This window comes from Phoenix dactylifera, chromosome 18 (genome assembly GCF_009389715.1).
Source record: "Phoenix dactylifera cultivar Barhee BC4 chromosome 18, palm_55x_up_171113_PBpolish2nd_filt_p, whole genome shotgun sequence".
In the NCBI taxonomy this organism is placed as follows: domain Eukaryota; kingdom Viridiplantae; phylum Streptophyta; class Magnoliopsida; order Arecales; family Arecaceae; genus Phoenix; species Phoenix dactylifera.
In genome coordinates, this window is record NC_052409.1 from 9,175,286 (window position 1) to 9,247,374 (window position 72,089).

The window sequence follows — 72,089 nt, forward strand, 5'->3', positions numbered from 1 at the left end:
TAATGCAGACTGCAACCTTGATCTTGGGCCTCTATTGCTATTTCTACTCATCATTCTCCAATCTTACTTTGAACCGATTTTCATCATGCACAGTCTCATTGGGCAACTGTCTTCCTTGAGCTAAGGGGCCTTTCTTAGGTGGCTGCATGTGTATAGCCTTGATAGGGTCCCATGATTGTAAGGTTGTGACCAAGGTCCGCCATACCGATGTACTGGTGGGCATCGATACCGATTCGGTATCTGTTAACTGGCCAATAGAGCAGCGAAGTCCGTGTATGCGAAAAACAAACGTGTGGAAGCATTAAATGCCACTCTGTGGCATTAAATGGCCCATGCGGGGCAACCCGTGTGGGCGCGTTGCCCCGCTGGAAACCGCGTGCGGGCGTGATTTCCTGCGGGGGAATCGGCCGCAGTTGCGGTTTTCTGTGCGGGGAATCACGTGCAGACGCGAGCTGGGCGCGCGATTCTCTGCTCGCGCCCGCGCGGACACAGTTTCGAGCGCGGGGAACCGGGCGCGGTTCCTAGCTTGGGAAACTACGTGCGAGCGTGGTTTCTAGCTCACGCCTGTGCGGGCGCGGCGGCCCGGTCTGCACCGATACAAAGGTGGAACCATTTTTTAAGGCTGTACCGGACCGGTCAGAGGCTAAACCGGCCAATACGGGCCAGTTCAGCAGACCATCGTTGTGACATGGCTCTTATATTAGTGACCAGTCTTGGCTATGATTTCTAACCTTCTGCTGAACTTTATAATTTCATCCAACACATTAATAGAGAAGTTAGCAACTTAAATGATATCTTCGTAAAGGATGGGCAAGGATGCCATTGTTAATGATTGTTGTTATGACACCCTTGTCCCCTTATCTTAATTTTAGTCGGGCTTCTTTTTTTAATTACAACTTATAAATCTGCATGAATTAAGTCCTCGACTGTTTGATCTAGTTTTCTGAATTTCTAATTTTATAATTTGGTGTTCTTTTCATCGTCTAGAGCCACCTTTTACAAAATGTCTAAAATAACTTTTAATGCCATGTCTGCTATCCATCACATGTGAAAATGCTTTTTCATTATATACTTTTTTTTAGTGAATAGTCGTTAGTCCGGATGGTTGGTGGAACTGTCCTGAACCGGGCTGTTCAGGGAGGACCAAGTCGTATCGGCGATGGACCGGTACGGTTCCGGCAACTGAAACGAAAAGCAGTTGATGGAGAGGGAGAAGGAGAAGAAAAGAAAGGAAAATAGAGAGAGAGAGAGAGAGAGAGAGAGAGAACGGGGGAGGGAGGGAGGGAGAGAGAAAAGAAGAGAGATTGTCGTGGAGGTTGGCGAGCTCGTTGGCCCTCCGCCGGCCTTCCTTCTCTCTTCCTCCCTTTCTCCCCTTTCTCTCTCTCTCTTTTTCTTTCTCCCGTTCTCTCTCTCCCTCGCCTCCTCTACTATGTTTGTACTGATCCGGCATAGAACGATATGGGGGCATACCGACCCGTGCTGCCGGACAACCGGTCCGAGCCCTGATTCCGGCACAACAGACCTTGGTGCAGATTATGGTTGGTGTTGATTTTTAGTTTTGCGTTTGTTGCTTTGTATATGATCATAGATGCTACATTAAGAATTCTTTCTCTTCTAATATATTGGAAATATATTTTGATCATGATTTTAGGGAAAACATATCCTAGATATGAATATATGCTAGTGATAGATCAATGTCAGTGAAGATAACATTTTCTTTATATATATATATATATATATATATATCCCTATATATATATACCTATATATACCTATATATATATACCTATATATATGTATACCTATATATATATACCTATATATATGTATACCTATATATATTTATACCTATATATATGTATACCTATATATATTTATACCTATATATATATATATACCTATATACCTATATACCTATATACCTATATATATGTATACCTATATATATGTATACCTATATATATGTATACCTATATATATTTATACCTATATATATATATATACCTATATATATAGGTATCCACATGGGTCAATAGTGCATATAATTTACTTGAATATTCACAGCTGTATTATTGTCTTCACATTTACACTCTTTCTGTTTTCCAACTCTCTTCCAGGTTGTAAGAGATCCACGGTTTGAATCATTATGTGGAACTCTTGATACAGAAGGGTAAGCTTTTCCCCTTAGTTCCTTCAGTTTTTGTTGTAAATGTGGCTTTTACATCAGATGCTAAATGACATATGCTATTGCTTTTGATGCATAGCTCAAAAAGTTCTTTAGGCTCATCCAAGGTTCATTCATTATTTAATCAACATGTGCAGCCACCAGGCTGAGAACTTTTATCTGTATCTTCATGCATTTATCTCTCAGACCGTTCAGGCTCCATTCTAATGAAACGACAATGAGTAAAGGGGTTAAAAAAAAGAAGTTGTCCATTTTGTTTGTTTAAAAAGAATAGATGAGTGGGGTATCTGATGCTTAAGGTTTTGCACCCACCTTTTTGGATAGTGCAGAAAATGTGACCAGATGGCTGCTGTAGAGCTACTTTAAGAACTTGTATAAGTAGCTGAAGCAGTGGATGTTAAACAAAACCCATTAGTAAGATACATGTACTGATTTTAAACCTATCCTCTTTTCCCTTTGAGCTCATCATAATTTTGTCCATTCGGACCTACCTTAGCGTCTTCTGTTGTTCAAGGAGCACTTAGTTTTAACACTTTCGCAGTGGCCCGACTATGGGTTGCTCACTAACTTTCTCAACCAGTAATCCTATCTCATTGGCAAGAAGCCAACCATCGCCGATCTTCAGGACACAGCTCAACGCCCTGAAGAGGACTTTCAAGCCTTTTTGTTTCCACAACTGGCTGTTTGCCTGATGTTAGGGATTATTGTGCCTCTTTTTTTTTTTATATAATTCAGCTGTTGATTTTATGCCTTCTCTTGAATCGTATAGTAGAAAATCAATAGTTGGTGATTATGAGAAGTGATCATCTTCTATAATCTAACTTTATGCCACATGTTAGATGCTATCTCTGTTTGCACCTATCTAAACTGTATCTGAATGTCCACGGGACTTTCTTATGCCTTTTTCTTGTTCAAGTAGTACATATTATTCTATTTTCCACATTTTCATGTCCATTTCTTCCTATTTCTTTGTTTGTCATATTTGAACTTTGAACTCAATTAAGCTGCTCAAGCATAAAGTCTTTCCTTGTTTCTAATGTCAAAGATTTGGATGGAGCATCATTCATAAAGCTCACTCCATTTACTGTTATAGGGCTCTGCAGTTTGGATATATTTTTGCTCTAAACTTTGCGATCGTCAATATATTGAATCAAGTAACTGACAGGACACAATCTGAGAAATGAAAAGCCATTAAACCTAATATTTTCTGCACTCAATGAAATGTTCTCTTTTCTTTTTTCCTTATGATAGATTGTGTTTCCATTTCATCTTACATTTTCTGCCCATTGGTAAGTATAAAAGTATCTGCATGATTTTTCTTTTTTCAAAGAATGTCATCCCATGTCACAAAAGAGGGGATGATATAGTTGGTTCAAGCCCTATAATACAGTTGGGCCCCCTTTTTGGTGCTCTTTTTGGGGTACCTGTATAATTTAATCTTAAACAGATCAAGTTTTCAGTTATGCTGTTGTATTTTCTTCTTCTTGTGATTTAATATGCATTTATTTCCTCCTAGAACATGTGCTAATGTTTTTATGCTTCACTTTTTTGGTTGGAAGCCAGGTTTAGAAAGAGATACAATTTTCTGTTTGAGGTTGAACTTCCTGCTGAAAAAGAGGTGATTCTTCTTTTAGTATACATGTTATGATGTTAGATGCCTTGACTAAAGGAAGTTCTGAATTATTATAATTTTTAGCTGCAATTGACAATGTTGGATGTCTACAGAAGCTTCAGAAGTTGATTAAGAAGTCAAAAGACCCAAATGTTATTGAGGAGTTGAAGAACCATATCTCTTGGATAGTAAGTCTTACATTTAGAAATCTTACCTACAGAAAATCCGTTTTATTGGTTTCCTTATTATTGCCCTTATATTTCCTCGATGCTTGTACTATTGGTGAGAACTAAATGAATGCATAAAATGCATGTTATGATATATGGATTGGTAAACTTATAGTGCTTTTTTATTAAATAAACATTGGCATTTTATGGTATATTTTCCCTTTGTTATATTAGTAACAAGGGTCGCAAAACCAGTGTTGGAGGATGTACTGGCCGGGACCGGTTTGGTACGGTATGGGTGTATATCGTACCGTTCCGGGGTGCATCGGAATAGGGAGAGAGAGGGGGAGGGGGAGAAGTGAAGAGAGGGAGAGGGAGGGGGAGAGGGAGAGAGAGAGGTAGGGGGGAGGAAGGGGGGAGAGGGCGAGGGAGGAGGAGATGCTTACTGATGACAGGTGAAGAAGAAACCTTAGGTAAGGGGGTGCGAGGCCTCCAAGAACTCCATTGGCTAGCATCGAAGCTGGGAGAGAGGCGCCGATGATGTCGAAGAGAGGAGGCAAGAGAGGCATTGAACTCTCTCAAACAAGAGAGAGGGAGCGAGTGAGAAAACGCTGGTTCAACACTTAGACGGAACGAATAGGGCTTTTATAAACGGGGTGGGAGGGTTCTTTAAACGAAACAACCCGAGCAGCTGAACCATCCTAGGCAGTGTTAGTACGGTTCAGTGTAGGCTGAATAACCTGGTTTGGATTGGTTCGACATTCCTTGATTAGCAATCTTACTAGCTATTAGAGCATTATTTATAATTGCATATATGGTCAAATGTCGAAGTGGAAATTATTCTATTTAGAATGCTGAAAGTAAACATATTGTTAGATTCTTCTCTTCAATATATGTCCAATGGTTTCTGAGGTCTTTGGATATATGCCCTTTTCTGTTTGGCACCTACAATGTCTGCAAGTTGATGATTTTTGTTTCTTAGCTGTACAAAACCTTAGGAGCAGGAGTTGTGAAAACGCATGAGACATGCTCAAATATATAGAACCACAGAGTACCCTTACCAATGAGTAAACATTAAGATACAAGGCTTATATTTTGGTTTCAAAATGCATTATGACCAAAGATCCCAATACTGTACAAATGAATAGCCAGTCAAGTGATTTGAAAGAATGATCCTTTACGAAAGGATGATAGAAAGCTGCAATGAGGTGTATTGAATATTTGGTGGTCCTATAGGAGGAAGATGGGAAGCCCCTAAAATGAATAAAATTAAAGTTAGTACTAACTCAAATCACATCTATTACGCTTAGTGAAAGAAATTTACTTGGAAAGTGGTTGGAGGATATGCAAGACAATCAAAATTCTCCAAAATCTAGAGAGAATGAAACTAGCACTTATTCAGATACTGTTGTATGAAGAATGTAATGAGAATCTGAAAGCAACATGAAGGTGAACCAATGATCGTTACATCAGAATGGATATTTCGGGCTACAATTACCAAATTAGGCATTTATGAGTTTGGCAGGGGACCAAATCCTAGTGATCTCACAAATGACTGAAGTAGATATTAGGAGGCAACCATAATTACCTAAAGGTGATCAGATTTGAATATCTTATGGGCAAGTCTGGCCAAGGCATGACAACTAAAATGGCAGCTTGAAGACCTCCAATGGTGGAGATCTCCATGGAATTTGCTAAATCTCATAGTTTACCTTTGAATGATGTCATTGGATGGCTATATTGAGCTTAAGCTATAATTGTTGCGCTCTGCTGTTCTGTATTGGGCATAAAGTGTCACTTTTTTTAAACAATACAGGGCACTATGGTGCATGTACAGAACTATGCACATTTATATATGTATGTACTAACTAGAATTCAGTACGCATGATCCACATGGACTCCTAAAGGAAGAATATTTGATGAATGGATTTGATTAGAGGGGGAACATTTAATGGATGACCATTATCAGAGGTGGAAGAGAATGGATGATAGGAGAAAGAGAAGGACAAACATGGCTCTCCAGACCTGCATTGTATGGGGGCATGAGACCCAGAAGTCAAGAAGAAAAGTGGTTATGACGCCATGTGTACATGGCTGCACTCTGAGACTCTTTTCTTTCTTTCTTTTTAGAGAAAACGGCGCACCATTACCACCATGTCATGTATGGAGAGATCGATATATAAACTTGTCTAGTGTGAGTCTCACCATGGTGAGATTGGTGCATGGTTGACCAAATAGGCCCGATTTTTCTTTCTTCAACCACCATGCAAAGGCCTGGTTAATACATTGGTGTTTCATATCCCTTGTTTTAGTTGGAAGTTGAAACACTTACAAAGGAATTGGTTGATTATTAGATTTTGGTCCTCAATCATTTGCCTTCTAGTTTTCTGTCCATAGAAGTGAAGCTCATCCCATTGATTTGAGGCATCTTTTTTAATCACTGGCACTATAATGGTGTGGTGTAGTGGCTACATTATAATATTATAATACATTACTATAATCTCCCCTCTCTCACCCATAAACAATTTGTATATCGCAAATCAATTAGAAGATGATTCTTCTTCATACCAGTAATACTCCTTTGAACTATGGTGCTTTCAATGCAAGCATCTTGTAGTATATTTTGTAAGTGCAACAGCTTCATCTGGACATTCTCATTGTTTTTTGACTGGACAAGTCTAAATTTGTAATCATATCTACATATTTATGTATGTGAACAAGGAAACATATATACCATGCGTATGCATCTGCGTATGCACATATATTCAGATACATATATGGTATTTTTGTTTGCATGGATGTATGTCAGATCCTTCCTCATAGCTCTACTGCTTAAACTTTGGATGATATCTCCAAATTAACTTATCAGCATGGAATAATCATGTTTGATCCAATGTGGGGTTACGAAGATCTATTTAGGCAATCGTCTTTGTGATAACCATATGTCTTTTACTGGACCAAGCTTGTTTGACAGGAAGAAACCTGCGTGTTTGTCTTATTCGTTCTGTGAATGAAGTTAGATATCTGGATCAGATGGCTCTGGACATGCTGCTGGTCTTGGATTAAAATATTTGTTCGATCTGGATTCAGTTGTATTTGTGGTGACTGGATTCCGTAGATGTTTTATTTTTGAGATATCAAGGTCAAGCTATAGTCATGCTGCATCTGTTCTGTTCTCATTCCATTGTCAGTTAACTAGTGCAGATCTTGCTAAACCCAGTGTACAATTGATTTAAACGAGGTGTTTTAAATGATGTCAGATTTGCAATTGTTCATGGGCATGAATTAGTTTGTCCATCAAAGTAAAGCAAAATTCTAGAAGCTGGGTACATCGACTAAAGCTGATAAGCTATTTAAAAGTTCTAACCAATATAAATGGGAAGTAAAATAAGGTCTTAAGGAATAGTGATGCAACAATCATTGATGCAGGCTTTGGTCCTGCATCAAAATTGGCTTAAGTATTTGTAAATGGAACATTTGAAGATTAATGACTGTCACCGTCTCAATTGGATGTAGAAAAAAAACATTGCACGAGTAGTTAACCTTCGGGGCACATGCGATGCAAGAATGTTCTTTGATCTATTAGTATTTTTGAATTTGATGTTGCATTCAATTCTGCAACTATGTGAAGGGACGCTTTAGAAATCCTAAGTTGAGTAGGATTATTGTCTTATACTTATTTGATGGGTACTTCACTTCAACTTGAAACTGATGAAGTCTGTTAAACTGCTTGTCTTGTGGACATCATACCTTGTGATTAGATGTACTACAATATGCTGATCATCTATCAACACAATTTTACTTCTCCAGGATAAGCAGCTAAAGTCAGGCCCTCGTAAGAGTGCTGAATCTGGAATTCTATCCGAGCATATAAAGAAAGAAAGAGAAGCAGCAAAGCGAGGCAAACAGCCATATTATCTCAAAAAATGTCTGTCTACATACTCCCTTCTTTACATCTTGACACACAAAAAAGCCCAATCACTTGCACAGAAAAACACATGCATGCACACAAGCAAACTCAGTTCTGCATTGTCATACACATCTTGTGCATGTTCAAAATTTAACTTAATTTTTGTTGGGCAGCGGAAATTCGGAAGAGGAAGCTGATAAACAAGTATGATGAACTAAAGGTTTGTATCAGCCCATGAAACATGGTATAATTGATCTGTAACTAGTCTTTTTATTTTTTATTTTTCTTCATTCCTCTATTTGCTCCACAGGCAGAAGGAAAGCTTGACTCCTTCATTGAGAAGAGGAGGAAGAAGAATGCATCTAAAGATCATCGCTATATGCCTTACCGGAGATCAAATGATGGCTCACAACAATGAACTAGAGTACCTTTAGAGTTGAGGACAGTAATTTCCTTGTTCTATCTAAGCCGGATCTCAGATCGTCTCTCCTTAGTCTTTGTTGTTCCAATGGGTGGCTAATGTGAGGGCCTTGTTCACTGGGCTGTGGATTGAGGAGTCTGAAGGAGAGAGAAAGAAGACAATTATTTGCAGAAATACAAGCGAGCAACCTGTTTCTTATTGCATCTCTGTCTTTATACTGGGAAAATCGTATGCAAGCTAATTAGTCCTAGTGCTTGATATTTTGATCTGTACAAGTTAATTAGTTCAAATGCCTGATAAAAATGCAACATATATATTGATCTCTTTTTCTGCATGAAGATCGAAATCTCGGCTGCAAACATGTCATGCAAGCTAAATTTAGATTTGTTGTGCAAAGCATCAGATATTAAAACTTCTAGTTTTAGACGAAGGGAAAATCATCAGACAGTGATGGCCATGAGAAAAAATTATGGGCCAACAACATGTGGTTACCCTGGGAGCTAGGTTGGAGAGATCATCAAGAGGGATGAGGTAGTCTGTAGAGGGTCATTCATACTACAGCTCACATCTCTTATGATATGGTGATTGCATGAAGGGTTCAATGGTAGGGACAAGCCAACTACATTTAACTTGGTGGAGCATTAATTCTGGAGAAAGTCCTTTTCCTATCCGTACGATGACAGTGCTCATAATTTGTGGTCCTTGGAGGACTATCTCTACGAAATTTGTTGTGCAAATGCATAGCTAACTTTTGGTTTAAGAATACAGAATTCGGATCAACTGGGTTAAGTGCAGTAAAATGGAGGGAAGAAGGGAGGGTTAAACTATTCTATCGTTCCATGGGAGTAAGTTATTCTTGGATTTGTTGGGGAATATGGATTAGGAAAAGAAGGTGAAGCATTAATTATGCACCAACTTTTCTATATATCTACTTTACTTTTCTGAAAAAAAAGTGATTTAGCTTGGAGCTTAAATTAGTGTTTGGCTGAAAATGAATAGAATGAGTGGGTTAAATGGCATTTGTTCCTTCTTATTCCCCAACACATGCTTTTGTCATCGCTTTTAGAAATTTGTTTGCAGGACATTGTTCTAGGCCAAGTTTATTATGGATCTTTCAAATGGATGCAATCAATCTTAGGCAAAGGTTCAAGTCTGGAAGACATTTTATTTCTAAATACATAGTATAAATTACCTTATGAGTAGCATAAATTACGTTAAGTTGTACTTCTATATTTGAGCGCTTTGTAGGCGATTGATTAAACTTTTGATAATTTTATGAGAATTTCTTCAGATTTATTTGCTCTTGCATGAGATACAATAGATAAGCTTTTATCCTCGGACTTCTCCCAAGTTTAAATCCCACAGCAACTAGGTGGGAAAAGGAGACTAGCATGGAGTGCTTCCTCCTCTCTTAGCAATATTGCATGCTACTTCATGGAATTTCTGCATGTTTGTAGCCCAACTCATCTAATCATGCCATGCAGGTGAGTGAGCTTGTAGAAGTGAGCACAAGGCAATCATTTCATTTATTTGTGGTTTACACCACATCCAAATTGGTTGTATTCTAAGGGATGATGCAACAAGAATGATGCAGACCGAAACACCAAACGTGCAGGCCAAATGAATGTGATGTAGGCCTAAGAGAGTAAAAGTTATCAATCTATGACGAGATCTTAGTGGAGCAGAATTCAAAAGGATAGTTATACTCATGTTTTCACTATTCTTAATATAGGAGTGGGATAGTTATACTTATCTTTCTTACTATCCATGATATGATAAAAGGAGCATTACTACTTATCGTGTATGGTAGTAGTGGCAAATAATAGTAAGGACAAGTATCCAAGAGTAGTAGAACCTATCTTATAAGTTACAAGTAGTCATTTATAAATATCAAATTATGTATTGAGAATGGGCCTTCAACACACTAATCAGTTCAATTTTGACTTAATTATTTTTGATTTTATCTTCACTTTATCTTGCACTTAGATTACTGGTAGGACTCTCCTGTAGAATAGTTGTAATATAGTTTCCTTTTATTGTAGCTCTGACTAAATCCAATACAATATTATCCATCTTCTGAACGATAGTGTGACAATTAGTAAAAATTCTTGAAGGTCAAGACATCATAACTTATCCTATTTTTATCATCATTCCATCTTCTAGCTACTCAAAACCATTGACGTGTCACTTCGGTCTTTTAAGCTGACATTTGCTCTCAAGTTATCTTTTTTATCAACCATTTGAATCTAATTTTTGGAATTTCGCTTTTTGTTGACCTAGTTGGCTACCTAGCTAGCTAGAGACTAGCTGATCTTTTCATTTTCTTTTGATCATAAAAATGAAGGCCAAAATGAGAAAGACTTGATTTCCAATTTGCCACCGTCATTAATAACAATTAAATCTAAGTAATACTTCCATTTTGTAGTAGGCAGTTGTTTTATTTTGTAAAACCTTTTGGGAAAGAGATATGACAGAGGGCACTTTCTAAACATAGGCTTAAAAAATATATCATACTTAAAACACTTGGAAAGATAAAAGCGTTACTGAATTTTTTAGTTATTGCCTGATGATGCCCTATGAAAGCATCATATGCCTTTTTTTAATGACCTGCTTTAAATCTGGAACAAATTAATACTTGCATTACGTAGCCGAAGATTCCAACGGGTCCCCCCCAAAAAAATAATAATAAAAGGAAAGGCTTTATAAGCAGCTGTTTAGTTTTTAAATATTAAAATTGTCTATGATGTGAAGGGACAAAAAATAGTTATTTAAAGGTCTATTATCACTCTTTTTTAACACAATCCATTGTTTATTGAACAAAATAAATTAATATATCCCCCAACTGTCCCTCCGAAGCATATCCGGAGGACAGTACATATAATAAAATAAAACAGCTGATATCTAAACCCCTAATATTTAAAAAAGTTTTTTTTCGCATTAATATTTTTTTTAAAAAATTAAATTTACATCTTATAAAATATTATTTCTATACAAATGTCCCCTTCCAACACAGTTAATGAAAACTATATTTATTTTAATTTAAATAAAAAATTTTAAAATTATTTTTTTGTTTTTAATCGTGATCACCATATCGATATTTTTTTTTGCACATCTAAGGATAAAAAAATAGAATAGTAAAACAAATATTTTACAAAGATATATATATATATATTCAATTTTTTTTAAAAAATATTTATCTAAAATTTGATATTTAGGAGGGTGTTTATGTAAAAAAAATATTTAAAAATAAAACTACGACTCCACGGGAGGATATATACGTGACTAAAAAGTGGTAAACTCGGGGTGTCGGATTTGGACCCTACGACTTCTCCGCCGGGCCCATCTAATGTGGTCCCCGCACTTCAGCTACTGTTTCACTACATCATACTGTGCTCAGGTGTTACGGAGCCGATGCTTTTCCGCCTATGATCCAGTCATTAAAGTCCAGGTGTCCAATCCATGGTGTGCGCTTGTCGCTTGAACGTCACCGATCTCGATATCGCGGGCTGACGGCATGAATTCCGGACACGTGTGCATGGGGCGATCCGTAACAGCCGGTGGCGGTGGGCGGGGGGCCGTTGCTGCCCGGTCAGGCGGTCAGCCCGTCCCCCCTCCTCGCTTCATCGCCCCCCACGCTTTATAAAGGGCGTCCGAGCTCGTCGGTGGTGCGGCGAGAAAAGGGGGCCAAGGAGAGCGGAAGAAGGGATCGCGAGGTTCTCTAATTCTTCTCTTTTCGGTCTTCTTTTGTGGCTAATTCCGGCTCGAATTCGAAGGGTAAGCATAGGAATTTGTTTTTTAATTTTGTAGATGTATTCTTTGAGATTTCTTTTTTTTTATATCTGTTTTGATCATCTCGAGCGGTAAAAACTGCGATCGCTTGGATTGTTTGAGTTATACATTGGATGTTTTTGTGAGTTTTTGAAATTGAAGATAATTTAATTGCTGCTCTTTCTTCTTATTATTGTGATTTGAGGGATTTTGTTCGACGAACTTTGTTTTGTTCGATAAAACCCTACCGTACATAATTGGTTCTGTTAATTTGTGTAAAGAATATGAATTGAAGGGAGATTAGGGTTTTTCTTTCTTGTTTTTGGTGATTTCTTCATGTAATTGTTTAGGTTCGTTTTAGTCATTGTTATTTTGCCTCGTTTCACCTTCTACTAGCTGGATTTAGCGGCTTTTGAGGTGATTTGGATTCGATTTTTTTTCTTGCTAGAGATTTACAGGTACTGTTTCATTTGTTCACCTCTTGGTTGATTGGCATTGGCAGTTAATTTTGTGCGGGGTTGATCTTTCTTCAATTTCTGAAGCAATTGGCAGAGGAAAGACTTCAATTTTATTGAGTGCGCCTAGATTAGGGCTTGAATTCTTTCGGTGGAGGGGTTATCTTAGGAAGCCCTAGTGCTGGATAGCTACCTGGATTCCAGCAGTCAGCTGGGAGCCACCCGCTTGGTGGCCCCGTCACTGGTTGCTGGGGGTGGAGGCCAGTCCCACTCTTTCTCGGCCTCTGGCATCTTCTTGCAAGGCGACGGCCAGAGCCTAGCCCCAGCAAACTCCATGCCAGGCACTGGGCGAGCTGGTCGCGGTCCAGCCTCCGGGGACATGAACCGTGGGGTCCTCAGCAGTGCTGCAAACTCCTCTGGGCCCAGTGTTGGTGCAAGCTCGCTGGTTACGGATGCCAACTCAGCACTCTCTGGAGGGCCTCAGCTACAGCGAAGCACCAGCATCAACACTGAGTCCTACATGCGTCTGCCCGCCTCACCCATGTCCTTCTCATCCAACAATATATCTGGTTCCTCAGTGATGGATGGCTCCTCCATTGTGCAGCAGAGCCCGCACCATGACCAGGTGCAGAAGCAAGTGGCCTCCAGTGCGACATCACAGCTGACAGGACAGGAGCTGGGTGATTCATCACATTCCCAAAAGAAACCGCGGCTTGATATGGGGCCGGATAATGCTTCTCAGCAGCAGGCGATCCAGCAATTTCTGCAGAGGCATGAATCATTGCAGCTGCAGGGGCATCAGACTCAGCAGCTACAGGCTTTAATGCAACAGCAGAGGCTAGCGCAGCATCAAGCTCAACAGCAGCAATTGCTGCAATCCTTTCCACAGATGCAGCGAGCCCAGATAGCCCACCAACAACAACAGCACTTGAGACACTATATGCAACAGCCGACTATGCAGCCAAGTACCCCTGCAAAATCGCCCCTGGAGAAGGGGATATGTGCTCGCCGTCTTATGCAATACTTGTATCATCAGCGTCATCGGCCGCCTGTTAGTTATTCTTTCATATGCACTGCTAATGTGACATGTTTGTTGGGTTGATATTCCTAATGCTGTTATGCTCACAGCAAGCTTGTCTAACATTATATGCTCTAATTGCAGGATAATTCTATAAAATACTGGAAGAAATTTGTGACAGAGTATTTTGCACCACGAGCTAAGAAAAGGTGGTGCTTGTCATTGCATGACAATATAAGCAACCATGCCTTAGATGTTTTCCCACAAGCTAATATGGTTAGTGTCTGTGCTGTCAAACTATTGTTTCTTATATTTCTTATTTTACTGCCTTCATGCATATCCTTGCAATTCCTGTTGCACCTGATATTTCCTGCATGCCAAAATATAGCTGAAACCCTCAGCCACATGAACATGCATACTGATGCATGCCCAGTATCCACGCACATTTCTTCCTAATGCATGTGTTTGAAAAATGATGATATTACAAGATGTGCCTATGGTGTGTTCTAAGTATGGCATCATTTTATAAAAGATATTTTGCTGTCTATATCTTCATTTTTCTACTGATGTGTGCTTGAACTTGAGCGAATTGGATTTTAGAACTTTAAGAATATGGAAAGGGTGGAGGGTTGATGCAGCCAACTTCTTGGAGTCCTCTGGCCTCTTTTTTGCCACATATAATCTTCTACAACATTGTGCTTTTCTCTTTCAATAAATTATGACCATCTTCTTTACTTTATTCTTCTATTCAAGGGGTTGAACCAGGCAGGTATTTTCTTTTTCTTTTTTTTTGTTTTTGGGGTGGGGGGGGCAGTGGAACTTGAGCATGCCCCTCCTGGAATCTAGAAAAATGCTATAATATTACTTAATACACATGGTCATTCCTTGCAACTTGCCTTCTTATCAACTAGCAAAAGGAGCAGTCCTCAGATTTATTCCTAGATGATCATGAGGTGTTAGAAAGATGGATGCAGTCAAGGCATGGGAAGCTAAGAACAAAAGAATGAGGAAGACTATGGAGACATGGGATGACCCGGCCCCCTCCCCACCTTTCCTTATAGTTTATCCAATGTTTCTTTTATTTGAGTGATTTCTCCTGTGTTTCCAATAGACAAAATGAGTCTTCTCTTACCTTTGTAAGTGGTGCTAGATAATTACTCTTGAAAGAAAGAGTTTCTATATTCAATGCTGTTTATGAAAAATGCAAAATCTTTCTTTTTTGGGTGAAGACCTATTAAGTCATTATTTTTATGTTTGCGCAGACCTAGTAGATCATTGTTTTTATATTTGAACTTCTAGTTTTTTTAAATTTCCTTTGCCTAAATATGCCAGTGAGGCCGGACATTGATATATTAAAAGCTTTTGACTTTTTTACTAGTATGTTTAACTTTTCACGCTCTCAAGTTTACATGCTTCATGAAGTATGCTGATCTGATTGGGGAGATTACATGGCGAAAAACTGGTTGTGATAAATGACGAAATTTCTCGCATAATTTGTGAAAAAATTAATAAGTTGAATGGAAAATCATGTAGTTTATAAGAAGCAAAGTTGAATTATATTTAGTATTGAAATCGTACTGTCCAAGGATTGGTATAGTGTGCACTGTAGAGTCTATTTTTGCATCCATTTTTTTTTTGTTTTCTTTTTCTTATATTTTAATGCTATGTTTTTAATGATATATTAATCTAAATGCTCGTCATGGTTTTGTTTACATATTTATGACATAACATCACATATGTTGGACTTAAAGAAACATCTAGAACATGTGGTATGACTGGTAAAGGTACGTGTGAAATGCAGGTGGAGGGGGAGATTGACATAAAAGATTGAATTATGTCTTATACAAAATTAAAATAACAGTTCCAAATGGTGTTAGCTTTTGAAAAACTACTCTAAATCATGGTACTGCCTAACTCCTTTTTCTCACTTTTTTATCACCAGCTGGCTCGAAACTGGGCTGTATGTGTAGGTATGGTGTGGTACACCCTCCAGTTTTAGGTAGTGCCGGATGGTACAGTATGGTTCAGTTGGGTACGGGCCAGTACGGGGCCTCTACTGACTTGAATAGTGTTTTTGTGCCAGTTCTGATTTGGTATTGATTGAAAAATACGCCTCAAACTGGCAGTACGTCAAACATTGGTCCATGTCATTTGACTCTTATCTCTTTCTTTATTTCTTCTGTTTTCTTTTGCTTCATAAAATCTGCAATTATTTCTTACTTAGCCTGTGAAACGCCTTCCTACATCAAAGATGGAATTCTGATGGAAATTAGGGTTTCGGAAGGTACAACATTTTAATCAGCCAGCTGGCTGAAATGGGTGTCAATAGTTAAGATGACTCTTCAAGCCCTTTGTCTCAAGTTCTTGACTACTAGTGAGACTCGTCAGCTTGTGCTTTCATTTTTTTGCACAGTGAAGCCAAAAAAAGAAAGTAATTTTGATATCCTAGTTCAACTGTAAATTATCATCAACAGAATTACGCTGATCTGTTAGCTAGAGTTTGCCTAATCTAAAGCATAATTGCCATAAGGGGTAACTGATGTGGGAAATATTAATAGAGTGCGGAACTTGAAATGATGGTTAAAAAAAATAGTATCTCATTTGGGAAAGGAGAAACATTATTCTAAGACAGGCAAGAATATTAAAAAGATATGAAAGAAATGTAAAATAGTTATGGAAAAATAAGTAAAAAAAAAAAATGGTTTTCATGGAATTATCATCAATTTCTCAAACATGGGTTGATTTAATGATAACCATAAATTTGTCACCCAAAAACCATATATGGAAATCTCTGTTTGTTTCGTATTTTCTATGTGTATTCCTTCTTTGGTATGCCACATTGGCGGGTGATTTTATCAAGGATATTAACAAAATTAAACTCCTTATCTACTAGGAACCCGATTCTTCCAGACTTTTTATCTCTAAAATTCCTACATTTCCATAAACTTCTGGTAGATGTTTCCATAAATTTTTAAAGAGCACTTTGCAAAGTTTTCTCTGGAGCTTTCCTTGGAAACTCTTGCCAGAATGTTAACCCATTTCCCAACAACCCTAATCTAAAGCAGACCTAAAATAAGGCTTGTGAAGAAAATTCCGACCTGAAATAAGAGTTTTTACTTGTCCACTCACTCAGGTATAATATTATATCAATCCTATAATTGTGATGTTTATTTCACCCAAAACTATGATATAGCCACCATATTATTTAGATCATTGTCACTTGGAATTTGAATCTTTGATTTCCACCATTGTCGTCGACTTTATGATTATCTTTGATTTGAACTACATCATTGTCCTTGTTTGTAAATGAAGTTTCAATAAGAAGTAGTATCATGTTCCAAGGTAGATGTGCTTAAAAGTATCCTTGTTATATATATACTGATATATCCATCTATCTGTTTTATGAACTTATATAATTAAACTTGTTGCAGGATGCATGGCAATGTGACATCTGTGGTTCTAGAGCAGGAAAAGGATTTGGTTAGTAGATTCATTACTGTTAAATTCTGTTAGCAGGATAGTTACCTTATTGTAACACTGGAATTTTCATTGTCTTGGTGATTATGGAAATTCTTTCAATTCCTATACATGTCCATATTTGTATACTTAGCTTTTGCATGTCTGTTGTTGCTTGTTTCCTTTTAGTGACTTTATTATGCACCAATAAACACTTGGACTTCAGAAGTTACATGGTACCATTGCTTGCTTATAGTGAAACTCCTGTTGTAGCAAATGTAAACTTAGCATTGTTTATTTGAAACAAACTAAAGTTTATGTCTAATGTTATCACCTGAAATTCAGATAGAAGGGAATATAACAGGAAATTTTATGAGTAACAACTAACCAACCTGTCTGTTTCAGGTTGTGGTTTATGAATCTTACTTTACCATTGCTTCCGACCCAAATATTTGGTTCTAAAGTGGATATATCTTTTTGATATCTCTCAGTTTTTTCATATAAGGGAGTGTTTTATCTTTGCTTCTAGTTCTAGAATAGTTCTTCCCTAAGGTGCTTCATCAAAATCGCTTCTATTTGAATCATGAAATACTAATTAACAGTTGAGGGTTTTGTAATTGCAGAAGTTATAATATGATAAAATGACAGATGACTTTAAGATATTGTGCAGGAGTAATTCTTCAAGTTGATTTGTAGGGAAATAAGTCCTTTTGAGTTGTAGATTGATGCGCTTTAAAAAAGAATTTAGGTAATACAAAATATATTATTGATAAAATGTGGAGGCATTTGCTTTTGGATCAAATGCAAAGTAGTTGATTACTATAAAAAAGGAAAAGGCATAAAATTAATATATCGTACCTAGGTTTTAGGATGTCCAATGGTTTCACTGATGGGGGGAAATTCATTTTGTAGACAATATGGACATGTCATTTCTTATTAATCTGTGTACCAAATTGACGTAAGAAGAATTTGTAAGTAAATTAAAGAAAAGGAGAAGTGGGAGTGGGGGAAGAAAAGCCAATTTTAAATGCACAGATCATCACACAGCCTATAGTGATCCTTTCTCATAGGTAGATGGATGCCCCTCTCTCTAGTCCTGAGCGGGGTCCTAGCACTGATGATCTGAGCTATTGAATGTGATCTTCTATCTCTAATCTGCTTACTATCAAAAAAAAAAAATGATGTGATTTGGAGATCCCTAGCATATATGTCACTTATGCATCCAATGGTAAAAAATAAACAGTTTAATTAACACAAACAATGCATATTTTAGACCACTCGATGCATTAGAATACGGATTGCCAATTACATTTTTTTTGACCGTAAGCAGCTTATAGAGAGTAGATCACATTTAATGGCTTGAGCCATCGATGTCAGGCCCTCGGTAATCCAATCTAGACCGATCTTATTCGGACTATTGTGTGAGTGCTCATATATTAGCTTTGCCCTCTCTCTCTCTCTCTCTCTCTCTCTCTAAATATATATTTATATCTTGCTCATTTTGCTATGGGTTAGGGGGTGGGTGGGAGGCTGCGTTGATTGGAAGTTTTCTGAGTTTGAGGGGTTCGAAGCATGATAAGAAGATAGCAAAAGAGGGGTTTGGGAGGTTCATTAGGAGAGGGATTTAAGATCTTTGAGGCATGGAATGCAATACCGTACTGAACCGCTCAGCTTGTTCCATATCATACCATACCAACCATGAATCGAGATGGTTTGTGGTCTTGGTATGGGATTTTGCTTGAAACGATGCTTACTGATTCAGGGCAGTTAGTCTCAATAAGGGATTTGTACTGGTTTGCAGGCTTAACGATTGGGGGAGAAAGAGATCCAACCCTCTTTTCTTCCTTTGTTTCAAGGTTCAACCCCCTATTCTTCCTCTACTTCAAGTTAAGGGAGGACAAAGAGAGGAGAAAGCGAGGAGAAGGAGAGGAGAAGGAGAGGGAGTCGAAGGGTGAGTTATTCCTCCGATTCAAGTATTTTCCTTTTCAATTTTTTTTGTTGTTGTTGTTGCATCCCATAAATGGGCAGAAATTGAAAAAATATGAAAAAATCATGCCAAAAATTAATAGAAAAAATAAAGATGTTAGAATTCAAAAATTAATATCATGATATGCCATAGATCTTAGATCTACTTAATGGTATAACTTTTTGTTTTTTTGATACTTTTTTTATTTTTATTAAAAATATATTGCTAGATAAAAAATTAATAGAAAAACTAAAGATGTTACATTCCAAAAATTAATATCATGCTTGGAGTCTAGCATGTTATTTGCTGCCTATTGATATCAATTTGATTAATTTTTGGCATATTAATTGCTTTTCGAGTAAAATCTAGTTTTAAGGTAATTCCTAGATTACTTGGAATTGAATAGATGCATGTATGCTAGATTTTCCATTTCTTAATATAAGTATCTTACATTTTTAATGTTATACTTGTTTAATTTAACATGTATTATATAGTTAGACATATCACAAAAAAATTGAAGTATATTATATTTAAACATCAAGAATGAACTTATAAGACCCTATTTTCCACTCATAAATAAATAAATTTTCCAAACCTTGAGGAAAAAAAACAAAAAATATATTTTTTTGGTTTACCGATATGGCATGGCACCATACCTGTCTCCTAATCGTACCTGTCTCCTAATATACGATTTAAGCTAATATTACCTGGATGCTTTAGTTTATAGGTATGTATTTGCTACCAACACATAGGCATGGGTTTTCATGATGCTTGCATTCAGGTCCATAGAAGAAATTCTTAGATATTGGTAGGATCCAATATTTAAACAGATGCCTGCAACCGATTAAGACCATGTAACATAGGATTTATTAAAGTCTGCAGGAAAGAACTTTATAGTGATAAAACCCCAAAGAGGAATTTATAAAGAAGGATTCGTCATGTAGGCCCCCGGTAGTTCTTATAGGGCTCATATTTATGCAAATGGTATAATTCAAGTTTTGGGATTTAGTTTTTGTGCACATTCAGCCAGAGGCCTTTGATTAATGTGCATATTCAGTCAGAGGCCTTTGATTAATGTAGGCTGTTACCTGGATCATAACAGCCAAAACTGTGAAATACCTCAATATATTTAAAATCAATTTTGTAGAGGAATCTTTTGTATTCTTGCAAAATTAGAGGAACTAAGATGAAAGCAGAAAAAGAAATGTGATATGATATTTTTCTGTATTTTTTGGCCAAAATTAAAAGGATTTTGATATACCAACATGCATGTATTGCAGATGATTACATATGCAAATAGTTATTAAGATCACATATTTTGCCGGACTTCAGAATTTCTTGTGAAGAATCACTTCCTGATTTCTCTGACTTAAAAATGTCGAAATATTTACTGTGCATTGACTTATTGTGTGGTTTTGTTTGTTGGAATGAACCGATGAAAGCTATAAAAGTGTCGCCTAGTTCATGAGGCATCTACCATTGCGGGGTCTAGGGAGGGTCAAATATATACAACCTTATCTTCACGTGGAGAGGCTGTTTCCATATTTCGAACCCATGATCTTGAGGTTACAATAGAGCAACTTTACCGTTGTGCCAAGGCTCACAATCTTAGCTATATCTTGAGCAAGTCTTGATCATCCGAGATTTATGATATTATGAAAGTTATGGCCGAAGCATATCACATTGCTATATATATAAGATGTTTCATGTGAGGCTCATTTCACCAATAAAGTTTAGGAGGCATTTCAGCTGAAACTTCAAAGTTCAAACTACGATATGTTTCTAAGAACTTTCTCTTGTCTGATGTTAGAATTTTTTTCTTCTATGTCTTTAGATCCTTGTGAAAACATATAAAGTTCTCATTCAGCAATTTTATATAGTATGTGATCTATCTGTTTCTTCCATCTGTTTGTATCCCTTTCATCAATTTTTGATTATGACATTTGTTCAACTACACTTCATTTTCTGTTTCTCATACTACTAGATTAATTGCATCACTGTGGTCAGTTTTACATTCTTTCATTTCTCTAAATCTAGACTTCAGTGTTACTTTCTATAGGTTGTTTTCTTGTTGACACTTACCACCGACATCTTAAGTATCATATCATACTGGGTGTATTGTATTGACCTGATAGAGTACCAGCAGTGGTATGGGGCTCGGTATGCTCCTTGCGTGCCCCCTCTCCCCCCTTTTTTCTCCTAAGGCATGTACTACCATGTATTGGTTGGTATGATAGCATTCTGAACTCAAGGTTGTAACAGTCTGCTGCCAAGGTGCCTAGGCAGTCCCTTGTAGGCACTTGGCTAACTGAACTGCCTAGGAGTCTGGTGCTTTCTAGGCCTTCAGGTAAGGCGGTCATTCAAGCGCTTAGATGGGTGGCTAGCAGCTTAGGGGCCATCTTTGTCTTTGGTGAGTGCCTTCTTTATTGATTTGTGTTTCCTTCAAGAGAGAAAGAAGTTGTGTCCATTTATTAAAGTGTTCGCTTCGACATTAGGTGATACTCAAACATTTTATGCTTTTAAGTAGCTTTAAATACTTCAAATCACTTAATAGAAAAAAACTATCAGGAAAACTAAAATAATTAAATCATAGATTCTGTTATTGCATAAATTATTGATAACATTACTGTTTATTAATATGATGAACTTTGGTGTGCTCTATATAAACTATAACAACGATTATTAAGTTTTTAGTAATATATTTACTTAGGTTGGTCCCCCCGCCCCCGCCCAGGCATTCTGTCTAGGCCTTTAAAGGAGTCAACACCTAGGACCTAGGCAATTTTATAACAGTGGCTGTCTGCATAATTTACCTGTAGTTCAGTATTGAGACTTTAAGCATTGCTTGCAGCGATAAATTACAAAAAAAAAAAAAATCCTAGAAAATGCAAATGTGCACATTCAAAATCTTAGATATTTGTATAAACTGACCAACATCCATACAACTTTGCTTCCAGTAGATTAGAAAATGGTTTTTCTAAATTGTGTTATATTTCATATAATCATCTGATTGTGAAGTATTTGCAAAAGAATGTTCTGTTCATGCTTTAATCTCTGCCCTCACTTCTCTATGATTTTTAACTTCTAGTTTCTTTTTTCTTTTAATGGATATTTTATGTTACTTCTGTCTGATATGATTCTTTTTGTTTGTTGTGCGGGGTTCCCACAGAGGCAACTTTCGAAATACTTCCGAGGCTTTATCAAATTAAATTTGATTGTGGGGTTATTGATGAGCTACTATTTCTCAACATGCCCCATGAATGCCGGTTGTCTTCAGGAATAATGGTCTTGGAATATGCAAAGGCTGTTCAAGAGAGTGTTTATGAACATCTACGTGTTGTTCATGAGGGACAACTACGAATCATATTCACACCAGAATTAAAAGTATGCAACTAAACTAATATCATTGCCCCCCCCCCCCCCCCCCCCCCCCCCCGGGGCACTGCAAAGTTGCCTATGGGCTTAGATTTTACAATGTTGTACATTTATGTAGTAATTAGTGCATATGCTTTTAACTTATTTCAGTTATTCTGTGTTTCAGATTTTGTTTTGGGAGTTTTGTGCACGACATCATGAAGAGTATGTCCCTCGTAGACTGTTAGCACCTCAGGTATCTATTTTTACTTGTATGCACATGGATATCTACATGCATGCTCTTTTTGTTTACGATAAATATATCGAAATAAGAAAATTATAGCATGACGAGTTACACTATAAACCTAATAGGATTCTACATCATGTTTTGTTGATATCAGATGAATACTCAGGCCTTCTGGGATAGTATTAGTAAGTTTGCCTGGAGTAAATGGGTTGCTCCAAAACCCAGTTTAATTTGAAAGAAATTACTCTGCCCTATAGGGTGAAATAGTTTGTTCTGGATTAAGTTAGAAAACAAGTAGCTCTGCCAATCTTTTTTAAATACTTTGTGTTTGGAACAAAATCGGTTGCTAAAGATTGTTTGGAGGGTTAATGCGGGCTAAACAGGGGCCTTATTCCACTTATGCCAAACCAAATGCAGCCTTGAAGCTTTTAAGGAGAGATCCAATATATGGAGGTTCTCTGACCTAAGGTACTAGTGTTCATCACACATGATCATCGTTATTCTTACTGGTATTTAGTTAGCCTTTTAAACGTTAACTGAGGGCATCTGCCTTAAGATGCTGCATGTGTGGCATAAACAGGGGCCTTATTCCACTTATGCCAAACCAAATGCAGCCTTGAAGCTTTTAAGGAGAGATCCAATATATGGAGGTTCTCTGACCTAAGGTACTAGTGTTCATCACACATGATCATCGTTATTCTTACTGGTATTTAGTTAGCCTTTTAAACGTTAACTGAGGGCATCTGCCTTAAGATGCTGCATGTGTGGCATAACCTGCCATAGAAAAGGAGTCCCAAGAGAGATGAAGCCCATGATGCCCTCAAAGGCCCACAAAAATTCTTATGCAATTATATGCTTGTGATGTTCATTTTTTTTTTGATATATTATTCTAAAGGGCCTATAATTAAGCCAAAGTAGTAGGTCTTATGTTTGTTTAGTTTCACTTATGATTTGCTATCGATAAGTGGAAGTATTGACGGTTATATGAGGAGCCTAGATACAAGTGAGAGTCCTTTTATCCATAATACATGGAATTTCTTGAGCATAAATGTTGATTATTTTAAAATTATTTTATCCTACCCCAATCTAAATTACAGATATTCAATATTCGTAGATTACTTTCTTGGCTTGTTCTGGTGCTGCTAAAAATCGGTCTCGAAGTTTAACATGCATGAGAGTATCGTGAGAATGTTCTCTTTTGTATGATTTCAGTAAAATGGATTCTTGCTTCCTACATGAAAGTGTGGAATTTCTTATTATATACATGCTCTAGTGTAATTTGGTGCCAGTTTAGCACAATGAACCTAATTGTAGTTATTCTTGGCTTTCTTTCAGTATCTGACAAAACTGTGATTTTCCTTCTTCACTATTTCTCATCCTTCATAGTCCTCAATGCATTTCTGTGCTGCTATTGTATTTGGTCCAACTTGTGTTATATGTCAAGGGTGATTAACATGCCAGTGAGTTGGAGCAAGTGAATTAATTTGTTCTTTAATGCAAAAAGTATAACTTTTAGTATGTCGGTGTATGTGGACCTGGATCACTTAACATTAACTTGTCCTAAGAACTTATCTGTACTGGTAAGTTCACCTTCTGGCTTTTGTTTCAAAGAACTTCCATATTCTGTTGCTAGTTCTTTTTTTCCTAGTATATCTAGTAATTATGTACGACCCTTGATACTTTTGTCATCTCAATAAAATTATCAGACATTGCAGACCACCTGTTTGTCCATCATTTTGAATTCTTGGACATTGTATCCCATACGTATGCCACTTTTAGACTTCCTCAGGTCCACTTTTGTACAGGTTTGTTTTTCATGGTTCTTACATTCATCCATATCTGTACCCCCGTTCATTCCATATGGTTTTCATTGTTCAACCCTTCCAAGATTTGTCCCCTATCCCATTTGTATAAGAAATACGATATAAAAAGGAAATAAATTGTATACACAGAAACAAAAAAAAGTAAATTGAAAATACAAATAGAAAATAAAAAACACAAATAAAATAAGAAATCATGTATAAAATATTGATAACAAATTGTTGGTAAAAACCAGAAAGAATTAAAAACCATAAACAATAAATAAACCAATAAATAAGATTGCTGAATCAGATAAAATCAGGGTATGTATAATGTATATTTGAGAAAGGAGTGATGAAAAATAAGAACACAATTATGTCATTGAGATATATTAACTTCAAAAAGATGTAAATACAAAAATTAAGAAGCAAATGCAAATAAAAACATTAGTAAACAAAACAGGAAAATGCGCAGAAAACTGGAGATCAAGCTACAAAAAAAAATGAACTAAGAATACAAATATTAGATAAAAATTCAAACATGAATAAAAATAAATTGAATTTGAAAAATATATTTTAAAATCGAAATTGAATTTTAGAAAACTGTGCATTAAACTCTGAATCAACTAAAAGCACCAAAAGAATATGAAATGAGAATATAAAAAATAAGATGAAAAAAATATAAACATGAATAAAAAAAATATAAAATATTCAAGCGAATATAAACAAATCAAAAACAACATCTGCAGTGGGATGCCAATGGAGAAGGTCTGAGACATTGGTGGTCTATGAAGGCAGCGAAAGGGGATGGGCTGAGAAATTAGGGAAAATTTTCTAAAGAAAGGAAGCCTGAGATTTGGGGGATGGTGGAGGGGCGGGGGGCAGATTCAAGTCCAATTTTGAGTCTTTAATGACTCTGACCAAAAAATCCATGGTTATGTGAAAGTCAGTGAGATTTATGGGCTGTTTGGATGTTTAGAGGAAAATTACTAAAGAACTAAAAAACTGTAGAAGTGGAATGGTGCTGCAATAGGATTGTATTGTCAAAATTTATTCTGGGATTTTCTGATATTTACTGTTTGGCTGCAAGGAAACCAAAAGTACCCAAGTAATAAGAAAATTAAGAAAACTTCTATCATTGTTTTATTAAACAAGATAAATTCTCCCTTCTCTCTCTCACACACAGTTGTGATTTCAATTTCCATGTCTCTACTGAAGTGACAATTGGGGGTTTGGGATTGAGTTTAGCATTTGGTTGGATGCGAAACAAGAAGAGAGAGAAGGGGACATGGTGATGGTAGCCTTGAAGGTAGGGACACAACAAGTCTGGGATGGTGGTAGCCTGGTCAATAATTTGGGTAATTGGGTTAGAGACCAAGATCTGTGGAATAAGGAAAAGCTGGAGCTTGGGTTGCAGAACAGTTGGCTGGAAAAGCCCAAGACTGTGAAAAAAGATGCTACTATCATAAGAAACAGAATGAGAGAGGCAAGTTTTTGTGAGGCAAGATCATGACTGAGGTTTCTCAAGCAAAGCATGGGACAAAAGTTCAAAATTAGTGTTTTTCTTTTCGCGGGTATAGGTGATTGTTTGGGGACTAGGATCCGTTAAAATTCTATCCAAACATGTCCTTGGGAACATAGCCTCTTGTGATTTGCAAATAACCATGAACTGCCTAGTTCCATGTGATACTATAGAAACCTGGTGTATCCAAACAGACCGCTATAGGTAAAATACATGTGGTCATGGGGAGAGATTTAGTGGTTCCCTTTTAAAATTTTGAGTCAGATTATAGTTTGAGATAGAATGGGGATTGCATTTTTTTTAATATTTACATAATTGTCCTTTAGAACAAATTTACATAATATTTTTTGATGAGAAAATAAGGGTAATATGGGAATAAATTTTGGTAGATGGAATATATTTGATCTATTCCCCATTTTATAATATATTAGCAACTAGGTGCATGCAATGCAACTTTTGAGGAAAAAAATTAAAAATAAATATTAATATATAAACTAAAAATTTTATTTAAAGTAAATAGTATAATATTTTAAAAATAATTATCGGCAAACAAGATTTGCTTTCGGAAAATGTTTTCTTAGTTTTTTCAAATTGCATTTTCAGAAGCACTCGAGAATCTTTTATATTTTTTGTCAGAATGTTTTTCCAAAATTTGTTTCAAAAAGTAGTATCCTAAATATGATTTAACTTGGGAGACTCCATATTTTTTATTAGGTCGGTCAAAATCAATCCAAATTCTTTCCATAGTTTTTCTTTTCTTGACATCCAGAACTACTAAGAGGTAATAAGTTATATGTCATAACAATGTGATGGGGAGTTTTTGATATGAAAAATAACTGACAGAATCAAGGGAGGATATTCCCTAATTCCGAAACTGTCATTTTTATATCTATTATAGAAATTTATAAATATTCACTGTTGGAATATTAACATGGATGGGCTCAACTTACAAAGAGGGATCTATTATGGGTTCACAAGCTTATTGGCATAGTTAAACACAAGGTTCCTTTCCATTATCATTTTTTCTTATAAAGCTTGCATGGAAAGTTAAATTCTTATGTTTTCAGTCTTAGCTTATGTGTAATTGCTAGGGTTGGTGCTGCTATGTGCAAGAGAGGGCTGCCTGAATGAAGCACTTAATGATTTGAATGGCATTTTTTTTCTTGATTTAAATCCTCTTAGAGCCTTATTTTGAGTTTGTTTTATTTCAGAATTTAGGTCCAAAAGATGCCCTGTTTGTATTTTTGAAATATGCAGAGATATTTCCCAAACGGAGAGCACGAACAGATCTTATTAGATGGAATAGACAGCTATTTTCTATATTAGGATATCTAAAAGTGGCAGGAATAGCTGATTGGTTATGTTAACAAGAGGTTTTAGTCGTTGATTTGTCTTAGATTTATTTCCTTACCAAAATGTCCTGCTTAGAGTAGAAATACCACATTTAACTGGCTAATCCTATCAATTCTTGCCCCTCCTGTTTCTTCCTTCTTATTCCTCTTGTTCTCATACTATTTCTTCTTCTCAGTTGAGTTTTTTGCTTGCTGTGATAAACAGAACAGATTATCCCTGTTAAACAGATCCGAGCTTCTGCTGTTGTTTCTCTGTCAGCAACAGAGTGGTAATAGTTCTAATGTTGTTTGCTACTACAGCAGAGCGAAAGGAATCATGGGTTGATTATATAGTTAAGAACTTAACATCAAGATTGCTTTGAGCTAAAACTTTGAGTCTTTAATGCAGTAACCAGAAAAGGATACATAAATGTTTCACACAATCAGGTTTTACTTTTAAGTAGTTAAATTGCCATTTATTTGACCTTGTGTATTGCTGTAAAGATATCCTCCAAATTGGTAAAAAAGGGACTAAATAACTATACGAACTTATGTAGTAGCCAGCTAATTATTCTGCATCTTTTCGACTATTTCTAGTCTGGCTAGGACTGTATGAAGGCTAGCCTAGCTGCTGCAGTACCTGGATGGTCTCTGCAGTCTAACAAGTTAGAAATATGTGACACCAGATAAATATAAATGAGATTGGATGCTATAGTGGTTCGTATGTTTTCAGTCTGCGATGCATCCAGATGTTCGTGTCATATTGGTAGTATAATGATCGAACCTTGTCCCAAGTCCCAACTAAACCAGATACTGGTCTACTTAAATGCAAGAGTCCAGCCCATATTGGGTGGATGAAGGTATATTAGTATTTGAAAAGGCAAGTATGGATCAGGATAGGCCTGTAAATGTTAATAAATTTTTTGTCCTCTTGGCACTCGATTTCTAGCAATCATCTGTTCATTTAATATGATCTTAAAGCTTCAGTTTTGTTCAGTCCTTTAGCTGCTTATTGGAATATTTCTCATATTCGGCCATTGTGTTTGAAGATTTACCAAAGTATTTGTCATTCTAGATTTTTGTTGATTCAACGGCTGACTAGCACCAATATCTAACCAATTAAATTTCTTTCTAAGCACCCTTGCCTGACATCTTCCACCATTGCTTTCAATTGTTCAAATAGTCTAATAGATATATAACTGAATGAAGCTACATAATTGCTCTAGATTCATTGGCCCTATTCATATTCTGGAGCTGAGCAACACATTTTTATTTTTCCAGGTGAGCCAGTTATTACACATTGCACAGAAATATCCAACTGCTGTAGCTGACAGTGGTTCTGCTGAAGTCTCACACCAAGATTTACAAGCCACATGCAACATGTTGGTGAACTTACTGATGGCTTGCGCAATATCTTTGAAATGGAACTTAATTTTCTCATTTCTGTGTAGATTAAGATGTCGAGTTCCACATTAGAATGGAATCTATGCAATGAAATTTCCTATTTATACATCTCTAATTCAATGACTGGATGACTTCTATCTTGTTAACGGTTTATGCAACATGTGATTTGGCTACCATGTTTACGTGACAAATAACTTGCAGAAAAATAATTTTCCCTCTTTTCCTGTTTATCGTCCTATTTGTATTTGAAAACACAAAGCAGATATTTTTGCTTGAATCAGGTGACGAGTTGATTTTTCTTATTATTTTAACAGAAATTTATGCAAGACAATGTCTCTTTGGGACCATAGACTGTTAAATTATTGGGTTTTTTCCCTTCTCCCCAAGTTTGTATAGTCTAGTGGTTTCCTTAACAAACCATTGTGAATTAATTCAGAAAGTTGTCATGAGGACTCTGTGACTACTGTTGTGAACTTGTGATAATCCAATTCTGCATCTATGTATCTGTTCTAGAGTCTTTATGGAAAGAATAGCTCAAGTTCATTTTTATATATTCAACAATTGCGGATGCACTTGTGATGGTCAACCAGCCCTAGCTCATTTGGCATTCCTCTCCACTAGTGAGAGGTCTATGGTTTGAAGTTTGAACCCTCGTGGTGGCATTCCCATTATTAAATGTGACTGATTTAAATTTACATCGGTTCTGGCTTGCACTGCATATAGTTGAACTGCATCAAGTGGAAGTGAGGAGAAGTGGATTTACATGCATGAATGGTGAAGCAATATTCCCAGAAAATAATAGAATCAAAAGCACATAAGTAAGCATTTGAATGATAAAGTAATTAATTTGTAAATTAACGTTAATATTATTTACTAATATATTCTTATTGGGATTGGCTGCACATTCATATGGAGCAAAGAACAAAAGGAACATAGCATCAGTAAAGTTGCATAAGTAATGTTTTGAGTAATTTAAATGGACCTTTTGTTGCTCTATTAAATGGTAAATGTCTAAAATCAGTTGTACTGACATACCCAATATAATGTGGTTGCTATTTTTTGGCGCTCATTGTTTGGTATAGTACAGATGTTAGTATGTACTATACCCATTGCTATGCTGTACCGTACCATACGGTAGCGGTGCGTACCATATCAGTTCGGTACCGGTGTGTGTACTGTGTACCGCATCAGTCCGATACCGACACTATGATAGTGTGACACTGGTACGGGGTCCGGTATCTGTACGGCAAACCTAGTCTATACCCACAAAATGTACGAACCAATATCAAAACAGAAAAATTGGGTGTATAAATACCTTAATGCCTGATACCAAGTGCTAAGTGGTTGGCATAAGCTGGTTCAGGCAAGTTTGCCCATGATTCTGTTCAAGGAGATATGGGTATCATTTATGGCTGGTATGGGTAGTACAAATGGTGGGCGAGTATTTAATCCTTGCTTGTGCACTTCTTTTTGGTAATTCACCATGTAAAAATGTTCATGGACTTTTTTTTTGATTGCTTATCTTAACAAGCATGGAAAACACCAAATATTGAATGCATCTTAGTTTATTTTTGTTTATTTTGGCATGGTATTTTTCCTTTTAGTTTAGCTGAAGCCAAATGACTGCCATATTAGAACTGGACTTGCTTCACAAGCATTAAAAATTTCTTTTAGGGCCTATTTCAGTAACCAGGGGGAATAGCCCGACCATCTGCTGGATCATGGATTGGACAACCATTTTGGCCTGGCCCACATCAACCCCCCTGCCTCCAACCTGTATCCTCTAGGAAAGAGAAAATAAAGACTTTACAAGGTCTCGTTTTCCTTCCCATGGGGTTTAGAACACGCTGCCTCCCCACACTTCGCTCCCCCTCCCGCACTCTCCCTCTTCCCTCTATCCAGCCCGACTTGCCGGATCTGGCTGGATTTTCCCAAACAGGTCCTTAGTGGGACATTTAGCCTCAGGGGACATGATTGAAGATAAACCTTATGATGAACAATTAAGGTCTTAAGATTCATTCAAGTCCATATAATGCCTAGAAGGCATCCCTCCCAAGGCCTAAAAAATAATCCTAAAGAGTCTTATTTGCTTCACTAAGTCCATTATTTAGGTAGGCAAAACTTCAAAAGCAGAGATCACTATAGCATGATGTTGAGCCCATCCTTGATCATGCTACTGCGCCTATCCGCCACTTAGATTTGTTTTTGATAGAGTTCATTGTTATCTCCATCCAATCTCATTTCAACTACCCTACCTAGCTTCTAGTAGTGGAATAATCTTCATGCAATACTAAGAGTTCAGCCTAATAATTGGCAAGTCTACTTGTAATATCTTTTTGATAGTTTTGATGTTTAATAGATAGAAATTACAGGAAAATTTGTTAAATCATATGCTTGAGAATTTGTATCATTTGAATATAGGATTGTAGTTTTATAAACACATAGAAAGAACGCACTATTTTGAAATTGTTATGTGGTAACCACATGCCTACAAATTATAAACAATATTAAGAATGTTATATAACTAGAGGCGCTTTAGTTGTATTTGTAAAGCATGGTTAAGGATGTTCTTAGATGATAGACAAAAATAAAGATGTCTAATATATACATACTAAAAGAGAGGCTTTGCTTGTACAGAGCTCTCTATTCTCCATGTGGATGCCCATATTAATGACATTGTTAATAAAGCTCTTTATTTGGATAATAGGGCTCTTATATAATACAATTCCTTATCAAAATATAACAATGTAGTATCATTAATAAGAAGCTTATTAACTTATTAAACCATATTAAATAAGGAACTTTCATTAGTATTATTAAATTAATATAGAAATTAATGACATTATTAATAACCATATTTGCTTAATGTATGCTAATATTAATATGAAACATTTTTTATTAGTACTATACCTGCCTATATCCTGCGCTGCTCATGAGATTATGCTATTATTTTATTAATTTCTATTGCATTTTTATGATTATGATCTTACTTACAAGTGAAAATACAATCACTAATGACCCCACTACATTGCATATAAATATCTCCTAAATGCAATACTTTCTATTTCTTATTATAAGATGATCTTATTATTTTTTATAATAATATATTGTTTTACTATATCGACATATATTATTAGAATGTTGTATAGTGATAGTATATCATAATATTATTATCAAATTTTTATGATAAATAGCATGAAACAAGAACAAAGCTTAATGTACAATAATATTAATAACATTAATTATTGGTAGAAAAACACTTAATGAAAGAAAATAGCATATTATATTGTCATTGTCATGTCTATATTATGATATAGATTTTGTGATATACTCAATGAGCTTAATGTGTAATCAATATTAGTATACTGATAACAATCAGCATTAATACTCAATGAGGCTTCGTTTATCAGTTATAAGTAGGGCTCTTATTTAATAGGGTTCTTTATTTCTCAAAATAACATGTTTTCTAACAGCCGTTACACTGTTGTGATAGCACCATGATGGTTTTCGCAGACCTACATAATATTTTAAATTTAATTTGTTACACTGCTATATTACATTTAAATAACAATTTAAAAAAAGATTAAAAAAAATTGTGCCCTGCGTATCGCACGAGTTATGTGCTGGTTTAAAATATACTTGTGATTGATTCATAGTTTCAGCAGCAAGAGAGATTCAAATAAAGAATTGGTCACATATCAGTAAAATATGTTATTGCCTCTTAACACTTTCTCATTACAATTGTAACTTGTGCTCGTTCAATTTATTACATTAGCAGATGAACATTATACAATTTTTTTTAATGCTTTTTTTTCCTCACATGATATATTATCTCTAGAATCATTTTCATGGTTGGGCAATGATTATTCTGAGTTGCATGTGTGGGCTTCCTCTTCTGACCCTTTTTTTTTTTTGTAGAATTGTTCAAACAGCTTGTCAGCTGGCAAAAAAGCTGGAATTGCAGTCCTTAAATGATTTAGGATTTTCAAAAAGATATGTGCGAAGCTTGCAGGTAGGGAACATGTAGTTCTGGCAGTTTGTTTCATTATCAAGAAATACATTATGGTCCAATATGTTGACATGCATGCATATTTATTTATTTTACTTGTGCCCACTGTTACAGATATCTGAGGTGGTAAATAGCATGAAAGACTTAATCGATTTTAGCCAGGAGCACAAGATTGGACCCATAGGTATGATCCTTACAAATTTGACATAAGAAGTTTGGGATTGTTTTCTTAGCTTTGCTTCATGTAATATGTTTCCAGTGCTATTTCAGCTGTCCAATTTCTTGGATGAAACTTGCTTTCTGAACAGTAATGTGTAGTTTGTGACATAAGATAAGCCTCATGTTAAATTATCATGAGTGAATCCTCTTTAAAGTTTATTATTTTGCTGGTGAATAATGGATCATCAGTATTATGTTCTCCCAGCATGTGTCAAAGATCTAGAACATTGACATAAACCACAGGCTTATGAGATAGGATTTTAGGTGTCAATTTTTTTAAGTTATGATTTTTTTTCCTATTTTCTGGACCAATGTTTGCCGTCATACCAATCATTACTGTACCATACCTGGCATATCGTAAAGTTTGAAAAGACATGTGAATTCGACAGGGAATGTTAATATAATAAATAATGAAACGTGCAGCATACAAACATTTCCTATTATGTCCTTGAGATGATCAAACATGCAGCATACAAAGATGGCTTCTGTGAGGAGCACCTTATTATTTAGTTGAAACAGTCAGAAAAGTTGTGTTAATTTGAGACTCCATTTTTTACGCTTCTAGACTTGTCAGTGCTTTATAGCACGTGGGGATCGTAGGACAGGACATGTCACAACACTGGTGGAGAATTCTCCTCGAAGTGTCCTGCTGGCATCGTGATGCAGGACCTGATAGGAAAGACCTGCAATACACGGAGGACCTAAAAGTGGAGAAATCCTAGGACAGACAGCATCAAATTAAAGTTTTTTTTTGGATAAAAGCTGAGTTAAAGCCTGCAATAATTATTAGAGGAATCTAGCTTGATTCTTGAAACCCCTAATAGAAGTTTTATGGCAATCCATTGATTGAATGTCTGAGCTAATTACATGTGCAATGAGTCCTAAATAAAATTTAATAGTGAAATAATCTGCAAAGTTCCATAATAGAATTGGAATTTTTCATGTAAGATGGACTTGAGAGATCAACTAAATGAGCCATCACATGTGCAATAAAGGATAATAACAAGGAATTGAAACAAGGTGCCAGCTGGAAGTCAAGACTCACTGTTTGCAGGCTGGCTGTGTGCAGAATATTGTGAATGGTGTCCTGATGTCAAATCTTTAGGGAGAAGAGGAAAATAAACAAGATTTGATGATGCTTTGATGTTTAAAATTGATCCCCAAGTGATATTGCAAGCGACTTGAACCTTAAAAGCTTCTATAGATAAACTGTTGTATAAATAAGGCAGATTCATAGAAAAGTAGATATGGGCAGCAAATTCATGATCTAAAGCAGGAGAATATCGAGAGAGATGAGAAGAATAAGCAGCAAGAAAGAGCGAAAGGAGAGGGCCGAACCTTGGCCAAAAGCTCTCTTTATTTCCTAACCAATTGCCTAAAAAGTTTCTAGCTTGTTTGTCTTCTAGAAACACAATCCCAGCAACTCTGATTAGAACTCTTAAAAGGTCTGGCAACTGTAGCATATACTGTTCATGCGACAGTAAAATGAATGTCAATGAACCTCTTGTTATCAAACTTAATTTGAAGACACTATTAAACAAAAATAAAAATCAGTCAGCGACATTTTTGTGGCCATTGGAGGATATGTTTGTAACTCTTTTATGCTTATCCATTTCAACAGGATGAGGCCCTAAGATGCCTCGATTGCCATGAAACCTCACAGTCTTAGCCCTTTGTGGGTCTGAAAAGCAATCTGATTGTTCTTGGAGCTGATTTCTGCAGTCATTGTGCCTGGGCTTAGCAGCTGATCTTCCATGATTGCTGCATCACATCAGCAAAATGTGCTAATGCTAGACACTTTCTTTGGAGTGTCATGCAGGGTACTTTCAGTATTGGACATTTTAAGTGTCATTATGATTTTTATATAAAGGTGTCATAGTTGTCTATCAACTTAAGTATCTTAAAGCATCTTTAAATGTTACCTACAGGATCTTATTTCAGCTTGCAAACTCATGGCCATTCTGTTACTTTCTTTGTTAGACCATATCTCTCTCTTCTTCTCCTTTTCAGTTTCTCTTTTTTGGGTAGCATCAAATGGTGGTTCTACATTACATATATGCATACATAATATGTGTGTGGGGGTGCCTGTAAGTTTGTGTATATCCTGTGTTCATGTGCATAGATTTTTGGAGGCTTCTGTTTCCAACACTTGGCACTGATGCCATGTTCCAGGTGATACTGCACAAAAGAAGGGAGGGAGATCAGAAGAGTTAATGGACATAGCTAAACATAAGATGCTCCTGAGTTTTTCCTATAATTTAGATCCTGAGTTGATGAGAAATGGATTGCTTTTCTTGCTTAAGAGTGCATGATTTCTTAAGAATATGTAGCACTTGTACCTATGCTTTCTTCTAATGTTGATAGATGTTGTATGCCTTGCGAGATGGAGTGGACAGGGCTTTGGATTGACTGTGGTTCATAAACTGTGGACAGATAATTGAGACAAATTGGTTATGGATGGTCAAGAATGCCAAGAGACGTTAGGGATTTTTTTTGGGAAACATATTGCACATAAACCTGATAGGTTGAAGTAATTTTCTGATTATTAGGAGCTGAAAATGTTGTAATGGAAACTTAAAAGAGTGAATTTCAGAACAAGTATAGTGTGATTTTTTTTACTAGTCCTGTAAAAAGACTGCAGAGTTTGTTCTAACAGAAAATGAAGCACAGCATGATACTAAGGGTGTAATGAAGAGTAAAGCAGGAAAAACTGTTTCTCTTTCACATTTAGTCTTTAGGATGTGACCTTAGGGATTAAGTATAGAGATAAATTTTAAAAAGGGACTTGAGCAGTTATGTGTAGATGGTTCAGGTCTGAGTAAGCCTGAAAATGTGAACTTTCTGGTTCAAAAAGAAGTGAGGGTATTTTAGGCTTTTAAGAGGAAGATAGAAGGGATTTCTAATCATGTTAACAGTGAGTGTATGGTTGATGAGTACATCCATTATGGCTCATGTCTTCAGACTCACTCAACCTTACTCCAAAGCTCAAAGTTATCATATGAACCACTTATCTAAACAAAATGCATGCAAAGTAACAAGCATGTTGCAAGTCACATGACAAACCTGTACTAAAATTTAATAGATATCAAATTATTGAAATGGAAAATCTAAATTACCCCTAATAGACTTCCTTTGAAGCTCATCTCTTGCTGTTTATCTCCAAGAGTATAACTTTTTCTTCCTTTCCCATCATTCACTGAATATATTTAAATGATTTCCTTTCCTCTCACTTGATTAGCATGGAATAAGCTAGGTTCTTGTTTGAGATATCTGAGTCTTTAAAACTGATGGTTAAGTAATTTTTAGCTGAAGTTCTCATACTTTAATGAGAGTGTCAGCTATGCTTCCTTTTCTTTCTTATAGAGGACTTAACCTATATAGATATCTTTCCATGTGAAATGTCTATTGTAAAATCTAACCTAGAATTTATGTAAGTATAAAAGAATTGAAGTAATAGCTTTTATTCCAGTGCTGTTACTCTAGTTATGCTGGTTCCCTTCATCTCTTCATAACAATCTAAGATGTCAGTAGAATTCTGGGATATGAACAAAGTGCGTGTTGTATGCAGCAAAGTTATATCTGAAATTTCAATGGGTTTTTGTTGGCTGAACAAAATTAAGGCACATGCCCTACATTACAATGTCACCCAGTTGTTATTCAGGTACATGTGATGCACATGAAAGAAGCATGAATGGCTGGGACCATCTATTTGCTTATATTTTTTTACTATTTTATATAACTGTTGATAAATGCGCTTCCATTTTGGACTGGTTTGCTTCCTTTTTTTTTTTTTTCTCTCTGGCAGTTTGGGGGGGGGGGGGGGGGGGGAGGGGGGGGAGAGAGAGAGAGAGAGATGAACCTGGAGTCGTGTATTTATTAGGGATGAGATGACCTGCAGAGGAAGAAAAGAAGGGGGGGGGGTGGCGAGAGAGATCTGCATTACCATAGTAGAGATTATGAGTTATGTTTAAATGCTTAAATGATTGGAGACTGGGGAAGATGTCTACACCATATGGTCTTGTCATTTAATGATGTCTCTCTCCTTCATAACTTAGTAATTACATATGGTGCTCCGTGCAACTGTTTGACACCAAAGCATGTCCCTATTTGGTGATGCTTGGTAAGGAATTTATAACCTACCTTCAGTTCTGAAGTATACTGGATTCTGAAGTTATCAATACAGTTCTGGCACATTGATATATGTTCAGTAATGAGCCTGGATATTACATTTTACATGTGAAAACTTTCAACACTTGTTCTGGTTTTTATTTGTCGACTCTCCAAATCATAAAGCATATCTAATCCTGGGGATTCCAATATTAATTTACAGTTTTAATGAACTGCACTCCTTTTTTTATAAGTCTTTCAAATCAAGAAAATAGCTTAATGATTGAGGAGTTCTATTTGCAGAGAGCTTGAAGAATTATCCTCAACATGCTGTTGTGAAGCTACAGAACCATAAGATGCAGGAACAGAAGCAACTGATGACTGCTCATGGTCTGCCAACTGATCAGACTGCCCTAAATAAAACCATGGGCATTCATCCCGGGATAAGCAGCAACATGGGCAATAACCTTGCAGCTAGCCAAGTCCTTAGTGATGGCCCGCAGAGTGCTGTGGCAGTGAATAACTATCAGAACTTACTGAAGAACCCTGTAAACACAAATCAAAATGTATTTCAGCAAGAAGCATCTGGTACCATAAGTGGCCCCAACCATGCAAAGTCTGGGCAATTTCAGGGCCCTGTTTCCTCGCTTCTGACAAACACATCTGTGACTGGTTTACCTGGTTCACATCAACAGCAATCTGTGTTGAGTGGTACCTTGTACCAGCAGAGTAATCTACAGCCTTCACAGGTGAACGAGCACTTGCAGCAACATGTAATTCAGCAGTTGTTGCAAGAGGTGATTAATAGCAGAGGAGCTCCACAACAGGCTTCTAGTGTCCCTGATGCAAATGGAAACATGCTGACTGGAGAAGGTTTTGGCAGTAGCATTGGTGGCACAGGAGGTCTGCCGGTCAGGATGAGCAGCGGGTCAGTCAAAAATGGAATAGGGTTGGGGAGTGCCCCTGCCAAAATGTCCAATAATGCCTTGAGACCAGTACCGAGCTGGAGAAACAGTTTCAAATCTGTTGCCGGCAGTCCTGCTATGATTGGCAACAGCCTGAAATCAAGACCAGACTTGCCTCAGAGCATAGATCTGCCAGAGCTGGATCAAATTGCTGAAGAATTTGCAGAGAGTGGGATATTTAATGGTGAGCCTTGGTGATGTAGGATATGGATGGAATGTTCGGAAATATTTAGGTGGTTGATGATTTAGTAAGCTTAAAAGACTATTGTATGGTAGCTTAGATATAGTGATTCCCCTTTCAATTATGTCATGAGACTGATACATCTAAAAGTTATCTAAGTTGGCAGTTTTGAGCTTCATTTCAAACTGCATCCATCACACCTGCAGGGACAGTTTCAATGTGGTGGTTTTTCAAAGTCTTGTAGGCTATTTGTGTAAAAATATCTTGAGTTATGGCTAATTGCAAAGTTACTCCTCTAAAGTTTGTAGTTTCATATGTTCCTGTCATCTCACTGTGGATAATCTTATTGTCATCAGGCTTGTAACTTGATTTTATCGAAATTCATTGATGCTGATGTTAATGGTTATCTATTGTGTCAAATAATTCGAACATCCTTGTCGGCTATTGAGTTTGTTTTAGTCATGGGTGTTTTTGCAACTACATGCCACCATTGATCTATATCCAGTATTACTGCTCTCTTGCCTTTTTTGTCTCTCTTGAACTCAAACTTCATTGATGAACTTGAAGTCTTGAACCCTAGAATGCTGTGTGTGTGTGTTTGTGTTGGGGTAGGGGGGATCCCTCTAAACCTCACCATCTCCTCTAAATGCTTGAAACCTCATCTTTTCTTCTCTCGTGCTCGGAAAACTCTAGATCTGTGATCTTGCACTGATTTATGCATTTATTTGGAAATCTTAGATCTTTAGCCTTCTCCAGATCTTACATCTCTTATTTAACGCAAAATCTTACCAACTTGGATTGGTCTTTTTGGGCTCGAAAGTTTGAGCACTCGTGATTTATTTGGATTGGAGTCTCAGTCAAGCTCAATGAAGGATTGGAGGCCTCTGGGACTCAAGTGGAACTTAGTGGGAAATGGCTATCATAATATTTAGTCTCTCTTTGCCTCATTTAAGATATTATTATTGTGCATTGCTTGCTTCTTAGGCACTGAAAATGTACTTAGGTTGCTCTACCTGCTATTCTTGTCATTGTTATTTGTAATCTATTTGTAAACTTATATATTTATACTTCTCTATGTTAGCTATCTTTAGTATTAAAGATGATATGCCTTATATTTTAAGAGAGGAGGTTCTGATGTCAAATTATGTCAAAATGTTTAGTCAAAGTATATTCTAAAGTTTGATTTTATTTTTAACTTTTTGTTGACTCTGTATTACCTGGCTTTAGAAGTTACTAGCTTGCTTTAGAAATTTGGATGTATGTTATATAGTCTATGCCAAGTTGACATTGTGTAAAAATGTTAATTTACTTTTAATACATTCTGCCTTGTTTTTTAGTTTACAATACCTGACTTTAGGCTCTAATTGGAGAAGTTTTTAGAGGGCTAAAAAGCACTGGCCCTACATAATTATTTTTAGACGAAATAAGGGTGTTTGGTAAAATTTTCGGAAAGCTGTTTTAGCTTTTTCAGAAAGCTGAAGCACTTTTAGGTCTGGTTGAAAAGCTGTTTTTTAATCAAAATATCCATAATAAAATATAACAATTACACATAATGTCCTTTTAATAATTGTTTAACTAATTTTATCATATAGATAGAAAATTTATTATATTATAAAAAATTAATTTATACTAATAATTATAATATTTTATATCTTCATTACTCTATTATACTATAAATATAATATAATATTATATTATATTATAATATATTGATATGTTATGTTAAATAATTTAATATTATATTAAATTATATGCTATAGTATACAATATTATATTACTATATTATAATAATAATATATTATATATTATAGTAATATTATATTATATTATAGTGATATTATACTATATCATATATTTATGTATTAATGCATATTATATTTTATTATGCTTTGTTGTATAATACTATGCAATGTTTTTTATGGTTATTTTGTTATACCAAAAGTACTTTGTTAGTTTGTTTATCAAACACATGTTAAAGTGATACAACACTTTAGAAATGTAGTTACCAAACAACAAATAACTTTTTATAAAAGCTCTACTTCAGAAAGTTCTATTTCCAAAAGCTCTACTACAGCTATCTCAAACGGGCCTTAGTGACTAAAAGTTTATTATTTATTTATTTATTGGATGCATTGAAAGTCAGACAGAGTATGTGTCATTAGACCACTTTTTTATGATAACTTTAACAAACTTCTTGTGTGGTTGAAATGCATTTTCGATGTAATGCACTTTCTTCGGTTGTCCTTTTCTTGTATTCTAGTTTCTATCTGTTCATGCGAATTTCTCTCGTCTTATGTGATGTGCGTTGCCTCAAAGGATTATATGCTTTTCTTTTATGGCTGTTCTACTTGTACAAGTATAGTATGCTTAATTGTAATGAGATCTGTGCTTACGATAAGTTTCGTCAGTTGTAATTAGAGTATTGTAACTAAGTTTGGTTAAAGTTTGATGCTTAGACTAATGCGGTTAATCTTAAACGGTATTTCAAGCATCAAACTTGGGTCTCTTAAAGTCATATGGATAAACCTGCCAATAATTGAATCAAGTTCAGCGTGCTGTAAAATGCAGCGAATGAGTCCATGTTTTATACCCTGTTGTCGATGGTTTCCAATCCTTCAACCCCTAGACTGCCACTGAATTAATGAAATGGCCAACTTCGACATGCGCAGGTATGTTAAGCAAGTGAAAAATTCGAAGAACATGAAGTACTGTTTTGGTAGACACAAGAATGAGATGGTAGACACTGATCCAACATTTTTTTCAAATGGTAATTGAATCGAAGAATCAAGATATGGACCATGGTGAGAAATACTTCATGAGATGGTAGACACTGATCCAATATTTTTTCAAATGGTAATTGAATCGAAGAATCAAGATATGGACCATGGTGAGAAATGCCCAGTTGCAGTACACTACCAGAAAATAAACGTATAGTAACGGAAAACTAATGACGGCCTGTTATCAATCACTATTTGTGACGGATTAGTGACAGAAAGGAATTTGGTCACCGTGGTGTGAACTTAGTGACAGATTAGTGACAGACCGGTCACAGAATATGGTACAGTGATGGGAATCTCCGTCACTGTGCGCATGCTTTCTGGTAGTGGTAGTTTATGGTTGTTTCGATTGCAATTTGATGAATGCTTTTCTTGCTTACAAAGATGTAAAGCATCATCTTGTAGTGCACATAGATGTGGTGGATGATGGTCGACCACTTAATTGGCCAATATCAAGTGGCAATGGAAGTAGAGGGTAGCAAGGAAGTAGGAAATGATGAACCACACCAACTACCACCAGGGGAAATGAGTTACCTGGAAGAGGAGCAGGCGGTGCATCCTTTCTACTTGAAGAATATGGAGGGATTAATGATGAACATATGATTTTGGTGGGGAGAACCAAGAAGAGGAGGCATGGTGATCAAGAGACTCATATGTGATAAAGAGTCTGAAAAGAGCTATACAGAGTATTCAGCATTGGCTGTGAAGGTGTGATTTTATGTTTTGAGAGAGAAACATACATGGTAGATACCAAGAAGTCAGATATGACAACTGGAACAAAGTATGTGGATGCCAAGCAATTTAGGGCTACTTTTAGCTACTATGGCATCCTCAATGAGTCTGATCTCATCCTTCTAAACAGTGAAAGGGTAGGCGCAATGTACGGACAAGACTTGCCTGCATTCATGCATCATACATTTTAGGAAGTTTCACTGTTTAGGTAGTTGATTTTACTTTTCCTAGTATGACATCTGAAATTGTAGTTTGTATCCATCTTTTCTGTAATTTTATCAACAAACCACTATGCTTCTCCTGTTAATGGAAGACAAAAAAGGCACTGAAGGAGGAAGACACTTGTGATTTTAGCAAGGTGCACACCTCATAAGTGATGGTCATGGTGAGTATCTATTCTAAGGAAAATGGAGGGAGAGGGTATCAAGAGGCTTGATGATATCATTGATAAATTAGGCTTAACCTAGACCTATACTGATTTCATGTTATATCCAATTTTTTTTAGCCCCTTTATCGGCATGCATTGGACCAAACATGAATTGAACCCAACACGGATCCCATGTAGGTTTAGGCTAAGCCCAATCCATTAGTCACACTATCACACCTCTCGGTACCTTCACCCGTTCTCTTAGCATAGGTGCACAACAAGAAGAATATCCTATCCCACATTAGAGTTGTAAATAAGCCGAGTTTGAACGAGCCAGGGCTGATGCTTGAAATTAATTTCGAGCTTAAATTTTAAGATCAAGTTTTATTTATTTATCACCATTTCGAGCTAGATTTGAGCTTAATTTCAAACCGAGCTCAATTTCCCACTAACCTCTATTAGATATAGATGGATGGATATTATGATAGGGTACAAGGAATTAGATCAGAACATAAAACTGGTGAGAGACAAGAATGATCAATATCAATGGAAAGAATTTGTTATATATGACTTATCATATAGAGAATTGGGACACCAGTTTGTTGAATCCTTCAAGAAATTGGATCTTTGCTATGAACACCCTAGATTTGATCTTCCTATCTATGATGGCTCTGAAAAATGAGCATGATTTGACGAGAATGTTTGATGACACTTGGACAAATAGATCCCATACGTATTTGTAGGATTTTAAATATCTTTGGACATACATTTTCATTTTCTGGGTCATTTAATTGGCCTATTAGCTTTCTAGGAGCTCTTCACAACCTTGGGTATTATGGAAACGTCATGATACTGCTGGATGCTAAAGTAGTGAATCATCCACCAGCTATAGTTTTGATAGGAGTCCAGTGGGTAACAAGTGGAGTCCTCCAAGCTTCTATTACTCAGAGGATCAAATAAAAGATTGACTTGGAAAATAAGGATGGTAAACCATCCATCTTTGTAGTCTTGTTACATCCATACATTATTTTCTTTTCAAATTTAGCATGTAAGCATGGGTTTGCTACTTTGATTCAATGTTCTTCCTCATTTACTTTAAGTTTACTTTCTTGTCCTGGGTTTAGCTTGCAGATGAAGACCTCTCTTCATCTTTCTGATTGTTGTTAGTGATTGTGTTTCCTTCGGAACCTTTTTTTTTTTTTGTTTGTTTGTCAAAAAGACTTTGCATTGCTATTTTGTTCTAGAGTTTGGTAATGGCAAGGAAAATACTTCTCCTATTTGACAACTGTAATATTGGTGCTATTAATAGTTTGTTCTAGAATTCTTTATTTTCTTACTCTTATTGGATGTCGCAGGGATGGAAATAATAAATGTTACATGGAAATAATATAAACATAGAATCGTTAGTCTTTCTTGCTGCTTAATAATTACTTGAAGATAATATGCATGGGTTTTTGTAAAGTTTTTTTGGAAGATTGCTATGATATTAGTTATGTTGATGTCAAAATATTCTCTTCGTTGTTTTCAGTAAGCACCTACACATATGCTATTGTTATTCCTACGGAGCAATCAAAGCAGTCAAGTTCTATGGTTTAGCAACAATAGTTCAAGTAAAAAAGTTTGCTATATTTTTGTCATCTCATCGGTTGACATTACAATAATAGTTTAGATTTGTCTTATTCCTATCATCTTATTTGCTAAAAAAATTACTGTCTTATTCCTGCTTGTGCGCGTGCATATGTGTGGAATTCTTACTAAGCTCTTAGCTCATATTATTTTTCTCTTTCAAAGCTGCAGGACACCTAGCTTCATGGGCTAGATTTGAAGAGAATGTTAGATAGATTTTGTATCTAATACTGGATGTATCTGAACCTTATATTTTGGATGTCTCTAATTATCAGTAATTGCTAACTATGTTTTGTTTATTTTAATTTTTTATTTTCTATTATTGGTGTTCTAGTTTAGATTATCAAACCCTGCATATTCTCTAAGGTCATGCCCTAAAGGAATAGGGTTGTCACTTGTTAGGCCCGAACGACAGATTTGGGGAATGACGGAGGTAAGACGCAAGTATTACACTTGCATGTAGAGAAGCTGCTCCCATCCATGACATTCTTATTGATGCACATGCATGCACGATAGTTCTATTCTATATTTCTAATAAAAAAATATTGTATGATAACTACTTCACTTATACAGAATATTGGCTTATTTCTTTTTTCATCATCTTTAATTTCTGAGCTTTTCTTACAGCGAGAAAAAAAAAAAGAGGACAGATAGGAAGATGAAAATTGTTTTATCATATCAAACGAGACACTCTCATCGTCGAAGTCCTATATATGATTTTTGTCTCAAAACAAATAGCAAAGGCCTTGCTAACTGTTGCTACAGTATAAGAAAACTCAGCTGCAAGCAATCAGAATCCAGTGCTACAGTAAATGGTTCTTCATCTGAACCATTGTCACCATGTGAACAGCGCAAACCACATAGCTCCATATGCTATCTTCCTCAGCTGCCTGATTCTCATAACAAAGGAATTCCACACAGATTCTCTGGCCTCATCAGCTAATGCACTCCCAGATGCGGTGCAGGCTCTAGCATCTGGGAAGTACTTCAAAACTGGATTTCTCGTCGTATCAACATCAAACACAGGTGAAAGTGTGTGACCAATAACTTGCGCATGGCACACACTTTGACATGCAAAAGAGAAGAATGGAAGTAAATATAGTTAGAATGCAACATCTCTAATAAGTAAATCAACATCTCTAGAATGCAACTTTATAGTATGTTTTCCTTTAGGCACACATATAAGATCCTGGAAGGCAAATATATATACAGAAGGAAAAACATGGCCAACCAGTAGGGGATAGCACCCTGAATAAGAGAGTCACCAGAGCAGATAATTCAACATAGTTTAGAGCCACATACGTATGAAGGAAGAATATCTCATTGGAAATTAAACTGAAATATTTGGAGGAGCAGCTTTGACTATGATGTTTGCTAAAGAGATCCTAACCTCAACAATGAATTATACTCATATAACAGAAATATATGTGTAGAAGTTTTAGAAGACGCACCAGATATAGTACGCACCAACCATTTCTTGTTTTTGAACCCTGCCCAATAGTTCAATCTGCAGAATTCCACCAATGCAGATAACAGGGCGCGGAAGCTTAAAATATTGTAATACATTTTCCTGGTACATGAGACGATGGTTGATAACTGAGAACAGGAAAATAGAAATGGAGAAAGAGCACTTATCATTTAGATAAACTTTCCAGGCACAAAAGCAATAACAAGACACATAAATATTCATCGTAGCTGTTTAGAGATCTTCTAACCAAAGAAGACTTGCCATGACTCGGCTAATAATGTAACCTTATTTTTGTATTAAAAAAAAGAATACACAGCACATTTGGTTGTCTTTTCCTAGTTGTACTTGATTTTGAAGACCCTCATCCACTTTTAAAGACTAGTAGATTTCGCAAGCTGATGAAAATTTCTCTGCAAGGTCAAATAACTACTTTAAGGAAAGAGATACATCATGATAAATATTGGAGTATGCTTAAATATCATACACCACATGAGCAATAGGGATGGGGACAGTATCCAGGATATCAGATCTAAGGCCCTGATTATGAACAAGTATTAGACATAAACGAGAGCTACAAATACTCCACTTGGGATTTGAAGTGAGTTGGATGATTTTGATCACGCTCACGATTCTCTTATACACAATATAATTGGTAACTATTGTTTCACTTATATTTGTTGGTAATTTTCAAAATATTATTGATACATCGATACCAGAGTGTTGGTACCAGTACCAGCATCATGCACTCCATCATTGTCTCAAAAAACACTTGAATATGGAAAAAAGAATATTAACAAAAAATTATTTGAAGATAAAATGAACTATTAAAAGTTGAAAAAGATGATGTGGGACCATCTCAACAGTTGGGACACTACCATCGCAATACTGCACAGTACCAATTAAATACAAGTACAGGTCCCTGTACTAGTATTCTAAACCTTGATGAGAATACTTAGATAAGGCAGCTTTTCAGCATTAAAAGCTTCTAATCACCTGCTCATGAGTTAGAACGTGGATAAAAGACCAATATCATGAAGCTTCTACATACCTGATCCATTGGATATCCTGGTGAAGTATATGTCCTGTTAGGGGGAAAAATAGAGTTTAAAAACAAAGTTATCCCAGAACAACCTGAAGGCGCCCGACCAGCGGGCGCCCGACCAGAAGGCGCCCACAGGCATCCAACCTGAAGGCAACAAGCCCGGCTCGGCGTCTGACCAGACGCTAGTCGCGGCGCCGACTAGAAGGTGCCCACAGGCATCTAGCATGAAGGCAACTAGCCCGGCTTGCGTCCGACCAGACGCCAGTTGCAGCGCCCGACCAGCGGACGCCCGACCAGAAGGCACCTACAGGCATCAGCCTGAAGGCAACTAGCCCGGCTCGGCGTCCGACCAGACGCTAGTCTCCGAAACGCCCCACCCTAGCATTCAACTTACCTAATCTCCCCCGGAAGCCTCACCCCAGAAACTCGACCTCTCCCCTCACCTGCTAACGTCACACCCTTCCGTAGTTCAGCCAAAGACCATACCCTGCTTCGCCATCAGCAATTAATGCGCGTGGCCTATTCTGATCCCTGGCTCACTCAACCATTAAAGCGTATGATCTCCGTCGATCTCTGGCTCACTCAACCATTAAAGTGTATGGCCTCTGCTGATCTCCGGTTCACTCAACAATCAATGCGCTTGTTATCTACGGATTTCAAGCCCTCCATGGCAGGCAGATGAACCACTCCACCACGTCTGATCAGCCACAGCAACTCACTGACTCCGGTCTGATCTCCCACGACACTATTAATGCACATGATCGTGCTCAATTATGACAAAAGGACAATCTGCCCCGTCACTTCACAGGTAATACGGTAATACAATACCCCTCTATAAAAGGGGAACCCCTCCGCCTTGGAGGGGGTGGGACAGGAAAAATCCGGAAAAAACATCTCCCCACTCCCCTCACATATTAGCCCCCTCTGACTTAAACATCGGAGGGCCGGCGCCGGAAACCCCGGTCATTGGCTTCTTGCAGGTCTTCCGGAGGACGCCGCCCGCCGACCGACCGCCACCCCCCGTCCGAAGCACCGGAGCTCCTCCTCCTCAGCCGACGGCCGCCCTCGGGTCCAATTTCCAGCAACAGTTGGCGCTAGAGGAAGGGTCCAAGTCGCGACCATGAAGTTGAGAAGTTGTGGAGTGATTGATTAAAACCCCATTTGATTTTGATGAGCTCAAAGCATTTGAGTATATCTTGTGATTACTAATGAATTCAATTGAGTGTTTCAGTGAAAATCCTGTCCAAGTGTCTCTAGATTTGGTTCATAGTATTGTGGATAAGTTAAGAAGTCTGCTGAACCAAAGTCTGAGACTCGAGTCGACTCCCGAGTATCACGAGTCGACTCCAAGCGTATCAAGTTCACTGGCACGAGCTCGAGTCGACTCCAGACTAGTACGAGTCGACTCCGACTGAGAACAGAAAGAAGAACAGAAAGCCTCATCTCAGAACCTGTCAACGAGTCGACTCCTGAAGTGCGCGAGTCGACTCCAATGTTCAACGAGTCGACTCCAGGGTAGTAAGAGTCGACTCCAAGAGGTACACAAAGAAAAGTCAGAGAGCAGTTTTCGAGTCTGAGATTCGAGTCGACTCCAGTGGAACGCGAGTCGACTCCGATGGTTGGCAAGTCGACTCCAGAGAAAGCAAGAGTCGACTCTCAGCGGTACACAAAGAAAAGGTCAGAGAGCATTTTATGGACTCTGAGATTCGAGTCGACTCCCGCAATACGCGAGTCGACTCCGAGACTGTGCGACCATCGACAGACAGAAAACCATGTTACTGCCTCTGAGATTCGAGTCGACTCCCAGATAGCTCGAGTCGACTCCAAGACAAGCTTCACGTCAAAAGGCAGAAGACCAACTTTCGGAAACTGAGAGCCGAGTCGACTCCAAAGAAGTTCGAGTCGACTCCAAGACTGGATGAGCCAAAAGACAGAGAATCGGGAGTTCGGGCTCTGAGATTCGAGTCGACTCCAAGGACAGTCGAGTCGACTCGAGTGGACAAAATTCAAAATTGGATCCACGGACTTCAGTGGATGAGCCGACTCCAAAATTGCCAGGTCAGCTCCAGAAGTTAGCGAGTCGACTCCGGGTCAAGACGAGTCGACTCCCAGTCGTGACGGCAACTTTAATTCAAATTTGGAACAGTTGCCGAGTCGACTCCGGAAAAGCTTGAGTCGACTCCCGCTACAACTGAGTCGACTCCTGATCGCGCGAGTCGACTCCAACCCACCAACGGTCATATTGTCAGGCTGCGCAGAGTGTGCAGAACGGGCAGAAAAAGCAGTGTAACGGCTAGTTTCCGTGGGGGTTGGCTTAAATAGCCACAGAAGACTGTAGCAAGGAAGAGAACAACCATTCCACTCCAAGCATTCAAGCTTTCAAGCTCTGCAACGTGCTCTTCAACGAAAAAGGGGAAGATCAGCATTTACTGCAACCAACTACATCTTCCCAGCAATTAAAGCCTCCTCCTCCTGCATTCAAGTCGACTACACATTCTAGAGGAGACCGGAGTTCAAGAAGCCATTCCTCTACTTCAGCTTAAAAGCGTTTGAGGGCTTCTAAACTCCTCTTTTGATTATATTGTTTTACATCTGCTTTTGAGAAGCTTATTTTCCTTTCTTTCTATAACTTGTATTTACTTGATTCAATCGGGGGATTGAATCAAGGGGATTAAGGTTGGTTGGTGAGCCAAGTTAAAAACCAACGTGTGTAAGGGTTTGATTGTGAGCCCGGGAAAACAATCGGGGTTGGTTCTAGTCGGTGAGCCTGGGAAAACCGACCGAGTTCGTTGTGAGCTCGTAAAACAACAAGTTTGGTTGTGAGCTTGCAAAAGAACCGGCTGTAATCCAAGGGGGTTATAGTGAATTCCCAAGAGAGACTTGGGGAGTGGACGTAGGAGCAAGGGGTAGCTCCGAACCACTATAAAACTCTGTGTTTGCATTGGATTGTCTCTTCTCTTCTTCCTCTCACATCACTCACAGCACTTAGCATTAATTAAATAACTTGCAATAGTTTTTAATTAATCATCCATAACGTTTTAATTATCCAAATTAATTTAAAACCCAATTCACCCCCCCTCTTGGGTTGTCTATCTGGGCAACAAGTGGTATCAGAGCCAAAAACTCTTCCACTCAAGAGTTAAAAGATCAAAATGACAACCCCATTTGGATCTTCTCACATTGAGGGTCAGTCCACCCAAAGACCTCCTTTCTTCAATGGATCCGACTACTCATACTGGAAGGCTAGGATGAGAATATTCATCCAAGCCCAAGACTATGAGATGTGGACCATTGTAGTGAATGGCCCATACATCCCATCCATATATGTAGATGGTGTCAAGGTACCCAAACTAGAAACGGATTGGGATGAACATGACATGAGGAAGGCACAATTAAACTCTAAAGCTATGAATGTGTTTTATTGTGCCTTAGACCGTAATGAATTCAATAGGGTTTCAACTTGTAATTCTGCAAAAGAAATTTGGAACAGACTTGAAGTGACCCATGAGGGCACGAATCAAGTCAAGGAATCCAAAATAAACATCTTGGTTCATAAATATGAACTATTTAAAATGGATTCAAATGAAACAATCACATGCATGTTCACTAGGTTTACTGATATTGTCAATGCCCTAAAAAGCCTTGGCAAGAACTATACTAACAGTGAGCTTGTCAGGAAAATCCTTCGGTGTCTACCAAGGTCGTGGGAAGCTAAAGTGACGGCAATCCAAGAAGCCAAGGACTTGAACAAGCTACCACTTGAGGAGCTTCTTGGATCCCTTATGACGCACGAGCTCACCATGAAATAACACAACGAGGAAGAGTCCTCCCATAAGAAAAAGGTAATAGCTTTAAAGTCTACTTCATCTAACAAAGATTTATCTTGCAGTAGCAGTAGTGAAGAAGAAGAAGATGAGGAAGATGGTGGTGAGGCACTTCTTGTGTGCAAGTTCAAGAAATTTATCAACCACAAGAAGTCCTATCATCAAAGGAGAGGCCCCTCAAATTCCTACCGCAAGGACAAAGGTAAGGAAAGAGAAAATGAGGGGATTGGGTGCTATGAGTGCAAAAAGCCGGGACACATCAGAACTGAGTGTCCCTTACTAAAGAAGGGCAGCAAGTACAAGAAGAAGAAGAAAGCCCTTGTCACCACCCTATCGGACTCCGACGCATCATCTTCATCATCGGATGAAGAACAAGAAGAGAAGGCCAATTTCTGCTTCATGGCCAATGAAAACGATGTAACTTCCGATACGCATTTTGATTTTACATTTGATGAACTTTATGATGCGTTTAATGAATTAATGATTGAATATAAGAATATAAATGTTAAAAACAGAGAACTAAAAGTAACTAACCAAACTTACATTCATAAGCATGATTCATTAATTAAGGATAAAGATAATCTTACCAAAGAAAATCTAGAACTTAAGACAAGCAATCAACTCTTAATTAAGAAGACTAACAACTTAACAAAAGATAATGAAAAACTAACTAAGAAACTTTCAAAACTTAAAAACCATAAACAAATCTTAAACAAGGATCTCACAAAAGAACTAAATGATTTAAAAGCAGAAAATCAAACATTAACTAAAGAACTTGGAAAATACAAACCTTTAGTTGAAAAGTTTACGTATAGTTCTGAAAAGTTAAATATGATACTAAATAGTCAACGAGCAGTATTTAATAAAGCGGGTTTAGGGTATAAACCAAGAAATAAACAAAAACTTCTTAGTAACTTCTTTGTTAAAGCTGGAGAAACTAAAACTAAGAAAATAACCTGCTTTTGTTGTGGAACTATAGGACATAAGGCAAATGCATGTGACTATAGGAAAAGTAAAACAAAAAGGAAAATTAAAAGGGTATGGGTTCCAAAAGGAACCAACTTGACTAACCATGAAGGACCCAAGAAAACTTGGGTACCTAAGATGACATGATTTGCTTGTGTAGGAGTGTCTTGCAGCCAAGGTCAACAAAAACCGCTGGTATTTGGATAGTGGCTGCTCAAGGCACATGACGGGTGATAAAGATCAATTTTTCACCCTTGAAGCTAAGAAGGGAGGTGTTGTGACTTTTGGAGACAACAACCAAGGTCATATCATTGGTATTGGTAAAGTTCAAATCACCCCTTCTACTTTTATAGATAATGTTAGATATGTTGATGATCTTAAGCATAACTTGTTAAGCATTAGTCAATTATGTGATATAGGATATGATGTTATGTTTAAACCATCACTATGCATTATAACAAATCCTAATGATAATCGTTTAGTTTTTAAAGGAATTAGACGTGGAAATGTATATGTTGTAGACCTAGAAGATCTTGCAAAACATAACCAATGTCTAGTTGTAAATGAAACTAAAGATAATGATGCTAGTTGGTTATGGCACCGTAAGTTAGGTCATGCAAGCATGGACACAATAACTAAACTAGTTAAAAGAGACTCCGTGATAGGTTTGCCAAAATTAAAATTTGAAAAGAACAAAATATGTGAAGCATGTCAATTTGGCAAACAATCTAGGAACTCTTTTAAATCCATAAAATGTGTCTCTACTTCTAGGCCTCTAGAATTACTACACATGGACCTATTTGGTCCAACTAGAACAACAAGCCTAGGTGGAAATAAATATGGTCTAGTTATAGTAGATGATTACTCTAGGTACACATGGGTCATGTTTCTAGCACATAAGGATCAAGCATTTTCTGTTTTTAAGAAGTTCCATAAGGAAGTAACAAATGCTAGAGAGTCTTCAGTCATAGCCATTAGAAGTGACCATGGTACCGAATTCGAAAATCAATCATTTGATGAATTTTGTAGTAAAAAGGGGATAACCCATAATTTCTCAGCACCTAGGACACCACAACAAAATGGAGTTGTGGAAAGGAAGAATAGAACACTAGAGGAAATGGCTAGAACTATGTTATGTGAAAGTAACCTCCCTAAGTACTTTTGGGGAGAAGCCATTAATACCTCTTGTCACATATTAAATAGAGTTCTATTGAGACCCATTATAAAGAAAACACCTTATGAACTGTGGAAAAACAGAAAACCAAAGGTTAATTATTTTCATGTTTTTGGATGTAGGTGTTTTGTGCATAATAATGGGAAAGATAATCTAGGGAAATTTGACCCTAAATCTGATGAAGGAATATTCTTAGGTTATTCTACAACTAGTAAAGCCTATAGAGTATTTAATAAAAGAACCTTAGTCATAGAAGAATCTATACATGTAGTATTTGATGACTCTAGTGACATCTCCTCTAGTAAGAAAGTTAATTTTGATGATGATGTTGAAATACTTGAGGAAAAGATAGATGAGATGGAATTACAAGATGATAATCAAAAGTTGATTGAAGGAGAATCATCAAGCCAAGAGGCTATTGTGGATCATGGGCTAACAAAAGCTTGGAGGTATGCTCACGGGCATCCTAAGGAACTCATTCTAGATGATCCATCTCAACCGGTTAGGACTAGAGCTTCACTTAGAAATCTAAATAACCATCTAGCTTTTGTTTCACACTTTGAGCCCAAACATATAGAAGAAGCCGAAAATGATGTAAATTGGATAAATGCAATGCAAGAAGAACTAAACCAATTTACTAGAAACAAAGTGTGGGATCTAGTAAAGAGACCTTCTAAATATCCAATTATAGGTACAAAATGGATATATAAAAATAAGCTAGATGAAAATGGAATTGTTATAAGGAATAAGGCTAGACTAGTGGCAAAGGGTTATAATCAAGAAGAAGGCATAGATTTTGATGAAACCTTTGCTCCCGTAGCTAGACTTGAGGCTATTAGACTATTATTAGCATATGCATGCTCTAAGGATTTCAAACTATTTCAAATGGATGTAAAAAGTGCATTTTTAAATGGGTATATTAATGAGGAAGTGTATGTAGAACAACCTCCTGGTTTTGAAAATCATCAATACCCTAATCATGTGTATAAACTGAACAAAGCACTTTATGGATTAAAACAAGCACCTAGAGCATGGTATGAGAGACTTAGTAAATTTCTATTAGAACATGAATTCTCTAGGAGAAATGTAGACACAACATTATTTCTGAAAAAGCAAAATAAGGAGATGCTATTAGTACAGATTTATGTTGATGATATCATTTTCGGTGCTACTAACAATCGCCTCTGCGAAGAGTTTGCTGATTTGATGCAGAGTGAGTTTGAGATGAGCATGATGGGAGAGCTGAACTACTTCCTCGGGCTTCAAATCAAACAATCTGAAGGAGGCATCTTCATCAATCAAGCAAAATATGTCAAGGAGATGCTCAAGAAGTTTGATATGGAAGGAAACAAATCAATCAGCACCCCCATGAGCTCATCATGCAAATTAGATCAAGATGAATCAGGTAAATCTGTAGATCAAAAACTTTATAGAGGTATGATAGGATCTTTACTATATCTTACTGCAAGTAGACCTGATATTATGTTTAGTGTTTGCATGTGTGCTAGATATCAGGCTAATCCTAAAGAATCACACCTAGCTGCAGTTAAGAGAATTTTTAAATACTTAATAGGAACTAAGAACATAGGGCTATGGTACTCTAAAGAATCTAGCCTAAACTTAATAGGGTACACAGATTCAGACTTCGCTGGATGTAAGCTTGATAGAAAAAGTACCAGCGGGTCGTGTCAGTTTCTAGGAGAAAACCTAATCTCATGGTTTAGCAAGAAACAAAACTCGGTTGCATTATCCACTGCAGAAGCTGAATATGTGGCAGCCGGGAGTTGTTGTGCTCAAATCTTGTGGATTAAACAACAATTAGAAGATTATGGCATTAAACAAGATAAAATTCCCATTAATTGTGATAATACAAGTGCCATAAATCTAACTAAAAATCCAATTCAACATTCAAGAACTAAACACATTGAGATAAGACATCACTTCATAAGAGATCATGTATTGAATGGTGATGTGTCACTCCAATTTGTTTGCACTGATAATCAATTAGCAGATATTTTTACAAAACCCCTAAGTGAAGAGAGGTTTAGCGTGCTTAGGAGGGGATTAGGAGTGATTGATCCATCCTAGTGGGAGTTTCCACTAGATTAATTGATTTTGATGATTAGAATACGGTTAAAATAGAGTTTACATTCAATGATCATCAAATCAGATCCCAATTAGGTGATTTTCCCTCATTTGGCACGGTTATAGCATGACTTTTAGGTGCGTGCCAAGGTTAGAGACAACTCGAGTAAGTTTCAGAGCCGGCTCCTAAGGGGGAGTCGACTCGCGCATTTGCGGGAGTCGACTCGCAAAGATGGCAGCTGAGGGGGAGTCGACTCGCACATTGTCGGGAGTCGACTCGAAGTCTACAGGCGCATAAGGAGAGTCGACTCGCGCATATTCTGGAGTCGACTCGAGATCGAGTCGACTCGCGACTCAGGGGAGTCGACTCGCAGTCGGGATCCGACTTTTTAACCCTAGGTTTGTCGTTTCGCAAACACTTCTCTTTCAAGCCGCCACTGTTCAAAAAGCCCTAGAGCCGACTCCTAGGTCTTCCCCGATCGTCTCCAACCTCTGTTTGGTCGATTTTTCACCGGTTCTTAGGGTTTTCGTCCGTTCCTAGGTCGTCTCCGGTCCGTCCCGAGTCTCCTCCGTCGACCCTTCTCCGTTCTTTAGGTGTTTCTTCCCGTTTAGGTCAAGATGCCTCGTAAGACCGTGGTTAGGAAGAGGTCCCGTCCCGAGGCCGGTCCCGAGCGGCGCTCCAAGGCGCGGCACGATCCCGCGAGGCAACCACCTCCGGATCGTTCCCTGCCTAGGGCGGTTCCCGCGAGGCCATTGGCCGGGAAGGTCGTCTCCACCGGGAGGTATGTCGATTTCGACTTCCTCTCCCGGGAAGGGTTCACCATAGGTGATAGGCTTAGAGCCCAGGGCTTAGAGTTCTTCCTTACATTGGACATCCCCACATATCCAGGGCTCGTTAGAGAGTTTTACGGTACCGTCCATCGGGGAGATGGGGGTATCGAGGGCACAGTAGCCGGTGTCCCTGTGTTTGTCACGGAGGATCTTATTGGCCACATCCTCCACCTTCCACTAGTAGGGGTGGCTCCCGCACACCCTGAGGATAGGGTTGAGGCCCTTACGGTCGTCTTAGGGCATCCACCTCAGTCCCCCCTAGACGAGGTATCTGCTAGCTCACTTCCTGTTGAAGTGAGAATCCTTTTGAGTATTCTGTCCAGGTCTGTCTTCCCTAAGACAGGAAGATTTGATTTTGTAAATGAGAGGGACCTAGCTATTATGTCTTACATTCTTCAGGACACCCCGGTCAACTTTCCCAAACTCATATATAGGTATATGTGTGAGCCCCTAGATAGACCTAGGCTCACCCTCCCATATGGCATGATTTTTACTCTTCTCTTTAGGGAGTACGAAATTCCCATTTCTGAGAGGGAACCCTCTCGTGCATTGCGATGGACAGATCGCTTGTGTACGGGGACTATGCACAGGATGGGGTTTCGGAAGAGAGAGGGGGTATGGGTTAGGAAGTCTACCCTCACCACTCAGACCACCAGACCTTCACCCAGTCCTGAGCCCGATTCAGACTACCCAGACCTTCCAGACCTTCCATCCACTCCTCCTGCTCCTACCACCTCCGCCGGACCTTCCTCCTCGGCACCACCCTCTATGGCGGTCCGGATTGATCCTGAGCAGCTCCGGGAGCTGCGACAGGAGATAGTCAGAGAGGTGAGGGATGAGCTGCTTCGGGAGCTCCGAGGTGCGGTGCCTGCTCCCACTCCTGCACCCGTCTCTTCTCAGTTGGTCCCTTCCTTGACAGCCGTGACTGACATGACGGCTCATGTACGGGAAGAGATCTACAATGTCCGGAGTTTGGTCCAGGCCCAGTTCCACAGCATGAGTGAGGTCACGAGCTCCACTCGACAGATGCGAGAGGAGATAGGTCGTGACATGCACACCACCACCGAGGGGGCCGAGTGCTTGGCGAATGTACTCATCGATAAGCTGGACGCACTTCAGACATCGGTGACTGGGCTTCAGGCGTCGGTGACAGAGCTCTCCACTACACATAGCAGAGCCACCACGTCTATCATCACACAGCTTGGCCATGTCACAGATGCAGTCACCCTCCTCATGGAGCAGAGCCGATTGAGAGGAGGAGCACCATCCTCGAGAGGAGGAGCCACATCCTCGAGAGGAGGAGCCACATCCTCCAGAGGGGGAGATGCATCATCGAGAGGGGGAGATACATCCTCGAGGGGGGGATCTTCATCCTCAAGGAGACCATAGATGTCTTTTTGCTTTGTTTTGTATTGTTTTGCTTTACGTATTGTATGCTCAAATGTATTCACATTCATATCAATACAATGAGTAGACATCTTATCTTCATTTCTGTGCCATTTGATGATTGGTTGTGCCATTGATTGTGTGTGATTACCTCCTTTTTGGTATGATGACAAAAAGGGGGAAGAAATATGTATACAATATGTAAAAGGGGAGAAATATGGATGAAATATGTAAAAGAAATCAATGGAAATCAATAAAAAGACACACAAATTTGTTCTAAGTGGATTCGGTACCTCGAGGCTCATTATCTCTCTTTTGGGGCTCCTAATGGAGTAATCTCCAGAATCTATTCAAGGGATATTCGGAGATTAGCTGAATCCTACTCAAGAACAAATTGACAGATTTTCCCTCTAAAAACAAAAAATTCAGTTCAAAAACTTCATAGCATTAAAAGGAAATTCAGAGAATCAAAACATAGTTGAATGCATATGTTGAGGGGGAGAATCTGAATTTTAATCAAGCTAAATCATTAATGACATATAAGCCAAACAATTGATTGCATAATATGAAGGCTTACATAATTCCAAATGAAAGGGGGAGCTTTAACTCCGAAATTTGCTGTTTCACTCCTTTCAAACTTGGATAAAATAAATTATCAGACATTTGAATCCATTTATGGATTTTATTTCATTATTTATTGAGCAAGTCATTTTACATATACTCAAAGTTTTGTCATCATCAAAAAGGGGGAGATTGTGGAGTGATTGATTAAAATCCCATTTGATTTTGATGAGCTCAAAGCATTTGAGTATATCTTGTGATTACTAATGAATTCAATTGAGTGTTTCAGTGAAAATCCTGTCCAAGTGTCTCTAGATTTGGTTCATAGTATTGTGGATAAGTTAAGAAGTCTGCTGAACCAAAGTCTGAGACTCGAGTCGACTCCCGAGTATCACGAGTCGACTCCAAGCGCATCAAGTTCATTGGCACGAGCTCGAGTCGACTCCAGACTAGTACGAGTCGACTCCGACTGAGAACAGAAAGAAGAACAGAAAGCCTCATCTCAGAACCTGTCAACGAGTCGACTCCTGAAGTGCGCGAGTCGACTCCAATGTTCAACGAGTCGACTCCAGGGTAGTAAGAGTCGACTCCAAGAGGTACACAAAGAAAAGTCAGAGAGCAGTTTTCGAGTCTGAGATTCGAGTCGACTCCAGTGGAACGTGAGTCGACTCCGATGGTTGGCAAGTCGACTCCAGAGAAAGCAAGAGTCGACTCTCAGCGGTACACAAAGAAAAGGTCAGAGAGCATTTTATGGACTCTGAGATTCGAGTCGACTCCCGCAATACGCGAGTCGACTCCGAGACTGTGCGACCATCGACAGACAGAAAACCATGTTACTGCCTCTGAGATTCGAGTCGACTCCCAGATAGCTCGAGTCGACTCCAAGACAAGCTTCACGTCAAAAGGCAGAAGACCAACTTTCGAAAACTGAGAGCCGAGTCGACTCCAAGGAAGTTCGAGTCGACTCCAAGACTGGATGAGCCAAAAGACAGAGAATCGGGAGTTCGGGCTCTGAGATTCGAGTCGACTCCAAGGACAGTCGAGTCGACTCGAGTGGACAAAATTCAAAATTGGATCCACGGACTTCAGTGGATGAGCCGACTCCAAAATTGCCAGGTCAGCTCCAGAAGTTGGCGAGTCGACTCCGGGTCAAGACGAGTCGACTCCCAGTCGTGACGGCAACTTTAATTCAAATTTGGAACAGTTGCCGAGTCGACTCCGGAAAAACTTGAGTCGACTCCCGCTACAGCCGAGTCGACTCCTGATCGCGCGAGTCGACTCCAACCCACCAACGGTCATATTGTCAGGCTGCGTAGAGTGTGCAGAACGGGCAGAAAAAGCAGTGTAACGGCTAGTTTCCGTGGGGGTTGGCTTAAATAGCCACAGAAGACTGTAGCAAGGAAGAGAACAACCATTCCACTCCAAGCATTCAAGCTTTCAAGCTCTGCAACGTGCTCTTCAACGAAAAAGGGGAAGATCAGCATTTACTGCAACCAACTATATCTTCCCAGCAATTAAAGCCTCCTCCTCCTGCATTCAAGTCGACTACACATTCTAGAGGAGACCGGAGTTCAAGAAGCCATTCCTCTACTTCAGCTTAAAAGCGTTTGAGGGCTTCTAAACTCCTCTTTTGATTATATTGTTTTACATCTGCTTTTGAGAAGCTTATTTTCCTTTCTTTCTATAACTTGTATTTACTTGATTCAATCGGGGGATTGAATCAAGGGGATTAAGGTTGGTTGGTGAGCCAAGTTAAAAACCAACGTGTGTAAGGGTTTGATTGTGAGCCCGGGAAAAACAATCGGGGTTGGTTCTAGTCGGTGAGCCTGGGAAAACCGACCGAGTTCGTTGTGAGCTCGTAAAACAACAAGTTTGGTTGTGAGCTTGCAAAACAACCGGCTGTAATCCAAGGGGGTTATAGTGAATTCCCAAGAGAGACTTGGGGAGTGGACGTAGGAGCAAGGGGTAGCTCCGAACCACTATAAAACTCTGTGTTTGCATTGGATTGTCTCTTCTCTTCTTCCTCTCACATCACTCACAGCACTTAGCATTAATTAAATAACTTGCAATAGTTTTTAATTAATCATCCATAACGTTTTAATTATCCAAATTAATTTAAAACCCAATTCACCCCCCCCCTCTTGGGTTGTCTATCTGGGCAACAGAAGTAAAGGAGCCTCCAATGCTTCCCGGCATCTTCCACAAAGTCCTGGACACTCTGTCCGGAGTTTCCAAAAAGAGGATAGATATAAGAAAGGAAGAAAGGAAAGAAGTAAAAAGAGAAAGAAATTAAAAGAGAACAAAAAAAGAAAAAAATAAATATAAGAAAGAAGAAGAGGATAGATGGAATGTCTCTAAGTGTGTGCACCAATTGGTCGGATTAGTTTGGAGCTAAATTCGAATCAGTTTAAACTAATTTTTTAAGCTGAAACTAAAATTGAATCAGACATCTACAAAAACCACTTGAAAAAGAAGAAAAGAATGTACGCTTTACATCATGAAAGTTTCTATATTATCATGCTGAAACTAACGACGAAAGTGAAATACAGACTTCTATTGAGAGTTTTCTTTTTACCATATGGACATGGGTAGTAATAACGGAAGTTTCCAACTTGGCTACTATTTAATTCGTTGTTTAATACATAATAAAAAATTGGTTATTTGAAGCCTTCTATTTACTATAATTTATTATTTTATAATATTGTATTTTAAGAATAGCTAGGAAAAGAATAAAAAACATATCCCCTGCATTATCTAGGGTCATGTTCACAATGCCAGTATTAATGACGAGAGTTTTTCCATGGAAATCAGCTTATATAGAGCTCCACTAGCTATATGGATGTCTGTATTAATGACAAAGTATTTGCTTAGTCATCATTAAAATTCATTGCTTAATAGCCATTAAAGCTTTCTATTTACTATAATTTATTACACTACCATATTGCATTTCAAAAATAGTTAAAAAAAAAGAAAAGACTTGCATATTGTGCAGGATATATACTAGTATACATCTAAAATGGAGCTCAGCTTATGCAGATCTTTCCATTTATCACATGGACACTAGTGTTAATAATACTACTACTATTAATGTGCTCAGTCATAATTAAAGTTTATTACTTAATGTACAACAAAAATTTATCTATTAAAGCTTTCTATTTATTATAATTAGTTACATTGTTATGTTACATTTCAAAAATAGTGGAAAGAAAGAGAACAAAAGGCCTCGCGCATCTTGCAAGGTTGATGTTAATAATGTTGGCATTAATTGGAAATTTATGTAGGGAGTTTTAGCTTGTGTGGAATTCTCTTTTCCATGTTGTTGGTACTTTTCCTGTTCTATCTAGGCGAATGCTAGAGAACCTAGCATCCCAACGAACTTAATTGGTTGGTGGAGAAAGATGTCGAATTTTAGTGGCAATGAAACCGTGTGTGCGAGTATGCCACCAACGGCCAATTAGTAAAAAAGATGATGATGGAATCGAAGAGAAGATAGAGAGCAACGTGGGCCCAGGTAACTTGATCTTTAAGGAATTTGAAGGAGATAAATTAGATAGGGGTGTATTGTTGGGATATGGTAGAGATGTAGTACTGGGCTATGGTAAGAGTGTAGCACCGAGTTGCAGTAAAAATCTAAGTTACAGCTACTCCTACGGTAAAACTATTAGTAGAGTAAAACTAAGATAAGATAAAAAGATGCATTGGATTGATTGGCGAGAGATCATTTCACACAAAGTGTAATTTTTATACTTATACTAAAATAAAATAACTTCCTACTATGAATGTTGCCTATATTTACTTCAACTTCTGACGATAGTGATAACTGATGCCCGTTGTCTCCCATTACTCCAAGTCCAGACCTGGTATCATATGACAAGCCAATAGATCCTGTCCTACCTGTTAGGTTGATAACCTGTTAGAGCAATAATCATGCTTTTTGTTGCAACTCAATTCGGCCTAATTTATATCGTTATTTCATATATTTAGCCTCTAGTGGATGCTTTCACTTTGGCACCTATCAGGATGTCTTTAGTCAGCTTCTATTCGATGCTCCTTCGGTCTCAGCTCTTCGAATCTTCATTATACCTATTCGTTCTATGTGGCCAATTTAGGCACGTCTCTCACGTGTCTGTTCGAACAAGGATATGGTATAAATACATGTGGGCATCAAATTAATGATGTCGGTACTAATGATTGGAGCTTCTACTTAGTAATTATCCAAGTTCATTACTTAATATGCGAAAGAAATTTGGCTATTGAAGCTTTCTATTTAAAATAATTTATGACATTGCTATATTATATTTCAGAAATAGATGAAAAAAGGAGAGAAAAAACTATACTTCGCACGCTGCATAGGTTATATGCTAGTTTATTGAGAATTCTACAAATTTATTTACAAGTCAAATTTTAATTTGTTTATGGTTATTAACTTAGAGCATGAGTTCAATATAAATTGAGCTAGGTACAGGTTCAACGCATAGTTACCAAGGTCCAACCTCAAATAAGTTGAAGCCCTTGTACATCCACATTTTTATATCGTCATATAAAGAGGTTGTTCTTGCACGAAGATATTATCAAATACAACAGTCTAGTGCATGTTTATAAACTTCAGTTATGGGTGTTTTTCTTCAAGGAAATGTCAATCAACCTTCTTCTTTTTTACTACCGTTTTTCATTATCTGAATATATTCTTTTGGAAGGATTTGAAGCATTAGTAGAGAAATATTATTGATAATGAGTTACTATTGTTCAGCATGGTGCAAAGTTCGAGATCGTCGATCGTAAGGTCAGTCATATGGGAAACCATTAATGTGATTCATCTGCGAGAAAATATACAAGCTCAATCTGATCCTTAGATTAGCTTCTTTAAAACAAATAATCCCTAATCAATTTTACTTAAAAGGTTTTTCTTTCCTTAAAGTGAAAATGCAATTGCTATAAGAAATATATGATGAAAAGGGCATTCATAAACTCCAATTAATGAACGTATCGATAAAATTAGCGAAAGCATCATTCAGATGTTTCCAGGAGATGAAGTGACATACTTTTTATATGATTCAGCAGAAGATGATATGTGTGATTTATATTAGCAAGAATTTTAACTTTAATTTCTCACTGAGGCTTTCCCTATTATAGATTAAGTCTAAAAGTTGGTGTAACAGTCATGTTATTGATCCAAGAAATGGGCTTTGCAACACCCAATTGCATCTGCTCCTGGGCAAGTTGGTGACACTTTTGAGCTCTCTACCGGCGTTTCCTCTGATATTTTGAGCTCCTCACCGGCTGGTTTCTTCCACACAACTACTGTGGCTAATTGAGACTATTGGCTTATCCTCTTCTACTTCAACCATGTCATGAATAATAGCATGTCTCCTCGCCTAACTCAAGCTTGGGCAACATTTGATCCAATTAAGCTGGTAGCTAGATCATATGGGAAGAGAACTGAGAAGAGGAAGCCTTTAGTTGATTTAGAAGACAATGGCTTGGAGTGGTGGTTCATAAATTTTTTTTGCCCTGTTCAGCTGTCTGCTTTTTTCCAGTTCTTGGGTGATTGTAATGTATCTTTGAAATTTCATGCTTAGATTGTGTAATCTAAGTATGAAGAGGAAAAAGACAAGCCAAGCTCCGGTTCGGCGATTGCTTGCAACAAATTTTCTGATTGCAAACCTCTAGCTTGCCACTCAAGCATGCTACAGATAAAATAGGCTAATCGAATTACAAGGGATTGAAAGAGCTATAGACTAAGCTCAGTTTCTTATTATTCCTATGCCGTGTGCACTATGTGACCATGTACGCCGCCAATTGCAGCCACTTATTTATGTAGCGGTGCATCGAGATGAGCATTTGATGAATGAGAGGACCTACAAGAATGAGTGGCTGTGATTGGTGGCGTACAGGACCATCTGGTGCGCACTGTTTAGGGTATAATTTCTTTTTTTCTTCTTTTTTTTTTCATCGTCGTCGAGGACAGAGTCCATCCCTAGGCCCTAATACATCCTGCAGTCATGATATCATACAAAGCCAATGCTGTCCAGCCTGGGATCATTCTTGTAGCACCAAATACTGTCCTCTTTCACCAAAACTGACATCTTGGAGCTGTCGTAGGGTATCCTTTATTTCGATATAGAACTCCCCTTTAGCCACTTTAAAACCTTATTAGAGTCTCCCTTGATCCAGCGTGATGGGAAATAGCTTGCATGCTCAACCATGGGAATAGAAACATCCCCATAATGGCATCCATGCAGCTGCAGCTGCTGTGCATCAAATGCCTTGCGTCGTCAAAATTAAACTAAAGGCACATTTGGTTTGTGACTGGAATCTAAATTGGAATCAGAATGGTTGCATTTCTTAATGTATTTGATTCGTGATTGAAATCAGAATCCGATTCCGTATCGGAATATTTTCGAAATTAGAATCAGAATGGTTGCATTTCTTAATGTATTTGATTCGTGATTGAAGTCGGAATCTGATTCGGTGCCGGAATATTTTTAAGTAACTTTTTGAAAAATAAACTAAAAAGAGGGATATTTTTGGAAAATCGATGTTTAAAGTAAATTTAGTAGAATGAAATTTAAATACTAAATGGAGAGATAGAACTAGATTTCGAAGGATTGAAGCATTCTTATTCTTTTCTTGAATGGGAATAAAAATAGATTCCCTCGGATCGAGTGGGAGTTATTTTCATTTTTATTCCAGAGCTCAACTTTCTTCAACCAAACACACCGAGATTACATGGCAAAAATAGGCACACACCCTAAGAGCCAGGCCGGGACAAGCCTGATGTTGTTTCAGAAGCATAGGCCAGCCAATATTCCCACGCTTGGTGTAGAGACTTGTTGAAGACTCTCCAAGGTGAAGCACATATGCGGTTTCAGTGAGAACCACCTCATCTATAGCTCTTGAAGGATAACTTTGAAGGATAGCTTTTTTTGGTTGCTTCATAGAAGGTTTAGTTTCAGGAATGCTGAAAAGCATGGTTTTCAAATAACAGCATCATAAGTATTATAACGGCGATTATATCAGTTTCTGTCAACCCCAATTACCTTATTGAGATAAATAATGGACCATTATTTTTCATTAATCCTAGTAATCACAAATTGTCATTACACAACCACCATTATTTTCACTTGTATTTTTTTCCAATAAAAAAACATTTTTTTAAAAAATAAACTTTTTTCCTTCAAAATTTTCCATCATGCAGTCCAAAATATATATTACTTCATCTAATGAAAAACAAAGAAAAGATTAACACCGTTTTTATATTTCCATTATATTCGCTATTTCCTGTTACATACCATTACAAAAGCAATTCTTTGAGCGATTAGTCTAATAGCAAAATACGAAAAAAAATGTTTCTTGAGATAAATAAAGGCTGTTATGATGGTCGATAACAGTTACAGCGGAATAACACATTATTTAAAGCCTTGCTGAAAAGTCTACCTCATCTGCAAATAGATGGTATTTTCCAATTAACAAAGCATCAATGATCTCTAACATCGTCAAATATAGATTGTTCCACATCAACGATCCATATACAAAATTTTGACCACTAAGGAAAGAAAATGGAGTAACAAACAAGACCCCTCACTCTAGCTCATCCCTGTAAAATATAAGGGAAAACATGTACATGCAAATCTGTGAAGGAAAGCAAGCTATCTTCTGCATTCAACTTTTAATATTTGATAACCCTCCCTTGTATGGCAAGCCTACCTACAAGTATGCAACATTTTTTCCTTGTCGAGACCCCTTCGGGCATATTAACACGGCGTCCACACAAAGACCCCCTTTAGTGTGTGTGCAATCAATCTGAATCATTGAGAACTTGACTTTGGTTGGTGCACTGGAGTTCTTAACAACAAAGTCACCTACACGGTAGAGCATCCAAATCCCAGGCTCATCTAAATAACACTTGGACTGGACTTGCTGACCATCAGATGTTGATAGCTGAAACCGCACAGGTTTTATGTCCCACCCATGGATGTGCTCAACACTACAGACCCGTCGACCAAGACGTTTGGAGGCCCGGCCTAAATGAAGACGGAAGAATAAGCTGTATGTACCTTCTGGAAAGCAGAACTCAATTTCTCCACCGACTTCGAGCCACCAAACTTGCTGAAGGTATGCAACAGTGTGGAATCTGCAAAAATGATATTTTCAGCTTCATGTCATTTCTCTCCAGTTAAATTTCTTGGGGCATACCATAATCATACTACAAAAGCTCATAATCAGAACTTCAGAATTGAGGACATGGATGATAACTCTAACTGCGCTGCTGATACCCCTCATAACAATTAATAGGAGGATATAAAGCTGAAATGTATTATACCTGATGTTATATGCTAGTATGCCCTCACACAGCTGTTCTGGTACATTCTCATCAAATGCTAAATTTTACATGTGATTAGATCAACTTTTCGGCTATGAAAATTGAAATTAGAACGAACACATGTATGACATTTCAGCGAGGAATCTGACTACCAAGAATATTGAGTGATGTATGAATAACACAGATCTGAATAGATCCACATCCATCACCAGATCAGATATTCCTAGTCCTTTTCAAAAATGTAAATTATGCAGCAAAAACTGATCCAAGAAATGAAAATCTTTCTGCCAACATTGGTCTGTCACAGTTGAATAAGAATTATGTTGATGCACAAGAATAGAATGAATGGCAATGTAGTCAACATAAAAGTGATGCAAGATCAGCAGGATGAGTGGTGATGCATTTAATTATAGTAAGGGAAATAACTACAATGTCTTATACTAGCCGGGGATGGTATCGGTCCAACACAATGAGCACCTTCATGAACCTTGTCTTGTAAACAAATCCCCACCTAGCCATTAGCAGCCCTAAGAACAGAATTGAAATATGAAGATATAGAATCATAAGTTACTTTAGTTATCTTCACTAATGCAAATGCATCTCTTTCCCTGGATCCCCATATTTCAGGAGACCAGGAAAAAATTATAAAGCAAGGAACCATATTGGATGAACTGTTATTCATGGCAAGCTAGTATACGTAGGAAGAAGAGTTGATCCAATGGGGTGTTTATTAAGTAGTCAAAAAACCTATTTAATAATTAAAGATCTCAACACAAGAGAACCCACAAACTATAGAGCCAGAAACCAAAAAAAGAAGAGGTCATCGAATAAAATTCAAAGAAACCTGATCAAATTAAGGATCTGCTGCAAGAAAAAGGGTAGGGATGACAATAGGAGGAATATAAACAAAAATATTATCAGATCAAAACATAAAGATGTATGAGACTCTAGACATTCTAGAGCTTTTTCAAAAGCAAGCAGTGGTAACATCAGTAAAGAAACACACACACGCACATAAAAGGAGAAGAAAAGGAAAAGAAAAACTTGAGATGTAATTCTCCTGTGTAAGTGGAAGCTAGAACAGGTCATTATCAAGCTGAAATGTTGCTAAAAATGATTAGAAACAAAAAAAAGGTTCAAGAGAATAAAAACATATAACATAGAGATTTATGACCGCAAGAACCTAGACAACAAAAACAGCTTAAGTATTGAAGGTTTTCAGGCAACATATAATCTGCCATAAGTCAATTTCCGAATACTGACTCACAAGAACAAACTTAACGCTAAAACCAACGGGTAGCAATTTTAAGCAGACAAATAAACATACAGAAAATACCGGTCAATCTGATAAATTTCATGCCCAGCACCACCCTATTTGGAATGGAGAAAAAGGCAAACATAAAATAAATTTATGTTTAAATAATAAAAAAGAACAAAGTAATACCTAGATTCATCGGTAGGGATAAAGTTCCAGTATCTCCGATCGTCAATCCCTGTAATCGATAACGCCTTTGAAGAGATCAACATGCAAACCCTACCTTTGTATTTGTCCAGCCAGAATTCCTGCGTCACCAGGCACCAAAGCCCAATCCATCAGCAAGATGAACAGCAATTTACATGAATAAAGTCCCTGGAATCATTGGATATTAATCCCAAATGCCTTATCTAGTATAAAATCAGAAAATAGACTTAACTTCTTCACCTTTGCTTCTTCCAAATGCAAAGATTTCACCTACCTTGAGCAAGAAAAAACATACTCAAAATCCAAAAACCTACCCAAAATAACCTAAATGAAGGGAAAATAATCCCAATCACCATATCTAGCATCTAATCATACAAAACACAAAAAGAATTCTCCTTTTCAGATCGTTAAGATAGCAGACCAAATCTAGAAACCAGAAACCCACCAAAAATCCACCCCAATGTAATCGTATCTCCTCATAATTTCCTATTTTATCTCATAGATACCATTTGTGTGCAGAAAGCAACCAAAAAAATGTACCTTGTTGCCCTCATCGAAGCGATTCCGCCGACATAGCCTCGCAAATATCTCCCTCTTGCGAAGCCCACGCATGGAACTCTCCTCCCCCAGCGCCGTCTCCATCAAATACCTATAATTCCTCGGCAGCTTCGCCTCCCACACGTAATCCGCCGACGCCGCCCCCCGGAACGTGCGGCTGAGGCCCGCCAGCCGGCCGATCTCCGGCGGATCAAGCCGGAGCAAGACCTCCGCCAGGCAGCTCTCCGGCAAGTCCCCCAGACCAGTTGCCCGCTCTCTCCCGTCCATACTCGACACCCCGGCCCCCATCCCAAATCCTAACGCTAGCCCCCTCCCAAATTCCTACCCAAAGCTAAGCTCAAAACCACCGATCTAGCCCCAGTCGGCGAGAAGTTTAGGGATTTATCTGTAGAGAGTAAGGGATTTGGAGGAGAGGAGGAGGAAAGCGACGCGGCTTCGCTTGGAGGAGGGGGGAAGATTTAGGAGGAGGAGGAGGAGAAGCCCACCATCCATTCGATTCTTCGCTGGTTCTTCTTCCCTCGGCTCGGGAATTAGATTTTTTCGTTATTCCCGTCTCTCTCTCTCTCTCTCTCTCTCTCTCGTTTTATTTCTATACGATAGCGGAATAAAGGATAACGTTTCGGTGGGGATATAGTTATTCCACTATAAAAAAACAGAAGTGACGGCTGCGGCGGACGCTAATCCTGCATCGTATGGGCTGGAAATGCCGGGGGACGCGTGGCCGAATAAAAGGTTGGAATAGTGGGTGCCGAAAGGGGCTTTATATGGACTTTTTTTTAGTATTTATCTTCCTGGAATATCTCTGGCAGAGGTTGCGTGGCTGCATATGGATTTGGAGCATATGTTTGGACTTTGTAATGCTGTCATAAACCTAAGATTCCCACATTGGGATCTAAGTAGTTGGCTTCTATTATAGTACTAGATTTCTCTCTTCTGTTATAGAGAACTTGATGTTTCTTGAGGTTGTATCAAAATCATATTGACCATATCTTGATGAGATTAATTAGGAAATAGACTACAAATATTTTGGAGGCTAAGTGTGCCTCAAGATATTGGCTAGCTTAATTAGCAGCTAATAGTCGCTTTTTTTTAGAGATGATTGCATATCGATCTTTACATCCATGATCAACCATGTATTGGTATGGCGGCTGGTTCGAGCTTTTCCAAGATTAAACGAAAATAAATTGTCTTTATCAGATGCTTGATAGAAAATAAATTGTCTCTATGTTGTTCTCCATTCTTGTGCTTATGTTTGAAACCTTATCCACATATATGTTAATTTATATATCTATCTAGGCAAACCAATTATGTAACTACATATTAACCTGAATGGATTTTTATTTATAAATATGTCTGCAGATAAACTATGTTGTTTCTGACTAGATCATGCCTGATCACGACAAACTTATTCAAACTTATCCAATAACAAAACAAGGCAACCCTAAGTGGTCAGGCCCCACCGAAGCTTGAGTGCGAAACAATTGATGCTTATCATAGTACTTAAAAATTGATCTTTCTTTTAGAAAGATTTTAATCCTTTATCGCCTTCATTGCCATGATTTTTGAAGATCAATCCCAAGTATTTGATAAATACATAAGAATTCAAATATCTTAAATAACAAGCACACTACATGAATTGAGATTTGTCTCAATGACCACACCTCTCTGCTTAGCAACTGGGTCTTGATTCAAATTCTTGGATAGTGCATCCACAAAAGACTGAACTTGCACAAGAAAAGAAAAAAAGGAATTATAGATATATTATTTAGAAAATTTGTAGCTCTACAAATTTATGTGTGTCTCTCTCTCTCTAAAAAATTGGGACATTATAGACATATTAGTAGTTCCATAAATTATTGAATTGAAAATCAATTAGTGATAAATGTTTGCAGATGTAGAGGGTTGTTTAGAGGAATTGAACTTAAGCTGGATTAAAGATAAGAGGGATTTTGCTAGATAAATAAATATTTAATTTTGACCTTAATTTGAATAAGCTTAAATTTTAATTTCATGAAAAAACTTGTGTGTGTGTGTTTTTTTAATGACCAAGGGGTTCTAACCCAAACCCCTACGCTACACCCACTCCCACTCCCTCCACTTGGGCCGAGTAGATCAAGCCTTGCATACACAAAACCAGGATGGAGTAACTGAGACTAGATTTAGGATAGATTCCCTTTGTAATTGAACCCTACCCCTTGTCTCAAGTGGCAAGGGGTCATCCTAATGGGAGAAATATTGGATGCCTTAATCTCATACCAAATCTTCCCTTTGACCTTAGATGTAAGCCGAAAAGAACAACCTCAGCCCCAATCAAGCAGCGGACCAACCAAGTGAGTTACCTCAGCCCCAACCGAGGAGCTAATCAACATGAATCGATATAGACCGACAGTCCTAACAATCGACAGCCCAAGCAACCCGCAGTCACAGCAACACCATGCTTTATGCCAGACCTACGCCGCACGCCGCCCATATAGACTGGCACCCACGCCTCGGTCGTGCGATTTGTCATTGTCTGGCTATCATTGCATGCCACATCGACCCAAGTAATGACAAAGCTGATTCTCCTATATAAGGAAAACAACTCGGAGGACGCAATACGCACACAACCTTTCTCATGGAGCCCTCATTCTACCGAAATTTCTCTTCCTTCTACGTTGTTGCCTCTCTATTCTGACTTAGGCATTAGAGGGTCTCTTGCCGAAAACTCTCTGGCAAGCAGACTTTTTGTAAATCATACACGGAGAAGATCCACCCCCACACCTTGTTCAGCTTGCTTAGCTCATCTTCAGCTGACCTCCAGATCATCCGAGCTGCGCTCCGACCTCAACCCAATTTTGGCTGCAACAGATTAGCGCTAGAGAAGGGCCTACCATTCCCAAGCAACATCGACATCCATCAAAGGGAGAGAATCAACATGAAGTGATGAGGATCCCGTGTGCATCGCGGGCATCGCAGTGTCATGCTCCAACCTCTCGAGCATCATTGTAGAGCCCAAAAACTAACCCACTGAAACAACCCACTATGCATGTAGACAATGAGCAGTTCAACCTACTCACTTAATAGCTACAGGCATTGGCTGCGGTAGTCCAGAACCTGCAGTAGACAATGGCGTGACTGAAGATGGTCCAACCGAAATCCAACCGGCCTAGCCACCACTCTCAGTCGCCAACGCGTGTCATGCGCCTGGTCAGCCACCGCTCCCAATGATAAGATCTGAAGCAGTCCTACCAAGCCGACGTACTCTGCAAGCTTCAAGGCTCTTACGATGCTGCATGGAGCTACCGATATCGTGCTTTGTAAGGCATTCCTTGCGACCTTTCACAAGGTGGCTCAATTTTGGTTCTCCAAGTTTCAGCCCAATTCCATCCACTCCTTCGAACAGCTCGCCCGCCTCTTTCTGACCCACTTTGCCTCCAGTTGGAGATGGTGCCACAATTCAAATGCGCTGCTCGGCATCAAGCAATAAGAGAAAGAGTCCCTCAGGGACTACGTCAACTGTTTCAATGCGGCGATGCTGGAGGCACGCGATTTGGATCAGTTGATCGTAATGTCTATGATGAAAAGTGGTCTATGGCCGTCAAGCTTCCTTTTCTCACTGGAAAAGCATTTCCCCATCAACTTCGTAGAAATGTTGACATGACCCAACAAATATGCCAATGCTAAGGAAGCCATGGCTTCTTACCGCGAGTCTACTAGCAGGAGAGCCCCCCAAAGAAGCAAGAGATGGCGCGAGGAGCGAAAAGAGCTAGGGAGTGCCTCGCCTCAGCACGAGGGAGGGCTCATGACGACCCAAAAGCCCACAATGGATGTTCGAGAGGTCCACCCCTCTCACAACTCTAAGGGCCAAGATCCTCTTGGAAATCGAAGGACGAGGTTATCTACGCCCCCCACATCCGATGAAGGGCCCGATGACCAACAAAGGCCAGAAGAAGTATTGTCACTTCCACTGAGACCATGGCCACGACACCGAGGAGTGTGTTTAAGTCAAGGACAAAATCGAAGCACTCATTCGGCACGGACGGCTAGACCGATATGTGCGCCCTTGGTAGGAGCAAGAAGCACCTGCTTCGGCCTCTAATCCGCCACCCCCGAGGTCGGCTGACAATCGCCCGACAACAAGCATCATCAACATGATCGCCGGCAGGCTTGCCGATGCCCCCAAGTGCCTCATATGATCAATTAGATAATAGAGTATATGTTAGAAAACCTACTTAGATATTAGCCTTATCATGAGGACAAAGACCAATCATCCAATCAATTATATATCGAGGACCTATACTAGAATTTAACAATTTGTTTCATATTATATCCACGTAAGCTAGCTTTCGCATACTATTTGTTTACATCATATTTTACTTTGTATAATATACTTTGCCATAAAATTATTATATGGAGCAAGCAACAAACAATTCCTACATACAACTCTTATGAAGCAGTGAGAGCTGACCTACAATACATGCCTATAGAAGGGACCTGGCACTCAGGTATATGATTATTGCCTCCAAATGTGATTAGGCTGTAACCACGTTATGTAATAAGATCTTCAAAAAAAATCATTGTTAAAGATTGCTCTTTCATATATTTGATTGCAATTTTTATTCTGTTAGTTGATCGCTCTAAAGCAACAAGGTATCGTCCTTTGTGTTGCTTCCCTGAAGAACTGTTCAAGGAACGGTATTTAATATCTTTTAGTAAATCAGCTCTGTAGCTCAAAATGAATATGAAATGCATCCATGCCAAACCAACCGACCCGAGAGCCAACATAGTGCAATTCCATTTTTTCATAGATCCAAAAGTAATCCAATCTGACC

The 72,089-nt window shown here is 38.0% G+C and overlaps 3 protein-coding genes across 4 annotated transcripts in view; 2 read left to right on the forward strand and 1 right to left on the reverse strand.

The window, feature by feature from the left end:
- LOC103720773 (ribosomal RNA processing protein 36 homolog) overlaps positions 1-8,633 on the forward strand; it is an 11,265-nt gene extending 2,632 nt beyond the window's left edge. For both annotated transcript variants that reach the window (XM_039115611.1, XM_039115612.1), the window contains 6 exons: positions 2,118-2,170; positions 3,749-3,803; positions 3,911-3,985; positions 7,775-7,892; positions 8,048-8,094; positions 8,185-8,633. In XM_039115611.1, coding sequence (XP_038971539.1) covers positions 2,118-2,170; positions 3,749-3,803; positions 3,911-3,985; positions 7,775-7,892; positions 8,048-8,094; positions 8,185-8,292 — 456 coding nt within the window. In that variant the 3' untranslated portion in view covers positions 8,293-8,633. The remainder of the gene's footprint in view (positions 1-2,117; positions 2,171-3,748; positions 3,804-3,910; positions 3,986-7,774; positions 7,893-8,047; positions 8,095-8,184) is intronic.
- A 3,206-nt stretch (positions 8,634-11,839) lies between these two features.
- On the forward strand, positions 11,840-38,502 carry LOC103720774 (probable transcriptional regulator SLK2). The gene is made up of 10 exons (XM_039115613.1): positions 11,840-12,069; positions 12,566-13,569; positions 13,681-13,812; positions 16,968-17,016; positions 22,128-22,342; positions 22,500-22,568; positions 28,493-28,593; positions 32,534-32,627; positions 32,739-32,808; positions 37,254-38,502. Exons 2-10 carry the CDS (start codon positions 12,853-12,855, stop codon positions 38,111-38,113), a joined length of 2,307 nt encoding a protein of 768 aa, XP_038971541.1. The 5' UTR covers positions 11,840-12,069; positions 12,566-12,852; the 3' UTR covers positions 38,114-38,502.
- Positions 38,503-64,376: 25,874 nt separating this feature from the next.
- LOC103720766 (F-box protein PP2-A13-like) lies at positions 64,377-67,859 on the reverse strand. The gene is made up of 3 exons (XM_008810638.4): positions 67,261-67,859; positions 66,703-66,821; positions 64,377-65,069 (listed from the first exon to the last, which is right to left on the reverse strand). The coding sequence occupies exons 1-3, from the start codon at positions 67,564-67,566 to the stop codon at positions 64,643-64,645; spliced, it is 852 nt and encodes a 283-aa protein (XP_008808860.1). The 5' UTR covers positions 67,567-67,859; the 3' UTR covers positions 64,377-64,642.
- Positions 67,860-72,089: the final 4,230 nt, after the last annotated feature.

What these genes read in the sequence shown, in the direction of transcription:
- LOC103720766 (XM_008810638.4), bottom strand. Translation starts at nt 67,566, where the DNA reads ATGGGGGCCGGGGTGTCGAGTATGGACGGGAGAGAGCGGGCAACTGGT. An exon ending in GCTTCGATGAGGGCAACAAG is followed by an intron (nt 66,822 to 67,260) that starts GTACATTTTTTT and finishes CTGGTGACGCAG; the next exon opens with GAATTCTGGCTGGACAAATA. An exon ending in ATCCCTACCGATGAATCTAG is followed by an intron (nt 65,070 to 66,702) that starts GTATTACTTTGT and finishes TCATTTTTGCAG; the next exon opens with ATTCCACACTGTTGCATACC.
- LOC103720774 (XM_039115613.1), top strand. Translation starts at nt 12,853, where the DNA reads ATGCCAGGCACTGGGCGAGCTGGTCGCGGTCCAGCCTCCGGGGACATG. An exon ending in ATCAGCGTCATCGGCCGCCT is followed by an intron (nt 13,570 to 13,680) that starts GTTAGTTATTCT and finishes CTCTAATTGCAG; the next exon opens with GATAATTCTATAAAATACTG. An exon ending in GTAGACTGTTAGCACCTCAG is followed by an intron (nt 22,569 to 28,492) that starts GTATCTATTTTT and finishes TTATTTTTCCAG; the next exon opens with GTGAGCCAGTTATTACACAT.